We start from the raw sequence: 63543 nt of genomic DNA, 5'->3' as shown, positions 1-63543 counted from the left end.
GCCCCAGGAAGCATCGGATTCTTGATTTCAGCTCAGGTTGTGATCCAGGATCATGGGATCAAGCCCCACCTCAGGCTCCATGCTGAGTGTGGAGCCTGCTTAAAGTTCTCTCTCTCTCCCTCTCTCTCTCTCTCTGCCTCTTGCCCCAGGTCGCATGTGCATGCATGCACTCTCTCTCTTTCTCTCAAATTAAAAAAAAAAAAAAAAAAGAAAAGAAAAGAAAGCCGACTTCAAACTGAGAGGACCTATTTGCAACACATAAAACTGGAAGTAAACTATTGATATCCGTGATGTACCAAGAACACCTGTGCACTAACTTTTTTAACAGGCAAAATATATGAATGCCATTTCACAGAAGATGACTCACAAGTGATCTTTTCAAAACATGAAAATTTGCAATAGGGGAAAGCAAATGAAAACTGCACTAGAATTACCGTATCACACCAACCAAATTGGCCAAAATTAAGGAGTCAGTCAATAGCCAGTGTCAGCGAGGATTGGGGCGCGGGGGGGGGGGGGGGAGCAGCATTTTTCATTCACTTCTGGTGGAACTTGGATGAAATTACTTCGCAAAACAGTTGTTTCCTAGTAAAGTTGAAACGTTACCGCACACCCTACGCCCTGACAACTCCACTCCCACCTGTGTGGCCTGGAGAAACTCTTGCTCGTGGTTACCAGCTGTATGGACAAGACTGGATAAATGGGGATGTAGTTAGTTGTGTTCCTATAGGACACAGCAGAGGAGAGGAAATGGACCCGCTATCGCTACATGCATCCAGTGGATGAAACTCGGAACCGTAAAGCCGAGTGAAAGAAGCAAAATCAGAAAACATACCATATGTTTCCATTTAAATGCACTCACAAACAGGTAACACTAGATTGTTTAGGAATATGTGCACACAGGATAATTATAAGGAAACGGAAGGAAATTATTAGTACAGATTAGTGGTTTCATCTGGAAGAGAGAAGGGAGTGCCATGAGGGGCACATGCAGGCTTCTCACAGTGTCAGGGTCTCATTCTTAAACTGAAGTAACGGGATTTTATTTTTAAAAGGCTACGGACGTTTTAGACAGGCTTTTGTAGGCTATACTTCCCAATAAAATCTATTTCAAAGGAACTATGGGAAAGCTAAATTCTTATTTTGCACAATGAGGAAATCAATAGAAAATGCCTAAAACAGAAAAATCAAGAAGTAGCAATATAAGCACCTTACCTAGGTTTATGGATGTGAATGTCAAGTCTAAAAGAATTCAATATGGTTGTCGCCGGAGAGCAGGACGTGGGAAGGAGGAACGAGGGCTTGGCTGCTTTTTATAACAAGTCTTATGAAACTATTTGACTCTTTAAACACTGTACCGTATAACCAATTAAAATAAAAGTCAAGTTCAAAATGTGGCATCGCAGAGGCGCCCGGGTGGCTCAGTCAGTGGAGGGTCCGACTTCGGCTCAGGTCATGATCTCGCGGTTCGTGAGCTCGAGCCCCCCACATTGGGCTCCACGCTGACAGTGTGGAGCCTGCTTGGGATTCTCTTTCTTCCTCTCTCTTTCTGCCCTTCCCCCACTCACGCTTTCGCTCTCTCTCCAAATAAATAAATAAACTTTTAAAAAATCAAAAATAAGGGGCGCCTGGGTGACTCAGTAGGTTAAGCGTCTGACTGTTGACCTTGGCTCAGCTCACAATCTCATGGTTTGTGAGTTCGAGCCCCGCAATGGGCTCTGCACTGACAGTTCAGCGCCTGCTTTGCTTGGGATTTTCTCTCTCTCTCTCTCTCTCTCTCTCTGCCCTTCCCCCACTCCTGCTCATGCTCTCTCTCTCAAAATAAATACACTTTAAAAAAATAATAAAATACAAACAATAAAAACTTAAAAATTAAAAAACAGCATTGGATCCCTAGAGTGGTCAAATGCACAGAGACAGAAAATAGAAGGGTGGCTTCCAAAGGCTGGGGGGGGGGCAACGGGGGGAGTATTGTTTCACTGGGGCAGGGTTTCAGTCGGGGAAGATGAAAAAGTTCTGGAAGTCGATGGTACCGACGGTCGCACAACAACGTGAATACACTTAATGCTGCGAAACCGTATGCCTAACACGATGACACTGGTAAATTTCACGTTAGGCCTATTTTACAACACCAAAAACTTAAAGCTCAAAAAAGGGTGGCATTTGAGCTGAGTTAGGTAAAGATACGAAGGAGTTAACCAGCCAAAGCTGGTGGGGAGGTTGCAGGAAATCTGATTCTTGCCCTGAATCCCTCTTCATTAAACGTATTAATTCCCACTTTGGTTGGGGACCTCCCTGAGGGTCTCCAGAGATGGCATGAGGTGCTCCAATATGTACACATAAAACTCCCAAACTAAATTATGTTTGATTTCCAAAAGTCCCCTTTGGGCGTTTAACGGAAATAAATTATATCAAGTGGAATCTTAAAACACAGAATAACAGGAGTGTCATCGTTCACATTACAAAAGGATCCTTTGATTAACAAGAGGATTTACCACAGTTTCTTAACTTTAGCCAGCTCCCCCGGTACACTCAAAATGTGATTTAATTAACAAAAACCAGGCTTATCCCACCTTCGAGACACATGCCAGACAGGCGCTTTCCAAGGAACTTGAGCGATGAAAATCCAAGAAAACAATAACCCCCCAAAAGGTGGTTAATGCTGCTCTGGAGTTTCCAAATCCACTTCACGGTTCAAAACCCCACATTGGGGCCACCCCCCGGGGAAGCCATAGCTGACTCACCACACTTTTAATTAGCTGATCACGCCTTGTGCCCCCCCCCCCCACCATCACACAACGCATAGATTCTACTTGTTTGCAAGCATCAGTCTAGACATGAAACAATCTCCTTGGGTCATCCTTACCTAGGTGACCCGGGAGCCCTGCGTGCAGCCCAGGCCACTGGCCACGACCTACCTATTGACTGATTCGCTGACTCCCTCGTTCCAGTGAGCACTGCCCAGAGCTTGGGGAACCCACACTTGCCTCCTAGGCCTTCACCCCTGCCTGTGTCACCAGTTCTGCATCCATCCACTCAGAGCTCCCCAATCTTTGCTCTGTTCTGCTCCCCAGTTTTAGTTCCCTGGACCCCATTCCCACCCGCCACAGGCAGAGGCCTCACCTGGTGTCACCCTTAAGAGCAGCCCTCCAATACCAGGGTCTTGCCTTCTCCTCCCCTGAACCTAGGCCAAGCGGTTGGTGACGGGCTCTTCGGCCGCCCTTTGCCACATGGCTGCCTTCAGTTGGGCACCCAGTTGGCCGCCTCCCAACTGCACTACACCTACTCCCTTCCGCACTGGTCCGGCCACCCACCAAGGGAGCCCAGAGCTCCCCCCACTCCCCGGCTTCCACCTAGTCTCTGCAGGGCCGAGGGTTTGTCCAGTGACGTGCTCTGGCTCCGGGCCCGCTGTTCTGGCCACCCTGTGGCTGAGGGTCTGGCCACCCGGAACCCAGCTAATGACCACTGTGATGTGCCCAGGACCACAGCCCAAGAGCCTGTCCCCAGGAACACAGAGGGTTGGCAGCCACCACTGAGGAAGCCACTTCCTGCTCTTTGGAGAAAGGGTGCCTACAGGCCAAGGGGTATAGCTACAGCCAGGGCCAGCCCCTTGGACTGGAGAGCCACCTGTATGGCCCTGTGAGGAGCTCAGGAAGTCCTGCTGTGTGGAAGAAAGGTGAACATGACCCAAACACTTTCCCTGCCAAGGGGGCGGCAAACTCTTTTGTAGAAAGGGCCCCAAATAAATCATAATAGGTTTGGGGGGACCACAAGGTATGAGAGAGCAAGCGTTCTCACTGAATTGTCTTTTTTACAAGTAAAAATATAGAAACCAGTCTTAGCTTTGGGGCTATAGAAAAATACGTAGAGACTAGATTTGGACTGCAGGCTATAGTTTGTCTGCTCCTGGTCTAACGGAAGAGGCAGGCATTCATTTATAAGACTATGAGAAGCCATGACAGAGCTCGAGGGAAATCAGAGACCCGTGTTCGAAGCATTCCCATCAAATCCAATGATCTCCAAAAGTGAGGCATTCGCTCCTATTGGGGGGAAAGGAAGAAATTGTTAAGACTTCTGTGTACTTTTATCTCACCCTTTTTATTTCAATTTTTGTTTGTGTTTTGTAAAATACATAGTGAGTACAACGGTATTTGCACGGGATTTCTAGGTAACTACGTATGTTGGGTGTGATATGCTAAATTTTTTTTTTTACTTTTTTTTAATGTTTATTTATTTGAGAGAGAGAGAGACAGGCAGACAGAGCACGAGCCGGGGAGGAACAGAGAGAGAGACCAAGAGACAGAATCCGAAGAAGGCTCCAGGCTCCAAGCTGTCATCGCAGAACCCGACACAGGGCGCGAACCCACGAACCGTGAGACCATGGCCTGAGCCGAAGTCGGACGCTTAACCAACTGAGCCACGCAAGCACCCCTAAAAAGTTGTCCTTATATGGGTGCAGGATGAAAAACATCTGAAGAATCCTGGCCTAAAGATCAGGGACCGATTTATCTCGGTCATGCTTTTGTTTCTGTAAGTGGCTCTCCCTTCACATTACGTTGGATGGCAAAATCTGATTTTTTATTTAAAATGTATTTAAGTCAATGTGGACAAATATTGAAGAATTTCACTATCCTTGAAGTCAGTGTATTATGTGGCCGGGGCGGGGGGGGGGGGAGGAGCTATTTTTGAGCACTGCTATGATCAAGGTTCTCCTTTTGGAACCCAATGTCTGGTGGGGATTTTAATCTTTGCTGTTCCTTTTTGTCACTAAGAGTAAGAACCACCCTCCTCTGGCAGGCCTTTGGGATCAAGAATTTTAAAACTAATGCCGGGTCCATGTTAACTTCAGGCTCTCTTTGACTGACACCAATTATATACTAACATTCCCCGTGCGTGCGGAATACAGTCTCTTCTACAACAGCAGACTTCTGTGCAGTAATACAAGGACCATAAGCGGGCGGCCAGGGGACCGCTTGTCAGTGTAGCTTCTCAGTTTATTTGATTTCACCTGAACAGCCGGGTTCGTGCGTTTTTGCCCGTATTTTGTAAAAATTAGTGGAAAATGTCAATCAGTGCCCATGATGAAACAATTGAGGTGAACCTGATGCAACTGAGCTAGCGACAGAGATTAACATTCTCGCAGGAAACAGCCTCGTCAGACATCTGTTGGATCAACCCGGGTAGCGAGGTATTGATTTGGGCAGAAGAACAAAACTATGAAAGATGTTGTCCAGAGCTGTGCAAGCTCGAAGAGTCTGCCCTACCTTCGAGCTAATACGTTAGCCTGCCACAATTTCGTGGATGCCGGCGGCAGAAACAAAAATCCCGGGGCTGGAGACACGGGCTTTGTCACTCGTGGCAATATCGGTCTTTGTGCCAGTTCCGTGGGCCCCCTTTTCCACAAAGGGGGGCCAGGTGACACCCTCACCGGGAGTAGGGCAGAATCACAGAAGAGGAACCGCGAGCAAAGGGAACCCGAAACCTTTTATGATTTCAGTTCTTTGAATCTGGCGTGATCCAGGCAGGGAGAAACGTAAGCGATCCGTGGAGAATCGTCTCCCAACCGATGTGCAAAACACCGGTGAAAGGGCCGTGGAAACCGGGTTTAAAACAGAAGGTCTCGGCCTTGGCTGTCCATTAGCATCACCTGGGCAGATTTTTACAAAATCAATGTCTAGAGATTGTTTTCACTGATCCGGGATGGAACCCAGGCATCAGCAGTTTACAAGAGCCCCCGGGTGATTCTGATGCACAGACAGGGTGGAGTCCACCTGTCCAAGAGATTATGAGGTGAGAAGTAATTAGTAATATTCATGTTTAGCTCAGGGCCTCGCAAACTTGGCCGGGTATATGATATGGGTATATTTACCTGGGACTCATGTGCAGCGCAAATTCCGATTCAGTAAGTCGGAGCAAAGCCGGAGATTCTGACAAGGATAGCCTGATGTTGGCATTCAACTTTGAGTAGAAAGATCTTGGCTCACTGAGAATATACTTCTCATCATAGTCTGGGTCTCCTGCTAGACTTTCATACTTTGGGCTTTATGTACAGCTGTGTTCAGGAATTTCTCCTGTATGAAAGGAGAAGAGAGCCTGCTGCTAAACACAGTTCTCGCAATTAGAGTAAGGCCTATCCTTTCTCAGGACCACAGAAAGACCCTGGGTGTTGAGATCATGACAAACTGTTTGACAGATACCTCAGGGGGGTTGAAAAGCAGAGATTTAGAACCCAGGGCCATTAAATCCTAAGCGACCTTATGTTGCCGAACCTTACGTTCCTCACATATCGACGAAGGTAACAGTTAGGGAAGAGTCCACAAATTTGGATCCGAGGGTCAGAGAAATAAAAAGCAAAATCCTGGGGTTGCCTGGCTGGCTCAGCCGATGAGTGCGTGACTCTTGATCTCGGGGCTGTAAATTCGAGGCCCACACTGGGTCTCGACTCTGAGGTCTCCGAGCTGGCATCTATACCCTTCCATCATCCTAAAGCCTTGGCAAGGGAGGAAAACACCCTCCCCAGGCCCAGTGCTATTCGTTACCAGGCCTTCCCCGATCCACCAATCTGTCTACTATCCAGCTTGATCAAATATCTTTCTGGCTACGCAAGTCCCTCACTTCTTTTCCAGAGCAAATGGAAGGGCCCAGACCAGCCAGGTACTAGGGAGCCTGAGGACACAGAGAAACATGCCTGTTAAATATTGATCCTACTGATGGCCCTAGGCAAGAGGGGGGCGGAGGAAGATCCGGTGCCTTCTGCTTCGACGTGCCTCCTTAACAAGTTAACACCTGTCCACCACCAGCTGCCTCTGGAAGACTTCTAGAAATACCACGTCACAACAGTGGGATAGGTCCTCCTTCCCTTTCCACTGGGCCTGGCGTCTCTGAGCTCCCTAACAGAGATTTGCCGAAATTGGAGAAGGGCTTTGCTTTCCCTGATCTCTGTGTTTCCCACATCCATCAGAAAAGAACAGTGCCATGGCAAGGTACTCAGAGCTGAAGGAGGGAGGCCGCCTCAGACAGCTAAGTGGGAAGACGGCGCCGGGCTTCTTTTGGATCAGGTGTGAAACTGACACCGCGTGCAGATATCCACTCAATATATCTTTGCGATGCACCAGTATATGCTTCGGTGCTAGGGATCCAAAATAAATAAAACCTTGGCTCTGCCCTTGAGAAAATTACAAGCCTCAAACCTGGGTTAACGTTTTCCTAAGGTTAGGCCAAGTTGTTGAAATACTCAAACAGAATGTATCCATTTGCTTGTTGAGAGAAGTGGGCATTTTGTCATCCAGACTTTGAGAGCTAGTAGTTCAAGACAGGGCTTGGTGGTTCTGTGGGTTGTCGAATCCCAATGAAAGGGCATAAAGACCCTGAACAGTGAAAATAGCGTTTCGCGTCCATTCTGGATGTCTCACCATAATTTGAAAATTACCCCCAAGGTCTCCCTGGATGGCCGTCTCGGGTGTGGGTACAAGAAGAGCAGACCCAGAGGACCCACACACAATGCCCCTCCATCGTGGTGGTCATCAGCCAACAGTGGCAGCCAGGGAGGGAGACCTAGCTCCTGTTTCCTCCCCACATCACTGCAAAACGGGAAACAAAGGTTTGAGGAGCCGGGCAGATGATACAGCGTTGTGAGACCAGAGGCGCTGGAGGAACTCGGTGGATTTTAAAGGTATTCAAATTGCTTCCGAAGCAACAACCTATCGTGCTGCTCTTGAGCATCCGGTTCATCACCTCACTTCCGTAAAACTCTGATTCCTCATCAGTCAAACAGGGATAGTAACAGCCATCCTGCACACGTCACCAGGTGGTTGTGAGAATTTAATCATCCAATATCTAGACAAGCATTTTGAAAACTGTAAATCATTACAAGAATGTACAAAATTTAGCCCATATCAAGTCTTTCTTATCTCTGAAGCCTTCATGTATGCTCTCTCCGAGAACTTAGCGAGGCACCTATATTCCAAACTATTCTCCAGAATTCCACTGATTGATATTTGTCGGAAAAAGTCCTCTCTTCCTGCTGCCCTAACTTGTTGAGAGTAGGGCTTATGCAATTGTTAACTCACTGCCCCTGCAGCAAATCAAATCAACAAATATTTACTAGCTGCTGAGCTCGACCTTGTAGGAGATACAAAACACACACACACACACACACACACGCACACACACACACAACTATGAGATTCACTTTTTGGATTAAAGGAGAAAGCTGCCCAGCTGCACCACAGCACCCATACACTGTAGAGGAGGAAAAAACTGCTCTCTGGATGCCCCCAATACACCTGGAGCTTTACCTCAAATACAAGAAACAGCTAGTGTTCATGATTTAGGGCCCGATACAAATAGTGGAGAGAATTTATTTTACAAGCTGTCTGGTTTGGCAAAATTCCAGAAGTCATCAAACAGGAAGATAAGGATGATGATGATAACAATCCAAACGATTCTTCACAGTCAGTCCTAGTATAGGGACCTAAACAATGTGCAGCCTACATAGGATATTCCAGAGCCAGAACCTACCCTCAACTTCACTTGCGACAGATTTACATTACGGCAGGGTCTTCCCAGAACCTGTAAAAATCAAAGGCGGCCCCGTAGACTTGACATGGTTGGAAGCTGGACCTGTAACGGCTTCAGGCAATAATCCTTCACATTAACCCCATAGAAGGGCATCAAGATCTATTTAACATGAGAAATCAGCTCCCAGAGAAAGAACTCCAGTATTTCAAAACCCATGTAATACTAAAAATGATTTAGCATCCAACTAGTGCCTTTTTGTGAACTGTTGAAATCTTTGTCATTAAGCCTCACGAAAAATCTAAAGGATGATGTTAGGGGAAATGCCAATAACCTGATTCGTAAATGAATTTCTACCACTTGGTGAGAATAATAATTCAAGCTAACACATACCACATACCATACCACAGGTAAGGTGCTCAATACTTTAATGCATGAGCTTACTAAATTCTCTTAATACACTACTGTAAATACCACCATTATTCTCATTTTAAAGATGAGAAAACTGGGGCGCCTGGGTGGCTCAGTCAGTTGGGCATCCAACTGCTGATTTCAGCTCGGTCATGATCCCAGGGTCATGAGATTGAGCCCACTATGAGTGGGCCCTGCTTGGGATTCATTCTCTCTCTCTCTCTCTCTCTCTCTGCCCCTCTCCCCAACTCATGCATGCACTCTTTCTCTCTCTCTCAAAATAAATAAGCTTAAAAAAAAGAAAAGATCAGGAAACTTGAGCTCCCGGAAATTACATTAAGACCCAACGACCTTCATGGCCAAGAGCAGGAGCTGGGCTACTCTCCTGCTCCTCACCATCTAGAACAGAAGCAGATGTGGTCTGTTTGTCAGGCCCCAGGTGGCTGCAGCTCAATGGATGGTTCTAGTTTCAAGTGGGCAGCCCAGGCATAATAGCTAATCTCATCGGCAGCCATGGACTGTATCCCTCACCCTGTCACCTACTTCACAGAGGTCTCTCTTTGGACCCCAACACGACTGGGTGTAAGACTTAGGAATGGCTCGGCAAACCCCACCCCACCCCCAGTACTGCAAAAAAAAAAAAAAAAAGAGAGAACTCAAAATACTTTTTTCCATTATCAATGGACTATCCCTTTTCCATCCCCACTGGTGTCCCTAATAGTGGAAAATTCCATAGAGACTGGTTTGATGAGGTATGAAAGCCTTTCAAAGTTCAGTGTGTTTCAGAAATTTAAGTTGCGTCCATGAATGCTTAATGGCTCAAGTTTTCTCTTTTTCGATGGGGTCTTCACTTAGAGAAGAGAAAATATTATTTGCCGGAGGCAAGAAACATACTGCTCTTGAGATTTTTCCACCTGCAAAATGTGGATAATAACATCTAGCCCACATGTTTCATACGGCTTGGGGAGTACAAAAAGAATACAAAGAAAAGAGTTAAGAATAATTCTATAACCCAAGCCCAAATACCATCTTCTCGAACTTTCCCAATCTACAGGCCCCACCACTACACATCTCTCTCCTCACAGCAGCCCGTCTTCTTTTATTTATAGCAGCTCTCAGTAACCGAATTAAAATTTTTCATTTGTTTTCGGGAGTGCTTTCTGTCTCTCCAGCTACAACGGAACTCCATGCAAGAAGGGATGTTGTCTTCTTGTTTGCCAGTGCATTGCCAGCATCTAAAACTGTCCCGGGCACACACTAGACATTCAAAAGATGCATATCGATGCATTGCGACACAAACATTTCTTTGTTGAAATCTGTATCTTTATAAACATGTTTAAAACCGGACTTCGGGTCCACAGAAATAGATTAATCATAATCCTTGGCCAATGGCATGTTCATCGTTGATCCACGCATGGCCCTCTTTTATGATTTGTTTCGCTGTTGAATTAGTTTGTTTTTTCTTAAATCGGGTAAAAAATACCTGAAAAAAAGACAGAACCTACAACAGAAGCTAAGGCCCTGCATTTAACCCTAAGGTTCCTACCCTTAACTCATCCTCCTGCCCCTCCCCATCTAAGGTAATCATCATTCAGAACCCAGGCTCTTCATTTCCTGTTGTCTTCTGTCTATGTCCCTGGAAATGGAGCTTGAGATGGGAATCCTGTTGAGGTGACTTATTGAGGGAGTTCTCAGGGGAAGGGGAGTTTGGGAAGCAGGACAGGGCAGAGTAAAAAAAGCTAAGCAAGGATGTGCAATCAGCTGGAAATGGTATTCAGAGCTCTGGAGCACACACTGCCCCACGGTATGACCCTACGTTGAGGCAGGAGATGAGGTGTTTGTGCCCCAGAGTCAGTCAATCATTGGCTGACATTTGGGGAGGTGATACAGAAAAAGCGAGTGCATGGCTTCCTGGGTGAGTCAGCCCCCAGCTGGCTAGCGGCAATTCTCCAGAGAGGAATGGAGCTGCTGGCAGAAAACACTCATGGCAGCTGGGAATCCGTGCACTTGAACAGGAACAGAGGTCTGAGCATGTCTCCTATCTTTCTTCCCTTTTTATACAGTTCTGTCAAATTTTACACGTCTTCCCGAAAAGGAATTATTATTTCTATTTTGTTCCATTGTTTGGAACTTTCTAGAAAGGAAGTCATGCTAAATTTTGTTTTGACTGTTGTAGAGTATTCCAGTATGTGAAAATGCCACACCTTGTTCCCCCATTCTCCCCCTGGTGGGCTCTTGAGTTGTTTTTAGGTTTTTGCTATTAGGAACAGGGTTGCTGTGAACATTCTCATATATGTCTCCTGTTGTATACGTGCAAGAACTCCTTGGGTTTATGCCTGGGGTGAAACAGCTAGACCATGAAGCGTGAACTTTTGAAGATGACGCCAAACTATTTTCCAAAGTGGTTTTATGAATTCACATGCCCACCAATAATATATGAGATCCTATCATCCACCCCCTCTCCAACGTGTTGATTGTTGTAAGTTGAACAAGGATAGAATGGCATCTCATTGTGGTCTTGACTTGTATGTCCTCAATCAGTAACCATCTCTTCATATGTTTTTTTTTTTAAGTTTATTTATTCATTTTGAGAGAGAGAGAAAGACAGTGAGTGGAGTAGGGGCAGAAAGAGAGGGAGAGAGAGAATCCCAAGCAGGCCCCACAGAGCCCGATGCAGGGCTCAATCCCATGAACCAGGAGATCACGACCTGAGCCGAAGTCAAGAGTCAGACGCTCAACCGAATGAGCCACCCAGGTGCCCCTCTTCATATGTTTATCATATGCTTTTGTCCATTTTTCTATTGGTTATTTGTGCTTTTCTTATTGATCTGTAGGGGTTCCTCATATGTCCTTTGTTGTATGTATTATGAATATAGTGAATACCTTCTAGTTTATAACTTCACTTCTCACTTTCTTTATGGTGTCGGAGGCTCTTAGTTTTATTACACTCACAGGTACTCTTTTTATGGCTTTTCCTGTGTCGTGTAAGAAATCTTTCCCTCAAGGAATCCAAAGGACAACCTCAGTCTTGGGGGTGAGAAGGTCTATAAATAGAGCCAGGTTATAGGCGAGTCACAGAGGCAAGCACTGTCATGCCCACTGGGGCATTGTCTAGTCCAAGGCAGCCCTGACTAGCCAGCACAAGCGACCAGCTGGCTGGCTGGCAGGTGTCTTCTGGTTATAGAATTGGATATATCATGCTATTAGAACTGGATACCATTAAAAATTCTAATCATAGACTGTAATTAACTTTCCTTGCTCTGACGCCCCGCTCACTAAACAACCTTCTGATTATAATTTGGCTTCCCATGTATCTTGCCTACAGGGAGAGAATGTACTGTTCAGACCGACGTGAGGATTCAATCCACTAAACAGTTACATGCCATGATGTAAATTAATAAATTCGTATTCTGATTTTATCATCTGCCTCATCTGAGCTCTGTGGGCGTGAGTCAGCATCCCCAAGTCTAATCAACACGGATACTGAGAATATCAAGCTTCTGAGCTGAAAAACTAAGAACGAGACCCAGGACCAGAGCAAAATCACCAAGGTAACACTGCCCTGGAGGCCCCTGGGCCTGATGGACAAGGCCTTCCTACATGTCACGCGATACAGACAGGGATTAAAATTGACATTTGACATTTGAAAGAGCTGCATATTCAAAACCATGGCGTGGTTCCATTCAGGTGAAGGCGAAGAATCGGAGGTGATCATGAGACTCATACTGAATATTTATTGGCCAAGAGCACACACCAGATGCCGCACAAATCCTAGGCAGAAGGATAAGATTTACGGACACGTTTGAAAAAAAGGGGGGGAGAAAGGACAGATGGTAGGTGCTGAGGAGGAATGGAACGAGAGAAGCCTGACTGATGAATCCTTGCTCCATCTTGACGCCCAAGGCCCGGGATGCAAAACAGCAGAAGTTGACTCTAAGACCAAAAGAAACACAAGGTGCACCAGAGCACAAACAGGAATGTGCCGGGGTGGTGAGATTATCCAGGCCAGAGGAGTGATTTAGGACCTGTAGGGCGAGGGCAAGATCTTTGAAGTAAGTTCAAAAGGCAAAGTAGAGGTGAGCCCATTAGGACAGATGGGGGTAATTCAGCAATCCTGCTATTAGCTCACCCCTTCATTAAGGGTTCCTGGGTGAGCGGAACCTACACTGACACAGATCCCCTTCTGCGATCCCATTTCCACCGCCTACCAAAGGGAAGAACGTGATCGGGACTGTTGTATCTGGGAATTTGGGGCCCAGTGAGGAGAAGTGATCCACTACTTTGTATCAGACCGAAACCAAACAAAAACCAACAAAAGAAAACCAAAGAGGAAGACCTCCACGGATAGCCCTACAAGATTTATTTTTCAAAGACAAATATATTCAAGAAGGAGTGAGATAAATGAAAGGAAGCTCGGTGTCATCTCAGAGACTGATCTCAAAGACGAGCCATGGTCTCTCCCATGGTGCCTCTCTTGGGGCCCCAGCAGAGCAAGGTCACCAGCTAGGCTAGATTGGATAAGGCTAGAGAACCACGTTCAATGTCTTTTTGTTCCAAAAATGAGGTAGAGGCATGCCACCCAGTAAGGAGTGACCCTACGTGTGGCCTACCCAGACAATCACATGAACGGAAGGGCCTACGAGGGGCCCAGTGAAACAGCAGGACCAAAACACAGCAGGGTAGCAGCAGCGCCTCTCTAAGGTCCACCACCAGAACATACGAGCTTCAGGGATGAGGGCCGGAGAGGGGCTGCCCTGCGTGCCCCACAAAGCCAGCGGGCTCTGACTCACACGTGAAAGAACAAGCTCCCTTTAGTAGTAGCTTTAGCGGGGAAGCAGACGCGGGGATAAATGATGGAAGACAGGGTCAGGGTGGGGCTCTTCGTCTAGTAGAGGTTGTCCCGCACATGCTCCATGATGGTCTTCAGCCCCAACCAGGTCTCCTCGGCAGTGGGGATGATCTGGTTGGCTGGTAGGAGGAAGCCATAGTGGCCGGTATCTCTCAACTCAAATGTGAACGCATACTTGATGCCATTATCGTATGCCCAGTCAACGCTGCTCCCACTAGCTGGGTCTGTAAGTCAGAAAAGAAAACACTTTGAAGCCCAGCTTCTTTCAGGGTTAGAAGGGAAGGAGCCAGGGGTTCAGCCTGCCCGTGATTCCTTAGGGACCTAGAGTCCTTTCTGTAGGTCATCAGGCCTACGACACATGACCACTGGCCTGATGAGCATCTTCAACGGTCTCAAACCAAGAGATGTTAAACCCTTATGCCCACCTTGTCACTAACTCACTGTGGAGACTCCTTCAGGTCACTCAGAACCAGTCTGCACAGAGTATGATAGGCAGCCCCCGAGACAGCCCCAGTGATCCTTGTCTCCTGGTCTTCACATCCTTGTACAGTGCACTCCGACAGTGAGTAGGGCTGACCTGTCCTGGGTAACTGACAGGCGGCTACAGAAATGATGGTGTGTGACCTTCAAGGCTAGACCAGAAACACTGTGGCTTCCACCGCGCTCTCTTGGATCATTCGCTCTGGGGAAAGCCAAGTAGGACAGTCAGAAAGCGTCCTACGGTGACGAGGTCTATGTAGCAAAGAACTGGGGCGTCCTGCTGATACTCAGCACGCTTGGGAAGCACCTGAGTGAGCCACTTTAGAAGCAGACCTATCCGGCCCCGTCGAGCCTTTAAATGACTCTAGCCTTGGAACTAGACTAGCAACCTCAGGAGAGGCCCTGAGCCAGACTCACGCAGCTAAGCCATTCCTGAATTCCTAACCCAGGGAAACAGTGGAAGAAAATAAATGTTTGTATTATTTTCAGCTGCTAAGTTTTAGGATAACTCTTTACATAGCAAGAGATAAGGGATACACGGAGAGAAAGAAGCATGCCCTTGAGACCGTCCCTTTGCCAAAAGGCTGGGGAAAGGAAAGAGGCCTACCTTCCTGCTTCTTCCCAGCCAAACTCTACTAGAGCAGAAACTGGCTAAAAGTGCAAAGTGTGGGTGACACTGAATCGCCAAATAATGACGTCCACAGCAACTATCATTTCTTGAACATCCACCACGAGCCCGTCATTATATTGGAAAGTTTACGTGTATGACCTCATTAATCTTTAAAAACCCCAGTGAGGGGCGCCTGGGTGGCGCAGTCGGTTAAGCGTCCGACTTCAGCCAGGTCACGATCTCACGGTCCGTGGGTTCGAGCCCCGCGTCGGGCTCTGGGCTGATGGCTCAGAGCCTGGAGCCTGCTTCCGATTCTGTGTCTCCCTCTCTCTCTGACCCTCCCCCGTTCATGCTCTGTCTCTCTCTGTCTCAAAAATAAATAAAAAAAATTAAAAAATAAAATTAAAAAATAAAATTAAAATAAAAATTAAATTAAATTAAATTAAATTAAATTAAATTAAAACCCCAGTGAGGGGCGCCTGGGTGGCTCAGTCGGTTGAGCGTCCGACTTAGGTGGACTCAGGTCATGATCTCACAGTCCGTGAGTTCGAGCCCCGCGTCAGGCTCTGTGCTGACAGCTCAGAGCCTGGAGCCTGTTTCAGATTCTGTGTCTCCCTCTCTCTCTGGCCTTCCCCCATTCATGCTCTGTCTCTCTCTCTGTCTCAAAAATGAATAAACGTTAAAAAAAAAATTTTTTTTTTAATAAAAAATAAAAACCCCAGTGAGGTGGGTAACACTGTCCTTATTTTTCAGATGAGGAAATCCAGGCTCAGAGTGGGTAATTTACTAAGGAAATACAGACGGAAAATGGAGGGATTGGAATTGAAACCCGGGTCCCTCTGCTGATAAAAGCCCGAGCTTTCTTCAACCTCCTCCCAGTCCATTGAGTAGAGTACACGTCTGTTAAATGAAGACATGGGTTCCTTTTGTTTTCCCACAATTCCTGAGGGTTGTTTCCCATGATACCATTTGTGATTTTTCTAGAGATGCTGCTTCTACTGCGATGACACGCCCCCTGAGGTTATGGAACAGACCCTCCTATAGTCTCCAAAATCCTTGTGCGGTTACCACATCCTTCTCTACCCTGGGAAAAGGCTGAATAAAAAACAGATGATGGCACCAGAAATTTCTAGAGGTTAGTTATATGGCAAACTCAAGTATTTCAGAATACCTTTTGAATTCAGGAAGGAGCCAAGAAGATCTCTGCTGAGCAAAGTGATCAAGTGCACGTACTTCACTGTATTTGGGTCTCTGCTCAGAATCTACCCACTCTTCTAACACGAGTGGGAACACACTACTAATATGCTATTAAAGACACACGTAGGGGCACCTGGGTGGCTCAGTCGGTTACGCGTCTGACTCTTGATTTTGGCTCAGGTCGTGATCTCACAGTTCATGGGATCGGGCCCCGAGCTGGGCTCGGTGCTGACCATGCAGAGCCTGCTTGGGATTCTCTCTCTCCCTCTCTCTCTTTGCCTCTCCCCCACTCATTCTCTCTCTCTCTCTTTCAAAATAAACAAACACTAAAAAAAAAAACCACTGTCTTTTTAAATTAACATTGGAAAATTATTCCCTATCAGCACATATAAATGCACCTCATTCATTTGTGGGGCGGGGGGGGGGGGCATACTGTCTCACCGTGTGAATGTTTTTATTCAGTACTGTACAGATGGACATTTAGGTGTTCACCAGTCTTCCGTGACTATAAACGATGCTGTCATGAACATCCTTCATCCTCACAATCTAGCCACGAGTCAGATGAGCCCAGAGAACTTGTGTCCAAGCCCTGAGCAGACCAGAATCAGTGAACGGAAGGGGCGAGGGTTGCTAGAGGCAGGTGGCCTGAAGCCGCACAGTCTGACCAGAGGAAGGGGACATGAAAACTCTTTAACGCAGACACAAGAATTAAAGAAGCAAAATGGGCTGGGGCTGTCCAGCACAGGGATTGAAAACGCGGTATGGCACAGAAAGCCTTCAGGACATAACCAATGATGCTCAGAAGGCCACTCCGTCATGAAAAAAAGGAGCTTAAATCTCTTGTCCATGCTCTGTTTAAGAAGGCAAGAAAGCAGGGCACCTGGGTGGCTCAGTCGGTCAAGGGTCCGACTTTGGCTCGGGTCATGATCTCACAGAAGTTTGGGCCCTACATCGGGCTCGCTGCTGTGTGCACAGAGCCTGCTTTGGATCCTCTGTCTCCCTCTCTCTTGGCCCCGCCCCCGCTTACATTGGCACGCTCTCGCTCGCTCTCAAAAATAGGAAAAAGAAAAAGGCGGCAAGAAAGTGTGAAATTCACGTGACAACTGTTTTCAGCTACAATGGTTAATCTAAGAAAAGGTCCAGCACTTGAAGGGACGAATGTCAACTATTCGTGTAGCACATGCAATAATCACCCGTAGAATTGGGGTGTTATTATACAAAAATTGATTACCTTTTGGAAAGCCAAGGGGGCAGACAAAGCCTTTAAAGAATACAGAAGACGCATTCTGGAAAGACTTAGGAAATATTAGGTCTCCTGGACGACACTCAGGAGAGCCTTCTTCCTCTTGCTCGGGAGGAGTCCGATGAGTATCTCTTGATCTTGGCACAGCTTAAGCTGGGAAGAATGTGTTTGATGTGGGACGACAAGGCCGTCCTTTAAACTGGAGTTTGACCCCAAAGCCCCGACTGTGGTGACCCACAAAGCTCTTTTGAGAAGGCCTCGTCAAAGGACTCCTACCAAGCCTCTCTAGCTCTCTGCAGTCCCGAACTCCGTCCTCACTAATTAAGCAGAGAATGGAGACTCTCCTGACGTGCTTCTCCTCTGACGAGTCCCCATTTAACAACACTAATAACAATAAACCATGAATAATTAATGGACGGTTGCTGCAATTAGCCACACAATGACAACATCAGGCTAATTGCTTTATACAGCACGGTGGCGGTGGCGGTGGCCGTGATGGCAGCGGTGTATGAAAGGCAGACAAGAGGGCTGAGGTCAGAGTCCAGAGGGCCCGGCAGGGCGGACGGAGCATCTTCCCAGAAGAGGAAGGCGAAAGGGACAAGCTAGCCGAGGATGAAGCAGCTGGATGGCACGGTCATGGGATGGAAGAGGACAGAAGTATCAGCAAGTTTGCAGGGGCTCTGAGGGTGGACCAACTGTCGGAAAGTTCCCTACAGAGGAGGCACTGGGGGGGGGGGGGGGGAAGAAGGGCGCCATCTTAAACGGTGCCAGAATTGTGCTCCTCATGTTTGTATTTTTACTTCCCCTTGAGAGCTAGACTCGTCGAGAACGAGAATATTCTTCAGTTTGACCTTTAAAGATCAGGCTCACAGAATAAGGGAACCGGAAGGTTCTCAGCAGGAACAGAGTGAAATGCTCAGATGAGACACTTCAGTGAGAAACCAGAACAAAGGTTGAAGCTGTAGGTAATGAGCCTCAAGACCACCTTCAGGTTTGGAGTCTCGGTAGAGGTTTTTTGGGGGGGCGGGCGGTTCGGCTTGATGTTAACCATTGCACAGAAGATCCCAGATCCCAGCATGCTGTGCTCCAACACGTGCTCACTGCTGACGGGAAGGTGGGCGAACCCCCTTCCCCACCCTCAGTACCACCACCTCGGTCTGCCGACCCAAAGGTGGTTGAAAATCCTATGTCAGGATCTTTCCTGGAATGTGAGGAACGCAGTCCAGCAGGACTCACCTCACTGTGGGCACGTGATAAATGGCCCAGCAGTGGCGATGGTACCGATGAGGACGACTCCTGCAGCACGGACGATCACACAGGCTTGACACAGATCTGGTCTACCGCTAACAACTAACAATCCGACTACAGTGTAGTAAGGCCTAACTTGCAGCTCTTCTGCTTCCTTCTTCTCAAGTTTCCTCTCAAAGCATTTTCTAAATAACCGATGCACACAGCGAGTACTTACAGACAGTGGTGCAGGTAGGACCCACTTGGTACGTCGTGCCCGACAGGGAAGCCAGAGCTTTGGCCGCACGCCTCGCCACCTTGTCCTAGAAGGGGGAATCGGCGGAGTGAGAAAGAATGGATCCCACAGCCTGACATCCCCCAGCTGTTCTGCACTGCAATGGTATGGAAGATTCTCGGCCCCTCCCCTGGGTTTCCCTTCTGGTCGCCTTCCTTCCCATCCAACCAGAGCCAAAGCCTGATACACAGAGATGTGGAGGGCTGCTCACCAGCCCATTGGGAGCCTAGTAAATACACCACCGTCTTCACCTCTCCCGAGGGACGGGAATGTCGTGGTCGTGAACATGTGAGAAGGCCAAGTTACGTCCCAGAGGAAACCTTCTAAGAGTTGGGCGTTCCTGGAGTGAAAGTGAGACGGGGCCACCGTATGTGAATGTGCCCTATGCAGAATGCCTGTCTGAGACCAGAATCTAGTCCACACCTAGCATGAGCCCTGCATCTGCCGGGAGGTTTATAGGCCAGCTATGGCCCTGGGCGGGGGGGCGCTCTCGAACCGACCAGCACAGTGGGAGAAGGGCGCAGTCGCCCTGCAGGTGCAGCCCTGCTTGAGCCAGTCCACCCTGAGGGCCTGTTCACATCCTGGGGCGAGTCACTGTATGTGACACGGAGCACCCCTAGGCTGTAGCCTGCACCCTACTTAAGTTACACCTTGACCAGAATGAGGAGCACCTCCCCCTGACCCTCCACAGTGCCACCCGCAGTTCTTGGCAAGCAGTGGGTCCGTAACACATTTTGGTCAGAAAAATAATTGAGAAGGAAAGGACAGGTGCAGGGGACGGTCCTTGAAACTCACAGCAAACACAGAAATAATGAGAACGGACTTCCACCTGCCCCCAGGAGGTCTGATGGCACATTCCAAAGGGCAGAGAGAGAAGACCCGGCCCGATGAAATAAGCCCAAGCTCCCAGACTTTCCCTATAAGCTGGAGAACAACCACTGTGGCAGCACCCCAGGGTCAAGCAGGCCCAGGGCTCGGTAGAAGGTAGCCCATCACTCACCAGCTCATCAGCATCTGGGGCCTTTTTCACTGTGTATCCATACGGATACATCAGCAGCTGTGAGTAGCTGTGCAAGTCGATGAAGCATTTGAAATTCCCATGTTCTTGGATGAAATCTACCACCGACTTCACCTCCACTTCCGAATTGGCATGGGGTCCGTGGTATATTTCAGAGCAAGGGTTGTCACTGGCTCCCTCTCCTGCGGGGGGTGGGGAGGTGGCCCAAGCAGAAAGATTAACCCGTAGGCAAGAAAACAGAAATGCAGGACACTCAACCCAGAAGAAGGGCAGAAGGCGTTGGCAGTGGACAGGTCAATGCTAGAACCCCCCCCCCAAGAGACTAGTTGGTCCACGCTATGCGTACATTGCAGGGAGGGCACAGAAGTGGGAAGTCAGGGTACTGCATCTGCCTCCAGAGGGGGAAAACTGGGAGGAATCCTTTAAACGGATAGAGTTGACCTTGTATCACTCAACAGTTGTCATAAATAATTAATATCATACCTGACAGTGGGTTGTAATTAACAAGTATTCGAGATAATTAATATGAAGACCAATTAATAATGAAAATGACTCCATTTATTCTGGTGTCAACTCATTCTCTTGGTTCAGATCTTAATGGCCAAGGGCTGCCAGAAATAATCTATTGTTGTGGCCAAAGTCTCGTATTTGACAGGCATTTAGAAATACTGCCTTCTTTACTCCGCAACAGAGCTCCCTGAGGTATTTGGCATGAGTGTAAAACCACCCCAGTTGTGGGAAGATCTGACTTCACTTTGATGCCCTCAGTTCCCACATGTCTATCAGCTCCTTTCCCACAGCCACATTATTGTCCCCGCCAACGGTGTGTGTGGCAGGCAAGCTGCCCTCTTCCGAGTTACCACCAGGAACCCGTCCATCTACCCAGCCACCCGCCCAAGAGAAGCGGGGTGACCAGGGTATAAGGCATAGATCTGTACATCCAAAACTACAACAGTTTCTCAAACATTAGTGTTCTTTTTTTTGTTTAATTTATTGGGGGGGGCCGGAGGAGGGGCAGAGAGAGAAGGAGACACAGAATCTGAAGCAGGCTCCAGGTTCTGAGTGGCCAGCGCGGAGCCTGACGCAGGGCTCGAACTCACGAGCTGTGAGATCATGACCTGAGCTGAAATCAAGAGTCTGACACTTAACCAACTGAGCCACCCAGGCGCCCCAAATGTTAGTGTTCTTTTAGGAGAACAAGAATTGCAGAGTTGTTCCTTTTCAGAATTATCCAAAACAAGAAACACAAAAACCTAAGACATAGTGTAAGGGACTGGCCCAAGTCTCTCAGTGAAGCAGGAATGGAGCCAGCCTAGAAACTGGCTCCCTCACCGCCAGCTGGGAGCCCTGTGGTCCAGGCTTTGAAAACCACATCCCCAACCTACCTGCAAAACTAGCATTCCAATTTCTGTTTGGATCAGTACCAACGCAACGGCTTCCAGGATTTATGGACCGTGTCTTCCTCCATAATCGGTTCTGAAAAGTCCATCAAGAAAGGAACACACATCCAGAGACGGGTCAGGGCACAGGAGAGGCGAAGGTTTTCTCTGGGGGTCTATGATGGAGACGGGCACCACCGAGGGGGCAAGCTGCTTGTGGCTCTGCCTGGAGTTTCACCGGCGCTCCGGTCCTCAGTGACTGAGCCGTCTCCGCTCATCTCCCAGAAAGGAAAGGCTTAGCCCTTCTGGCTCAGAGAGAAGGACTCCCCCAAAGTGTCCTGATAAGAACCTTATTGGGGCGCCTGGGGGGCTCAGTCGGTTGAGCGTCCGACTTCGGCTCAGGTCACGATCTCACGGCTCGTGAGTTCAAGCCCCGCGTCAGGGTCTGTGCTGACCGCTCAGAGCCTGGAGCCTGCTTCCGATTCTGTGTCTCCCTCTCTCTCTCTGCCCCTAACCCACGCGCATTCTGTCTCTGTCTCTCTCAAAAATAAATAAACATTAAAAAAAAAAAAAAAAAAGAACCTTATGATGCGAGAACCAGCCTGATACCGCCTGAACCCACCGGATAACTCTTGGTTTCAGCAAAAGTAGGACAAACAGACACAGCAACTATTTTATTCTTGCCTAAAAAACCAACCTGGATCCAGTCAAACTTCAAGATCTGACTGCCAGTGAATAGGAAATATGGGGGATCCAGAAACAAGTGACACACAACAAAGAAGCCATCAGCCAAATTCGGAACGTGAGACATTCTGCAGGACAATTTACTCGATTTCTCCAACAAATGAATGACGTTTTAGAAGATGTGTGTGGGGCGGGGGTGGATAACTGCTGTAGATTGAAAAAGCCTGCAGAGCGATAACAACCAAATACAAGCGCAGGCCTTATTTGGGTACTGATTTCATTAAATTGAGTCAAAAGACATTTTAAAGATAATTGGGGGAATTAGATGATATGAAAGAACTTCCATTCATTTTTTTAAAAGGTGACAGTGGTGTATTGTTTGGGGTTTTTTGTTTTGTTTTGTTCTGTTTTAATTATCATCGACGAGAGATGCAGACTAAAGGAGTTCGGGGTAAAATAACCTGATGTCTGGGATCTGCTTTTAAAAAAATTTTTTTTCAACGTTTATTTATTTTTGGGACAGAGAGAGACAGAGCATGAACGGGGGAGGGGCAGAGAGAGAGGGAGACACAGAATCGGAAACAGGCTCCAGGCTCCGAGCCATCAGCCCAGAGCCTGACGCGGGGCTCGAACTCACGGACCGCGAGATCGTGACCTGGCTGAGGTCGGATGCTTAACCGACTGCACCCCCCAGGCGCCCCTGGGATCTGCTTTTAAAGAAAAGGGCGAAGGGGCGCCTGGGTGGCGCAGTCGGTTAAGTGTCCGACTTCAGCCAGGTCACGATCTCGCGGTCCGTGAGTTCGAGCCCCGCGTCAGGCTCTGGGCTGATGGCTCGGAGCCTGGAGCCTGTTTCCGATTCTGTCTCCCTCTCTCTCTGTCCCTCCCCCGTTCATGCTCTGTCTCTCTCTGTCCCAAAAAAAATAAATAAATGTTGAAAAAAAAAAAAAATTTAAAAAAAAAAAAAAATAAAGAAAAGGGCGAAAAGGTGTGGGAGGGAAAGAAATGAAAAGAAGATTGGTAAAGGGTTGATAATTATTCCAGAGCCATGACAGGGAGTTCATTAGACTCTTCTCCCTAACAAAAATATTCCCTGGGGACTCTCGGCTCAGAGAGAGACTGAAAAACGAGAGCCCAAGAGAGCTCCTCACCTGCACACGTGTGCGAGTTTTCTCCACGTTCATACAACTATGCAGGCGGCAAAGCAAGGGATTCAACCAATTCTCCTTAACTCCAAGCCCGGCCCGCTCAGTATTACTCACTTGAGTTTGTGTGTACACATATCCGTCAGGATTGGCCACAGGCAACAAGAAAATATCCATTTTCTCCAAGACGGAGGTGATGGTTGGGTCCTTCCCGTAATCAGATGCAATCTGAGCGGAGACGAGAAGCTCGTCAGCGATGCCAGGGCAGGCTGGGGTGCTAGGTCTAAGCCCGTGTACCTTCCCCAGATGCCCCTCTGCAGCCTCCCTGCCGCCCTCATAGACACGGCCCCGTGCAAAGCTCTTGGAGCACTTCGAAACCTGGGGGCACATGGCTTCATGAGGACGTCAACATTTGCAAGGAGTCCAGGGCTGCCTGGTTTATTCATTCCTTCCAGGGGGTGGGAAGAGGGGAGGGAAGAGCCACATATCATGATAGTTTGGGGGGAATCTGGGCCCCCACGCACAGCACCCTTCCTCTCCCTAGCGCTGCCTTAAAGCAGACCCTCCGGAGGGACACGGAGACAACATGAGGTCCTCGAGGGTCTGGAGGGCTAGGATGGGACTGAAGGCAAAGCTCGTCTGAGTTTCACTGCTGAGGAGACTCTGCTCCCTTTCTGCGGGGCTGACTGCGGGTCAGTGTTTCGGGGCCACCTCTGCAGCTCATTAGCTTGCTCGTTGCCATGAATGCACTTTGTCATTTAACCGCAGTGCCCTGACCAAGGGGCTCTGACCTCTTGCTTCTCTGATCCGAAAGGGCCCCCAGCCTACTGTGTCTATGCAGAGTGCCTTCCCACCTCGTCCCCCAGGCCCAGCCTCATGGGATGCTTTCGGGGGCACCCCTGGCCCACCGGAATTCTCAGCTAATACCAGGCGACATGACCTTCCTCGCAGTCCAGATCGCTGTGGCCACCGAGATCCACTCCCGGGAATGGATGCCTGCGTTCAGCCAAACGGCCGGCCGCCGCCCGCCTTCTGCAGTGCCGAACTGTGGAAGGAGAAAGAGGCCAGAAAATGACCCTCCTGCCCACGTCTCCACTCACCTCTCCTCTCCCCGGCTCACCCCTATTCATTTAATCCATTTAAGATAATTCAGAGACCAAATGTTCCTGAGGGCACCATCTATTTATCAGGCTTCTCCGTGACCAGGGAGCTTAATTGGTTGGCTGTCAGGGCCCGGCCGAAGCTCCGGGCAGCTTGAGCTGCCCCCGGGTTGGAAGCAAATGGGAAGGGGAAACAATTGCTATTGTGAATTATAATGCCAGTGTGATTAGAGATAATATTATGTCTCTTGAAAGACCTCAAATGGTATCCCAACAGAGAGAGACACAAAAGTGCCTGAACCAGCCTGTTCTCGTTGATGCAATAAATGAATTCGATTTTAAAAGGAGGAAGAGAGAGGTTCACTATAGCTCTTTGTAAATGGCCTGAAATGAATTCCGGCTCCCGCCTTTTAGCGTGGGGCTGGGCCGCCTTGGGTCAGAGTGTGGTGCTAATGAAGCCAGAGTCTGCATCAGATTGGCAAATAGTCTAAATTTATGGGGATTATTTTAGGGCAAGCAGTTCAGTGGCAAATGTCCCCCGGCTGGTAATTCAAGCACCGCTCTGAGCCAGGGTTCCTCCCGGCTTATACAAAGCTAAGGATTTGACAAATTCTTAGCACCATCAGTTGCTCCGTGGCTCCTATCTCCAAATTCCTTTTATTCATTTGGCTGGATTATTTATGTAATTTAGGTCCCTGCCATAAATTCCCTACCTCTTTTGCCAATATAGACCTGAATCTGTTAGAAATATCTAGAAATTGGGCTTTGTGCAGCCAAGGAGCATAGACTGGGCTTAAAATTACATCAACCCTAAAATTAGCTTCCTAGATTGCTTTTCCAATAAGTACCCCTAAAAGCAGAAGAGAATTTTTGTCTCACTTGACAGAGGTAGGAATGAAGGCAAGGCCCATCTGAGAGCTTTCTGGAATACTAATCGAACCCACCCCACGCCCACCCCCACTACCCCTCACCCCCACTCCCTTTGATCCTGCCTTTCAGTCAAAGCTTGCAACGGGATGGATTCCTTCTAAGTTCTAACTCATTCCACATTAGGCGGAAGCAGAGGACTCTCTGTCAGACCCAACCTGAACCCCAGTAGATGTCTCCCCACGCCCCTGAAGTCAAGGGGATCCTGAGAAGCTGTCTCCTTCAGAGGCCTGAGGGCTGGGTCCTAGACACAAGGGACCAGGAGCCTGAGTCCAAGTCTGGCCCCTTGAAGCGCCTGGGGTCTCACCTTCAGTACATACATGGACCGGTTTTCAAATGAATGCCCAATCTTCACTCTGCTCGCCAGATCAGGAAAATCTCCAGCAATGCTATCCATCTCGTGATAAATCTGAAGCACGAAAAAGTGAACTCAGGGGCGTTTAAAAATTTTGTTCAGCTCTGGGTAGGTATCTGTGGATTTCATCTTACTGATCTCAGTGATTTCTACCAGCCCTGTGATCGTGGGATTGGCAACATTATCGCCCTGGAATACTTATTCTTGAAGAGCTGCCTAAAGAGTCCTTTTCAACGATGTTCTAGAAAATAACACATTTGATTTGTCCATAAAATTATAGGCCACTAACCTAGAGAGAGACTTGTGCAGATACTTCTCCAACAGTGTGGTGCCTTGCGCCATACTAGACTGGATAAATCAGCAATTGCCCCATTTAGCCGAGGTTCTTGAAACACGATCCTCTCTAAGCTTTTTGATCACTTTCTCCACGAGGTTTTTTGTTTTTTTTTTAATTTTTTTTTTCAATGTTTATTTATTTTGGGACAGAGAGAGACAGAGCATGAACAGGGGAGGGGCAGAGAGAGAGAGGGAGACACAGAATCAGAAACAGGCTCCAGGCTCCGAGCCATCAGCCCAGAGCCTGACGCGGGGCTCGAACTCCCGGACCGCGAGATCGTGACCTGGCTGAAGTCGGACGCTTCACCGACTGCGCCACCCAGGCGCCCCACGAGGTTTTTTTTTTTTAAATTACCATACGCCATATGTGTGTGTGTGTGCGTGCGTGTGTATTTGTTTTATAATGTGCATATGTTATGTATTCTACATGCATACCGTATATTATGTACGTTATATCACTGGAATAATGCACCACAAAAATATACTACGTACACTATAAAACAACCCAAAGAAACAAAAACATTAATAATTGCATTAATAATAAATATGCACGTATGTAGAACGTCAATAGAGGTTGTAAGGTTTCTTCCTCCAGCCCAGTGAGGCGTCTCCCTTACCCCCTGTAGTACAAGCACCCCACTTTGGAGATTCCTCTATCGGCCTTAAGAGAACAAGTGAAGCCCTGTAAATCATAGTTACAAATGCTTCCATTTGTTTTCAATTTTTTTTAATTTGATTTCAATAGAGTTCATCCATCTTAGTTGCTCAAACCTCTTGCGGGTCAAAAGAAGGAAATAAATAAGTTTATATTTAGACCTTAAAATTGGAAGAGGGAGCTTTACAGAGGAGAAAAGCGTGCAGTCCACATAAAATAAAATCAAGGTTCAATGGTTTATCAGAGCTGCAGTCAATATGGCAGACTGAGCAGAGAAGCAAGAGACCACCCGCCCCACCCCCCAGATGCATCACAGCAAGCCAGGCAAACTACAATGAGAATAACCCACAGCCAAGTTTAAAACTCAAGAAAGGAGACACCGCAGGGGCAAGAAATGAAAAGGGAACAACTAGCCATCTGGGTGCAAGGTAGAAAACGCAACGCGGGGACCAAACACCTGCCATGGGCACTGCGGGCTTGCGGCAAACCAGGAATAGCAACATAGAGCACAGGACCCGGCGTGGGCAAGGGGCTGGAACTTGAGAGCTGGGAACCAGCCCTTCCAGCCACGAAAAGGGCCTGGAAACTCTACCTACTGACCCTAGAAAGTGAAGCCAAAGCTAGAGGCCCGCACCGAGCCAGGACAGGCAAGAGAGTCACCCAGGTAAAGTTACAACGCCAAGCTATATCCGGAGGGAGGGGTCCAATTCACACTGCCAGCATGAGGGGAGACTCGGCCGAGCAACTAACAGAAATAACACCAAACATGAGATTCCCACCAGAGACGTAAGAAGGCCTAAGTGGCTACGGGATGAGAGCTCTTCAAAGCTGTTCTTAGAAAGAACTGCATGTGATCGAGCCAAGAGGGAGATAGCACACCAATGCCCAGCGGGGGGGCCTCACGGGAGGGGTTGGGGGGGGGGGACACCTAGAGCCAGAGGGCAAAAGCAAGTGCTTGAGAGAGTGAGGATCCCATGGCAGGCAGGTGAGGGGACGGAGTTCCTGGGGTCTTGGGTGACATTTGCAACCGGTTAAGCTCAGCTAGGGAGTGCCCCACGTTAACGAAGCTAACGTCATGGGTTTGATCCCTGGGTGAGCCCTGAGCTCTGCTTTTGTCCGTGGCCCGGGACTGAACTCCTAACTTTATCCAGCTGTTCTGCAGATGTATGTCATCGGTCACAAGAGGGATCAAGGGCCAGTGCGGTTGGAAGTATACACAATAAACAAAGCTACTGACAATCAGGGGAAAGAAGTGAAAACAGTTGGTCAACCTTGGAAATCACCCCTCATCTAGAAGAAAAACAACTCCAAGTATATGCCTCATGCAAAGCATGCCAGGAACACCGTCTTCGGATAAAAAGAACAACATGTACGCAGGTACAGGAAGGAGAGTAACAATTTCGTTTTGAGGTGTTGTTCTGAGCTAGAAGAGAGCTTCCAGACTAACGTAGAAGACATCGAGGGTCGTAACAAAACTCTGCCATGTGTGATGCGGTCCCCTTTCTGTAGCCCCTCTTGATTCCTCGGGTTCTAGTAGCATATTAAATCTTTCTGCTCCAAGTGTTTTATCGTAAGCGTTGGCTTACCTTGAAAGTCAGTCATCTACCTAAAGTGGTTTTTAACTAAACCCAGCACCAAAACACATTAGGGAACAAATATACGTTGTAAGTAATCGTGATAAATGAGTGGAAATATTTGGTTAACCTTGGAAATAACCACTTGTCTACTTGCCTGGAATAAGTAACATTTTAATCTGGGTGAGTAAAACACAGGGATTATGGTGGGGTCTAAGAAGGTTGAATTACAAGGACAGAGATGATTGTAATTATTCCATGCTTTTCTTTAAGGGGTTGCCTTAGAAAAGAAGGATACATGTGGGTGAAAATGTTCGGTTGTGTTTCACTGTGCTCTTAGGTGCTGGTGGGAGACAAACGACCCAAGAATTACGAAGAAATTGAAGCGTTCCCATTGTAGCCCCTTAGTAAAAGGGTGTTGTGCTAAGGACTAACACCTACCTCCTGAAAGTAAGAAAAGGGGTTACAAAACCCAGGGTTCTGACGACCTTTCTCTTAACCTGCTCTGAGACACTTACCGCTTCCAGGGAATGGTAGGCCCCATAGTTGAAGTTATTACCGCTTCGCTCTTGCCCTTCATTGTGTTGCATTTCTTCATCTTCGTGATCTAAAAGGGCCTGAGAAAAGACACGGCAATGTCGTGAAGTGACCCACTGGACACGGAGGTTCGTGTCGTTTCTGCCACGTCTTGGCACGAGCTGGCCAAGATGGCGGTGCCCTCGTCACACAAACGCCAAGGGGTAAAAGGGGGTCAGATTTCTTTCTCCATATCTATAAAAGCTTACTTCTTGGCACCCAATGTACATCACCCCATTCGAAACCCACTTACTCCCCAAAAGCAACATATGTGCTATTTGGTTATTCTACGCTGTGAATTCTCTAGGCATCAGCCCGCATCTGGTATCCAGTGCCTCTGAAATACACAGCTTGGGAAACCATTCAGAAACAAAGAAATTCTTATAACCACTCATACTTTGAAGGCTCCTGGCAGATGTCTGTGACATGTGAGGATGATTAATAAGCTCACGGCTGCTCACGCCATCAGGAAACTCGCGGGCCAAATCACCAATTAGTCCATAACCCACCTCGGTGAAGGAGAGAACATGAGCCAGGCACTGTCCTGCTGCTCAGATACAGGTCGTGAGGCTGGTGTCTGGATGGGTGGTGATGTCCCCTCTGCTGAGAACTGTTGGTGACATTCCCTCTTTCTCAAAGGACGCTTTTCACGACTGGTCTCCGACACCCCCCCACACATACACACGCACACTCTTTCCTTCCCTCCTGACTTCAAAAACGAAAAGGGACGGAGGTTTAATACTTGCGGGGCACCTACGACAGACCGGGCACTGCTGGGCATTTTACATGCGCTTAATCACTTAATTTTCTCAACAAATTGTGTGAAGTAGGTCCTCACTGGTACCATTTTCCTGAGGAAGAAATGGAGGCTCGAGACATTAATAGCATGTCCAAAGTCACAGAGCTGGTAGTTAGCAAAATCAGGATTTGGATCCAGATCTGCCCAGTTCCCTAACCGACATAATGCTCTTTTCTATTTACAACATGTTCCACTAACAAGTCACTGCACTTGACCTCCCTAGGCCTCAATGAGCTCATCTATAGAATGGAGAAGGGTAAGACCAGGACTTGCACGCGTCTCGGATCCACTCTGGATGCTTTGGCCTCTGCAAGACCAGTTAGGGCCCTTGCTCTACCCACCTGCAGGTCTCCGATTGTCACCGAGTACTCTAAGCCCTGGGACTTCAGGAAGGATTTGACGGGCTGCAGGCTGACAGATGGGACCAGGACATCCACAAGACGACTGAAGGTGGAAGGAGCTTTCCAAACGTCAAGCTGAAGAGAACAGAAATAAAACCAGGTTAAAGGACAGTTCAGGTAAAAGGCACAATGAGCTCATTCTTCTGGAACCACTGCCAAAAGCCAGGGTGATCCCTGAGGAGCTGGGCTCCGCCCAAGGGCAAACGCTGCCCTTTTCGAGGGCGGCGGTGTCTGGTCAGGCCTACCCAGAAGGCAATACCGGGCAAAGTCCAAGAAGTAAAAAGTCGATGGGAGACAGAAAGACGGAGCCCACTGCTGAGGCCTCCCATCTCCCAGGACAGCAGCGCTGTGACCTACAGCCCTCTCAGGCGTGCGGAGGCACTTGACTGATACAGGACTACGCACAGAAACTCTTCAGGAGCAACAACGCCAGCGGTGCTAATCGTCTCTCACCAAAGCCAGAGATACCCAAGAGGACTAAGAAGAACCAGGTACCTTAAAGTTGTCTGAGTTCACTAGCTGACTTAGTTTGCTGATCTCGTCTCCATTTCTGACGTTAATCCTAAAAACTTGGTCCCTGGAGGGGGGGGGGGGGGGGGCGAAAAAGAAAAAAGCAAGAGATAATGGTCAGCTTTCAGCTGGCAGATAAACCCCAAGCCTACTCTCCCAGACATAACTGGGCCGAATGAGAGGAAACGGTCTAGTCTTTGGTTATAACGTATAGCCATTAAAAACAAGACTACGTGGCAAATGTGAAAAAGAGCTTATAGTATAACTTGAAGGGAAATATTAAGCGAAAGAGCAGGACACAAAATTGTATGTATGCCATGATTACAAGTATGGAAAAAGCAGATGCATTGGAAGAAAAACAGACAACGGAAATATAGCAAATGCTGACAGTGCTTATGTCCGGGTCGTGGGATTATGGATGACTTACTTTTTTTCCCCTTGTATCTGTTTTCTGTAATGTGGTCATATTACTTTATAATGAAAAACATATATATTTTGCAGAAAGGAATGTTCCCGAGTTACACGCAAAGCTAACTCAAGACATAAAGAAGCACTTCTTCACTGTCAGGGGCTAGGACCGAAACTCTGGCTAAAGGTCCGTGCTGGAAAGAGCTGGAAAAGAGAACAGACCTTCTGTCCTCGGAGGGTTAGCTATTTGCTGGGTGGTCTCTCAATCCTGTCCAGCTCCAGAACTCTATACAAATACGAATTACAACACGGGCTAGGGTGCTGGGGCTGACTTGGGATTCAGTCCTCCCGAGGGGGCCCTGAGAAGGCCCAGAAGGGAGCCGGCCAGTCCCGAGCCCCCCTTTGTCGTCTGTCCTGAACTCGCTTCGTGTACACCATTTAGCTTCCGCAGCAGCGGCAGGGGCAGAGGCCCCCCGAAGTCCTGTGTGTGGGCGGGAGAAGGCCGAGCCTGAAAAGCTGCCTTTGTGCCCTCAGCCGGCTCAGGGAGCCAGGGGAGCCATTAGCCCGTTGCTAGGTGACGGCCCGAATGAATCCGCACTCAACGCTGTCACATGCGTCATTCCTTTACACGAATGAATGCGGGAAGAGCTGTTGGAGAGGGCTGTGGGCTGAAGGACCTGTTGACAGAGAAAATGGTTCTGTCACAGGGAGCTAAATGTGCAGCCTCACGAGGCAGATCCGCATCTTCTGATCAGAAAACCGGCTCCATCCAGATGGGGCTCTCAGGGTCTAACTTTGTTCTGGGAGGTTCTGGAGAATCTCCAGGGGGTCGTCTAGTCCAGCCCCGAGGAGGCAAGGGTTGCTTCCGCTGCGGGGGGGGGGGGGAGGTCTGGTGGACATGCCAATGCCAAGGGCTCACTTTCTCCCAAGGCGTCCAGTCTCCACAGGGTCCTTGGAGGTGGGCAGCTGAGCCCATCCCCCCGGAGCTGTTGAGGCCACACTGGAGAAGCCACTGGCTGGGCTGGGGGGGGGGGGGGGTGTCTCAGCCTGAGCCCAACAGGCTTGCTAGGAGTTGAACTGCAGCCCTAGGAAGGTGGGGAGTCAGACTACCATTTCCCGGACGCAGGCAAGCAGCCTCGCAAAAAAGGAACAGGTTGAAAACAGAAGGGGAAGTCCTGGGCCCCATCTGCCGAACTTACGCTCTGTCGCAACCCACCCCCAACACTCCAGAAACGAGGAGTCTTTAAAATGAGTGTTCTAGAGAGCACCTGTGCACTGACATCTCGATTGGCAAAATGAGGCGTCTTGTAAAACACAACGTTGACTAGAACAATCATAAAAAAGGAGTGGAGGGAGAAGGAACGGGAATAGAAAGAAAAAAAAAAAAAGGAACCAAGAGCAAGGAGCTCTCGAGAGTATGAACGGCACGTTACACGTGCACCCCGAACGTGTGTTTTACTTTCCCAGGGTGGTAAGTTCACAACAGCACGTCCACACTCCTGGGCATAGTCCACACGGCAGCGGAACACAGTGAAATCGAACTGGCCCTGAGCGCGAGTAAATCCACAGCACATTTCATCATACCCTATCCGCCAAGCTACCGGGGATAAAGACACAACTGTGGGGTGCAGGGAGGCAGAGTCGAAGGGCTGGTGCGGAGTGGGGCCCTTCCCCATCTGTCTCTCCTCCACCTCTCCCTCCTACACTCTCTCAGCGCCAGCCTCACCGAAATCCCAAATTCACCGCGTACTTTGCCCTTCCGTGCCTTTGCACATGCTGTTCCCTCTACCTGGTTGCTAGCCCTTTTCCTTATCTTCCTGGCAATCTCACACTCAGGCTCCAAGAACCAGTGTCATCAGCCATGAGGTTCTCCCCAACCCGGAGGCAACGTGAGGGATGGTCTTCAGATGGCCCTAAAAAGTGGGGGGGTTGAGGGGATCTAACATCATTCTCATGAGCGTAAGCCCGCCAGTGCCTAGAAGCAGAGAGAACATAAGTAGGTGCCGGGTGAAAGGCAGCCATTTTCTTGCCCTAATTGTCCTTGTCACTATTTGCAAAATGCTCCTTCCCGGTCCTGGAAGTGTGGGTGGCCGAACCCAACCTATCTCTGCCATCTAGAAATCCAAAGACCTCAAACTCTTGCTGGAAATGGAAGATTGGTCCGGGGGAGGGGATCTATTGGGATTTGCAAGTTGCCACGTCTACCCCTGCTGCTCCCCACAGGTGATCTCCGCGCTCTTGCTAACTCTGGTCCTCTTCCACACCTCGGGCTGTCCAGCTGCCACCAACGCGATGGCTGGTGACCTCCTCTCACTCACCCTCACACTCATCCCATGTTCTGGACGTCCTAGTGCCAAGCTTCTACCCTTCCCCCATTTCCATGAGGGCAAAGCCAAGAGGCCCGGCCCTTGTGCCTTTCTCGCCCAGATCGCCGGCCGGGCTTTGCAGCCACCACAAGACATCATTTCATACTTCCTGTTCTCTGCCTGCCCTGCACCTCTAGGCATCCTGGCCGCCGTCCATCCTTCAGATGGCTGAAGACCAGGCCACGAGACCCCAGCAGAATGAGACACACTGGGGAAGTAGGGAGTCAGGTGAAAGAAACACAAACTAGGGGGTGACGGGGGCGGGGGGAGAGCAACCATTATCTTCATCTCCATGACTACTGCCCCCCAACCCCCAGCCAAGCTGGGTTCTGGCTTCCTACCCCATGAATGCCCGGAAAGGCCTTGCTAGAAACGTCCACTGAGCCAGGTGTCTGGGACAGGTCTATGGACCCTCGGAAGGATTCCACCACCCTTACTGGGTTCCCTAGTATAGGATGAGAACAGATTGGGGGGGGGGGGGGGGTGAGCTGCAATTAGCTCAGGCGCGCAGCCCTTTCGGTGCAAGTCCCTGTGGCGGGCGATCGAGTGCTGGGCCCGGCTGTCTCAACTCAGGGGTCCGTCCAGTGCGCTGTAAGCGAAGTCTGTATCCTGAGAAATAAAGATTGTTCCAGCCATGTGAATAGCTGCAGTGAGAGCCTGACGGCTCTCTGCGTCAGCCCACGTGGCAGCGAGCATAGTTATTACACATCTACTGCTGAGCTGCCTGCGGAAAAATCTCCTTCTCTGGCCACCTGCTATGCCCAACCCCTCTGAGCTCTTTGACAGTAGACACCAGGGGTGAAAAGAAATCATCACCATAAAAATTACTCAATCTCATATAAGTAATTACCTCAATAAACATCCCCAAAGTCCCTCCAGCCAGATAGTATATTAGAGAGTAAACTAACACATATAGACATATCTGTGAGATACGGGATTCTGTCCGGAGACTAACTTGGGCGATAGCAAAAGGGTATGGGTTTTGCCTCCAGAGTTGCAGCTCCCCTGCTTACCAGCTAAGTGGCCTTGGGCAGGTTCCTTAACCTTTCTAAGGCTGAGTTTTTTCATGTTTAAATTGAGGAAAATAACACCCCTGCCTGGCAGAGTTGCTGCGTGATCCAAAAGATAATGCACATGAAAGCTCTTTGCAAATGGCAAAGCATTATGCGGTAATGAGTTATTAGAATTCAATCTTCTAGCGGGGGACCAAGGCACCCCTTCATCTCACCTACCTCCCAAGTGTCCTCTCCACTGCAAAGCGCAAAGCATTCTGCAAACACACCGCACGCGCGCGCGCACACACGCACACACACACACACACACACGCAGCGTACAAGTGTATCCTTCTGTGTCAATTTTCACAGCTGTGGCTAGGCAAGACCTATCCAATCTCCACGTCCCAGGCACTGATGAGAAAACACCAGCTCGGGGCGCCTGGGTGGCGCAGTCGGTTAAGCGTCCGACTTCAGCCAGGTCACGATCTCGCGGTCCGTGAGTTCGAGCCTCGCGGTCCGTGAGTTCGAGCCCCGCGTCAGGCTCTGGGCTGATGGCTCGGAGCCTGGAGCCTGTTTCCGATTCTGTGTCTCCCTCTCTCTCTGCCCCTCCCCCGTTCATGCTCTGTCTCTCTCTGTCCCAAAAATAAATAAACGTTGAAAAAAAAAAATCTTTAAAAAAAAAAAAAAAAAAAAAAAACACCAGCTCTACAAAGCCTTCACCATTAACAAAGAGGTGAAACCAAAAAGCCTAGTAAGACCCAAGTTTTCCGCCTAAGCATGGCAGAAATTAGAAACACCCTCTGGTAATTCCCAGTAATTCATAATATAGAAGTTAAGAAAGTAGGAAAGGCCTGGAACTGACCTTACCAATAAGAACTAGGAAGAAAGAGAACTGATGGGAGATTAGGGAGCTGGGGAGGGACTGTGGCGCCCACCTAGTCCTGATTTCACAGATAAATTGAGCCTGAGAGAGAAGGAACTTGTCCCAGAAGGACCGGGACAGAAGCTCATGTCTTCTTTCCCAATGCCACTCCACTTGAGATAGAATCAGCCATTCATTTTCAAATCCATTTGGCTCCTATATCTCTGAACTAGCCAAATAATGATAATCATAATAAGTCCAAAAGGAACTTACCCAAAAAACTTTTCTCGGCCACAGAAGCTGAGCCCAATAAGGGCCCCAAGGAACAGTATCCACTTCATGTCCCAAGGGTGTCAGTCATAGAGTGACTGAGTCAAGCTGTATTTATAAAGAGTCTGAAGCAGACTCATGTCCTCAAAAATGCTAATGCGATTCCCAATCACCCTTGCAACTGTGATGGTAGGTCAGACGGGCACCTACCAATGCCTCTTCCATTCCTTTCGAGTGATAAAGGCCAACCCTCTTGATTTACAAGGTCAGGAACTTGCTCCTCAGGCTGGAAAAGCCTGTGCCAAGGGCGCCATGTTGCTCATCACTTGGTATTTAAATAGTGTTTTTTGAATAAACAGGGAAGTCCCGCAGTGCTGGAAAGAATTTACGGTGATAGGAGAGGCCAAACTGTAAACCTGAAATGAAGTTACCTCTAGAATAAGAAAGAAAGTAAAGACTATCAAAGAAACCCCAAGCCAACTTCAAGACCACACACTCCATAAGCCCTGTCAGAGAATTTCACCAGAACAGGTCATAACGATGAGAGTTCGTGACCTCTGTTATGAATCTGACATCTAATTCTTACGACTCCACTAAAAAAGTAGAAATACAGGAGGTAAATGGGATAGGAAGAACTGTTAGTCTGGATAAAATCTCAGTTTTCCTTGGGGTCTGAGTAAAGGTAAGGCTTAACGGTATTATTAATAATAAGACTCTGTTACATTCGCTATACTCTCAGTCTAGTGTCCTTTCTGCCGAATCACAGCAGAACATATGAAAGGCACTCGTGATCTCCACAACTTCTTCAGGGATTCTGAGGCCTTCGAGTCTGTCCTGGGAGCTCCAAATCCTCAAATTTGGAGCCCCACACCCAAAGGCTCCCCCATCCCACTGTCCCTATGCCCTACATCATTCTTTCTGCTCTTGCCCAAGGGGAGTGGACACAACCAAAGATCACGGTAAGGAGTGTTAAAGAAAAATTGTTCTGACCCTTGTTAAAACTGTAAGGAAGACTTTATTCAAGATTATTCCAGTAGGGCTCATGCATCAGAAGAGAGCAATTGTGTTCAACTCCTAGTACAGTAAAGACAGTAGGGGGGGGGCGGTCAGTAGATGGAAAACTCCTGAGGGAAGACATCAGGGCTAGGGGGCTTCTGGTTTAACTGGACTAACAGGGTTCTTGCCGCAGGCAGACCAAGGACTTAGTCATCAAAGGTGGAGGATGAGGCACTCAATCAGATATCAAGGACTGGGGGATGACTTCACAGGATCCTTTGCTAAGACTGACTTAGACAGGGCCCATGGACAAGGCCCAGTCAAAAAGAGGGCTCAGAGAAGCCTAAGTGAGTTTGGGCCAAGGAGTCTTTGTCAGGAATTATGGAGCTGGAGGCTTTATTAGGACTCTTGTCCCGTCAGCAGTGAAACTGAACTCCCACGCCCACCCTGGTCCATAAACGAAGGCCGGGCTCTAACACGGATTTCAGCTCCGAAATTAGTAAAAAGAAGAGCTGAGAGCTGAATCGGCAAGAAATGTGAACTAAAGAATCAAGTACCCAGAATTCCAGGCAGGCTGAAATTCACTTCCCACCCTTTCTCCCAGAGAAAACCATCAACATGAAGAAAATCTCAATCCCTAATGGAAGTGAATGTCTAAAAAGAACATATAGACAATCTGAGAGCCAGGCTTGATGGGGCAACCAGGAAGAAGGAGTGTCACTTGTTTGAGTCCCCACTTGCTTTTATAATGCAGCGCACTAGAAATTGAAAAAAGCAAAAGGCACACAGCACCTAGGATAATGCTTGGCACAACGTAGATGTTTAATTAGTGTTTATTGAATAAATGAACTCGAAAGTCCCTTGCTAGCTCTAAACACTACTCTGTTAAGGTGAAGCAGCTGACACATGCCACAACACGGTTGAACCTTGAGGACATTATGCCAGGTAAAATGCATAAAATGCATTATGCTAGGTATGCAATCACAAAAGGACAAATCCTGTATGATTTCATTTATAGGAGGTACCTGGAATAGGCAAATTCATAGAGACCGAGACTCGAATGGACGTTACGAGGGGCTGGGGGGAGGGAGAATGGGGAGTTATTGCTTAATGGGTATAGAATTTCGGTTTGGGATCATGAAAAATCTCTGGAGATGGGCAGTGGTAACGACTGCACAACCTTATGAATGTACTTAATGCCAGTGAATTGCATACTTAAAAATGGTGAAAATGGGGGTGACTGGGTGGCTCGGTTAAGCATCCGACTCTTGATTTCGGCCCAGGTCATGATCTCGCAGTTTGTGGGATAGAGCCCCTTGTTGGGCTCCACACTGTCAGCACAGAGCCTGCTTGGGATTCTCTCTCTCTCTCTCTCTCTCTCTCTCTCTCTCTCTCTGCCCCTCCCCTGCTCATTCTCTCTCTCTCTCTCTCTCTCTCTCTCTCTCTCTGTCAACAGAAATAAACCTGTAAAAAATCGGTGAAAATGATCAATTTTATGATCTGTATATTTTGCAATTAAAAAAAATTTTTAAAGGATGTTGGAAGCTTTTTACTCAAGACAGATTTTTTTTTTAAGATGAAGGGGTAACCTAAGTGGCTTACTATGTTTTAGGGCAACATAAATCAAAGAAATAGTGCTCCTAGATCAGGATTGGAAAAAGGAATAATCACAACCCAACTTTGCTTTAAACCAAAGAACTTTTAATGGTGTTTATTCCCCAGAGCCCTAATAGGGGTGGTCTCGCACATGCTCCATGATGGTCTTCAAGCCAAGCCAGGTCTCTTCAGCTGTAGGCAAGATCTGATTGGCTGGCAGGAGGAAGCCATATCGACCTGTGTCCCTCAGTTCAAAGGCAAATGAGTATTTGATGCCATAGTCATACGACCAGTCAATGCTTCCTCCACTGGCTTGGTCTGAAGGGCAAATGAGAATAAAGTTTGGTTATGCTATTCCCGCTGGCCTCTCCTGCTATCAACCTCCACGTTAAGTTTCGTCATTACCAAAGATAAGTCAGACCCCTATCTTCATGGACCTTGAAAGCAGAGATAGCTTTGTAGAGGATCACACTTATGAAAAATTACAAGATTAATCTGAAAAGCAAAAAGTTATTTAAATGGACGCTATACTTAGCCTTCCTTTGGCATTTTTAGGAGCCTCTGGCTTCATCTGCCCATTTGGAATCCTGCCTGCTCTCCTCATTGGCATCTTCTACACCTTAAGGAGGCCACACCATCACTTCCTTCTTTAGAGGAGTGCTAGGTGTAGACATTATTTTCTCTTATGGGACAGGAGGGATTACAAATAGAGTAAGAGATTTGGCCCCTGCCCTCCCTCAGGGAACTTTCAGCATAAGGGTGGAGGGAGTTTTATTCTGATACCAAATAATATGCCCAGCACCTACATGTGATGGGTTATATCAATAAAGTGATGTGCACCTGTGTAACACGTGGCCGCTGACGTGATAGATGACGAAGGAGGATGGCATTAGCCTACGAAGACTTACTGGCAATCATGACTCAGAAGATCTGAGCAATGGATGAGCTCTGAAGCTCCTCCCAGGGAAGGTAGGTAGAGGGCAAATGGAAGACACGGATGGGAGAGATGGAAGAAGTCACCTAGCCCCTAAGAATGGGGCTAGACAGGGGCTCCTGGGTGGCTCAGTCAGTTAAGTGTCCAACTCTTACTTTCAGCTCGGGTCAGGATCTCACGGTTCACGGGTTCAAGCCGTGCGTCCTGGGATTCTCTCTTTCCCTCTCTCTGCTCCACCCCATGCACACACACACACACACACACACACACACTCTCTCTCTCTCTCTCTCTCTCTCTCTCCCAAAATAAATATATAAAAAATTGTTTTAAATTAAAAAGAAATGGGGCTGGACAGACAGGGAGACGAGGGTGTTGTACCAGGGAGAAGTAGAATTAGTGGTTACTGTGTGAACTAACACTATAAACACCTGTGATTTGTGCCTTGGCCTTCACCCAAATGGTTGCTGACTTGAACCAAATCCCCCAGGGTACCAAAATTACTAACTGATGCTACGTGACCCAGCCTATCCCACTAGGAGGCCCACAGTGGACGGAACCCTGGCTGCAGACTGAATCCTGATTCTGCAGATCATTCGCTGGGGGACCTACGGCACGTACCTCTCTGACTCCCAAAGGCTTCATCTGCCAAACGGGTATAATATTACAGTACTTATCTCACAGTGAGAAATGCAGTGGGATAATATTATGTGTCTGACTCCAACACCTGTTGAGCACCTACTAACCGTGTTAGGTACTACGCTGAATTGGTTGATTTAATCGCCACATGGGTCACAAGGTAGATACTCGTATTATTCCCATTTTCCAAGTGAGGAAACCGAGGTTCTGAGGAATTAAGTGAGGGAGCTGGGATAAAGTATGCAGAAGAAGCGTTCGATAAATTCCCGTTGTGATTGGAACCATCATCGTGACTAAGGTTCCACTTAGTCTACGATCCTATCAAAAAATCTGGACCACATTAAAGAGACGAGGTACCCGCAGGGGAGTAATCCCCCAGGAAACTAACCAGCAACATGTATATAATGCCTTAACGCTACTGAACACTTTCATTCCACATTCTATCTTTCGAGCTTCTCAACAAGCTCTTCTTGTCTCGAGCTTCTCAACAAGCTTCTTCACAGAAGAACAGAAAAGATAAATACATAAAAAGGGAGAGAATGAGTGACCTGCCTGCGATCCCCTGGTTTCAAAGTGGCAGAACTCAAAGTGGCAGGACTCAAAACCAGGCCTCTCCCCCCAGGGTCTGGGTTTTTCACCAACTACCTCTCTAAGAAAGAACTCAAGTAACAACACCTATTGTGGTGCAGCTTCTCCGAGCCCTTTCCAGGTGAGAAACTACCCAGGAAATGTCTCACCCACCACAGAAGTCCAGCCACCTCGTGGGTGGAGTGAAGCAGGTGTTCAGCCCAGAGCTACATACCAATCTGGGGCAGGAGGCAAAAGTACTTAATTGAGCCTTGTTCTTAGAGGCAGTGCTTGTCCAAGCTGGAATGAGGCCAGAATCAACGAAAACAGAGTCAGCTCTGGGCAAAGATACAGCCAGAACTTGCCTGACCATTAATGGTCAGGCTCCAAAAGATCAGACAGCAAACCCTATGCTTGTCTGATACTTGCTCATTTATGGGGCACCTGGATGGCTAAGTCAATTGAGCATCTGCCTGCGGCTCAGATCTTGATCTCCCGGTTCATGAGTTCGAGTCCCACCTCGGGCTCACTGCTGTCAGCACAGAGCCCACTTTGAATCCTCTGTCCTCCTCTGCCCCCACCCCCCGCTTGTGCACACACACCCTCTCTCCTTTTCAAAAATGGTTAAACATTTAAAAAGAAAAAAAAAGGAAATATCTGGGGACACCAGGGTGGCTCAGTCGGTTAATGTCCAGCTCTCGATTTCGTCTCAGGGCATGATCTGACGGTTTGGGCCCCGCATCAAGCTCGGTGCTGACGGAGCGGAGCCGGCTTCAGATTCTCTCCTCTCTCACTCTCCAATAAACTTTTTAAAAATAGAAATATCTGTAACCTTACCAAGAAAAGCACAAAAAACCTCAGGCTTCCAAGATCTATCTCCCTTGTACACACCTCAGATAAGAAAGGTGAAAAACTAGACTCCTTATAATAAAATGGTTGAGATCCCATGTGGGGGGACATATGATGCCATTTTGCTGACCTTCTGAACTCCAGCCTCCACTCAGAGGCTGCCAAACAGAGAAAACATGCATTCCTCAGCCTTAAGTGGCCATGATGGCCTTCCTCCCCAGTGCCACCAGTCGGAGAGCTCTGCTCTTTGGAGGTTCCTCTGCCAAAGGAGAGGACAATTCCACATGGAACATGATTTAAAAGGTCATGATTTAACAGGACAACTGCAGGGGTACCTCGGCAGCTCAGTCGGTCAAGCATCCAACTCTTAATCTCAGCTCAGGTCATGATCTCACAGTTCGTGAGATGGAGCCCACATCAGGCTCTGCACGGACAGCGTGGAGCCTGTTTGGGATTCTCTCTCTCTCCCCCCCCCCTCTGTCCCTCCCCTGCTCACGCTCTCTCTCTCTCAAAATGAATAAACTTAAAAAAAAAAAAAAAAAAGTCTGGGCAACTGGAAGCAGATCAGTCTTCGCAGAGAATAGCCTAAAACAATATGTAACAATAACTCCAAATCTGTTCATTCAACATTTGACTTGCTAATCTTGCCTTAGGAATATACACCAAAGAGATCATTTAGAAGAAAAACAAGTTTGTACCAACATGAGGTAGCACCATTTAGCAGACAATACAAAGGCCCAATAACCAGGATACAGCAATGTAATGGAATAACAAGTACCTAGAGTGGAAATACATAAAACTATACAGGAAACAACGTTAACTGAAAAAAACTGGACACAAAATAGAATATAGATGTTGATTACAACTAGATACATTTGTGTTCACTGACAAAATTACTGACGAAATTGAAAGAAAATATGATGATTATTGCCATTTCTTTTTTCTATGAAGCCTTTTATTCTTAAATTTTTTTTTTAACATTTATTTATTTTTGAGACAGGGAGAGACAGCATGAACGGGGGAGGGTCAGAAAGAGAGGGAGACACAGAATCTGAAACAGGCTCCAGGCTCTGAGCTGTCAGCACAGAGCCTGACCCGGGGCTCGAACTCGCGGACCACGAGATCATGACCTGAGCCGAAGTTGGATGCTTAACCGACTGAGCCACCCAGGCACCCCGCTGTGAAGTCTTTTAAATGTATCATAATAGCAAAAAAATAGAAAAGAAAAACCACCAACTGGAAAAAAAAAAAAAAAAAGAAACTTTCATGATCAGTAGTTTCTGGATTTCCATCAATTGTTCTAGATATGGTAAGTCAACTATTCCTCCTCCGCTCTCCGAGACTCCCATTGAGAAAACCATGACTAACAAATGTGCCTTCCCTTGGATTCCCACCACCCCCCTCCTACAAATGGAGCCGTGCTGGTGCCTCGAGCATGCTTGCACACTTGCTCCTCCTAGTCAAGCCTGATCTACCCACCTCTGCTGGACTCCTCTGGCCCCTCTTCTCCACTTGGGAACGGCACTGCCTTGGTCACTTCTCCCCTCTCCCGTATCTCCCACCTCTCCCTCTCTATTGGTCCTCTTCCCACAGTCAATAAGTTAGGCTCTCATCTCAAAAACGAAGCCTTCCATTCCTCTCTCTTTCCATTCTCATCTCAGATCCTCCAAAGAGCAGTCTACTCACCAGACCTCCGCTCTCCCCCACCCCATGTACTCCTCCCCTGACCCTCACCACGCTTAGGAAACTGCTTTGGTTAAGGCCACCAATAAGCTAGTGATGAAAGTCCAAAGGGGGAGCCTGGGTGGCTCAGTCGGTTAAGCTTCCGACTCATGGTTTTAGCTCAGGTCACGATCGCACAACTCCTGAGTTTGAGCCCCACAACCCGGCTCTGCACTGACGGTGCAAAGTCTGCTTGGGATTCTCTGTCCCCCACCCCCGCTCTCTGCCCCTTCCCCACTCATGCTCTCTCTCTCTGGCTCTCTCGAAAAAACAAATAAGTCAACATTTCAAAAAAAATCCAATGGCAAATGTTCTATCCTTGTCAGAGTTGACCTTTCTGTAGCCTTTCGTCATGGTTAACCACTGCCTCCTTTCCAACAACTGCTCCTTCCCTGGTTTCTGAAACACAAGCTTCTTGGCCCCTCTGCCCAGGCCCACTGTGTGTCCCTCCCTCACTAACCCCTTCTGTTGTCCGACATCTTGCTCCCCTCCTCCATCCAGGGCTCTTCCCTCTCAAGTGATCTCCTTGCTCTCCTGTTCCAACCATCCTCTCCATGTCAACGACTCTTAAGCCTCTCTCCAGAATCCCAGGGCCACGTAGCCCAAAGCCTACAGGACATCCCCACTTGAAAACGCTACAGTTCTCTCAACCTCAACTTGCCCAGATCTAATGACCCCTCGGTGAGAAGCTCTCCCTTCTAATGAACGACAAAAGCCTCTTGGTTTTACCTGCTTAATGTCCGCCTTCCGTCCTCACTGGCACTATACTAGCGTGGACCACCATTTCTCCCTGAACAATTCCTGCTCTTCCCGCGGGATGTTTGTACTTCCAGCCCGCCACACTCCGTCCTCCACACCGCTGCGGGTTGTGTCTTCTCTGAAGCACAAAGCCTCAGCGCACTCACTGCCGGATGAAAACTCTCCAAAGGCTTCGAGAACCCTCTGGGTTAAAACCTAGACTTAAACCATGGCACGCAAAAACCTGAGCGCCCCGCTCCCCTTGTCCCCACTTTTATCCCAGCAGTCCCAAATCTCCTTGTGGGTCACAGGGCCCATTCTGCACGTTCTTACTTCCATGCCTTGGCCCCATCCCTTTCTCCTCCCGCGGCCATTTGGTGAGCTGCCATCAACATCCTGTCCTCCTCCCATATGTGGCTTTTCCTGATTCTGCCACTGTCCAATCCTTCCAGCTGCCTACCACTTTTGTACCACGTATAACCCACTGCTGCACACAGCACACTGAAGCTCGTTTGTCTTCCTGTTCGTCTCCCACACTAAACAATGAGTTCTCTATGTCCGTAGTACTTGGCCCAACGATGCACACACAGTAGATGCTTAGTAAATGTGTGTTGAGCAGAGTGCGTGCCTGTAAGAGACATTTGTTTCCAAAGGATCCACGGGCACGGGAGCACTGGGAGACTCCTGAGCATTCGACTGCGGGGTCCTGAGTTTCCCGGGTCTGTCCCTAAGTCAGTGGGGGATTCCTCCGGGGGACTCAGAATCTGGACGGACGCGTCAGGCTTTCCCACAGCACTGCAGTTTCCTGTTTCTATCCCAGAGCACTGTGGGAGAAGGGAGTCTCAGAAAGCCCGCCAGCAGGCTCCCCGGCTTTACTCCTGACGCTGCCGGTATTCCTGACTTATCCTCCCCTCTGGCTCCCCAAACGGTACCTGCACAAAGGACTGCGACAGAGGCCATCCACTAAAATATCAGGGTCCTTTTCAGAAGTCGCACCCATGCTGTCCCCACACCCAGTCCACAGCACCATCCCTCTTAGCCAAGAAAGGGATAATTAATAAAAGTGATAACGTAGGACCAAGTCTTGACAAAAGCTTATTTTTCGGCAACAAGATTCCACACGGTGACAGCGAGCTGTCAGGATCGGGACGAACAGAGAGGAACGTACGTGACTCAGATATTTAAGAAGTTCTCTGTTCCAGATATCACCTAATAAGTATCCCATGGGAGGGACCTAGCCTCACAGAGGGAAACTGGGCAACGCCGGGTGCCATGCATGAAGACCTCTCCATTTCCCATCAGGGCATTGCAAGGCTCTGGCCCAAAACCACATCGTACCTGCCATCGTACCTGGGTCATTTGTGAAAACACATCAGATACTTACAGATGACTGAGCAGATAGATCCCACTTTGTACTTGGTGCCATGCAGGCTTGTCAGAGATCGGGCAGCCTTTTGGGCCACTTCATTCTAGAGTGAGAGAACCAAGGAAAGGTGGATGGATAACACTTGTCGCTTGAAGAACGGATGCCCAATAGCAGAACGTAGCACGAGGCAGTCTGATTAACTGGACTCCGGTTAACTTAGGCTTAAGCACCATGCCCTTTCGTTTCGGCCATTTTCACGGAGAAGCGAGCACTAGCTCACTTCTGTTGGCTTGGAAAATACAACACGAAGACCTTCACTGTGTATGTATTCTTCCAGGTGTTTGCAACAGCGACACCAGGGTCATTATTTTGCCACCAGCTCTCCTTGCTCAGGGGTGTGGATGGAAATAGGGTGGGAGTAAGGGGCTAAAGAAAATACGTACTGACCCCAGGATGTACCCGGGAAGTGGATTTTTTTTTTTTTTTTACTAGATCCCTACGTTGGCTTCCTTCCCTATGATTGTCTCTTTTTCCAAGAAGTAGAGCTCAGCAAAATATTTTCCATTATTTGAGGGTTCCAATTTTGACTGATTGAGGCTTTACTGTCCTTGCTAGGGATAAATGTAAGGTCTTGAACTTGGGTCCAGGAAAACAACCGTACAATTACCAGATGGGGGAAACCTGGCTCGGCAGAATCCTCAGAGAGCCTGGGGGTTTCAGTTGTCAACAAGCCCAACGTGAGTCAACGGCACGATGCTACTGCCAAAAAACTAACGTGACCCTCAACTGTTTAAGCAGAAGTGCACGGTCTGGATGAGGGCAGTGATGGTCATGCTCTGCTCTGTGCTGGTTAACCCACGACCCAAGTTTTACACTCACTTCTGGGAGCTACCCTTGAAGAACACGCACAAACCAAAGCATGTTGGGAGAAAAGCAACCAGAATGGTGAGGGAACTTGGGACCATGTTATGAGTGCTTGAAGGAACAGCAGGTATGTAGTAGGGATATGGAAAACCCTAGGAAAAGCAGGTTATCACTCTTCAAGTAATTAACGGATTTGCTTCTTTTCAAAGGGAAACAAACTTGCTCTACGGAGCAAGGTGATAAACCAGGACTGGCAGGTAAAAACCATTAAGGAGAAGGATTTGGGTCTCCATAAGAAGAACTCAAACAATCAATTATACCCCAACATGGAATAGAATCCCTTGGAGGCAGAAAACTGTCCAAACACAGGCTGGATGACTACCAGGCAGAGATGTGAGCACCCAGTTTGGATAATTTAAGGTCATCTGGGTCTACGAAAAGTACCTTTTAGGTTCTTTTCAATCCTAAGGTTCTCTCTGATTTGACCTTGAGTGGTAATACTCACCATCAAAACCCTGAAAATTGTCCTACAGGGCTAACGTCCAACTGAAGAGACGAGAGATACGCCTGAATTGGAATAATTTATTCCATTTCTGCCAGGAGCTGCTGTCAATAATGCATTTGAAAGTAAACTGACCAAAAAGTCCCATCTCAGGGTTTACCTCTAACACATGGGTCTCGAAAACCAAGCCTAAAAGCCAAATTGGGAATGTCTGCACATTCTCTTCAGCTGGAGATAGCTCTTGCTGAATTATAAGCAGCCACCGAGATGTCACCATCTGACTTAAGGCCACCACCATTTTGCTCATTCCGAAACAGGAGAGATGATGGAAGGTAGCAGGTTAGGCAGGCTGAGTGTTTTATGCCCAACGTCACACGTCGGCACAGCATGATAACCGGTCATAGAGCCGAAAGCACCAGGAAGGTATGAGGCACAGAGCTGGGCGACGGTATTCCCTGGCATACAACAGCATCTGACTACAGAGCTAAGAGCCTCGGGTCCAAATTCAAGTGGGTTATTTCCTAAGCAACAGAGAGCACATCCTGGGAATTTATGGTCAAATTTAGGCTCCTGCTCATCTGGATTAAGGTAACAGGAATCTCATGAATTCTATTTCCCAAAGAAACTTAATTTAGGAAAGTCCACAACCAGTCTTTCAAACGTCTGCCAGCATCTCAAACTTCTCAGTAGTTGGACCTATTCATTTGTAACCTGTCACTAGTACACCCCCATCTCGGTACCTGACTGTACGACTGAAACTTACTTGTCCACACAATGGACCTTCGTGGCTGAGCTGAAATGAAGTTTCAGAAACTTACCAGCTCATCAAAGTTATCAGGCTTGGTACATGTATACCCAAAGGGGAACATCAGCAGCTGAGAATAGCTATGGAGGGTAATGAAGGCCTTGATTCTCCCATGGCTCTGGATGAAGTTCACTATGGATTTCACTTCAACTTCACAGGTAGCCTGGGGTCCACGGTAGGAATCAGAGCAAGGGTTCTGGCTGGCTCCAGGTCCTGATGGGATGCAGAAGAAGCGCAGTAGAAACAGTGAGCTTTAAGGAGACACCATGTGGGTACATTTACCATGCATCACTAAATTCTTCCTCTGGAAATCAGAGCAAGGTTGTCCATGCACTACACCGAGTTGCTGTCTAAGGGTACAGGGGAGGCCAAACTGAAGTGATTCTGGACACATCTCTCTTCTTTAGAAATATGGTTCCTCTATATGGCAGAAAGAGCTATCAAATTAGATCATCTCCTCTCTGTGGGAGTCGTTGGAAGAAAAGCTAGATTTAACATTATAGATGGAATTCCTGCCTTGGGTGGGAGTTGAGCAAGCTCTTTTCTGGGATTGCTTCCAATTCTTAGCGTCCAAGAGTAGAAGATTCTATGCATCTGTACTTCTAAATCACAAAGCCACAAATGCAAGGAACCCTGACACCCTTTTTGCGGTGAGGAAATCACTACACTTGACGACAACGAGGCCACCTTTGGCCTTGATTTTCTCAGCAACTAGAGTTACTCGTGACCACCAAAGTGGTCCACTATGACCTGGCCAGGGCTCTGAATGCTAGAAAAACTCCGAGGGGCTGGGTAGGGGCTGGGACTCCCCAGGGTCTCTAAAGGATATAAACAAAGTATAAATACAACCTGTCACTTTATTTCAAGATTAGTTAATAAGAACAATAACATTTGGGGGGGGGGGTTGGGAGCCTGACGTTGAATTCCTGGGCATTGCGCGGTATTTTAGATCGTATGCTTTGATTTTTTTTTTCCTACGCTAAAAAAACTATTGTAAAAGCGATGAATGAAGTTGCCACTCATCCACATCCTGTCACAATTCCCTAGTGGGTCCTTTCTTGGTTCAATAATTCTCATTAATTCATTCGTCTGACAAATATTTAGTGATCGCCTAAATCATGCCAGACCTGTACTACGTATTAGGGATAGTACGATGAAAAAGACAGTTCCTAACCTCACTGTTACCAGGCCTAATGAGAAAGATACAAACAAATTTCAATTCTGTAGTTAGAGAAACACAGGGGTTTTAACTGGTCCCTACAAGCATAAAGGAGCCCCCCAACCAGCCTGCCAAAAAATTAGAGCCACGAGTCAACGAGACCAGAGCAGCAAGCCAGCATTTTCCCTCTGAATCTGTTTTTGAAAATCAATTTCCTAATCCTATTTGTACTTCTTTTTAGTTTTATTTCTCGAAACATCCAGAGATGATGTAATGCTTCTCCTCTGAGTAGATCCTAACCCCCTCTAGTGGTTGGTCTGGAGCTTCCTGAGGCCTCCCGCCATTGTGCCGGAGTCTCGATCTGAAAACTCAGAAGCGAAGCCGAGCTGGGCTACAGCTTGTGGGAAAACTAAGATGTGAGACAAAATATATTAAATGCTGCTCAGAGATCTGGGACAGCGCTGCGTGCCTGTGAAGGGAATGTACTTAAGTGTTTTTCAAATGGGTTTTTAAATGGCTTCAATCCTGAATGGGCTTAGGCAGGCTGACGACGCTGCACAACCATGCAAAATAGCCAGTTGGGCCAGACAACTTCGGACCATCCCTGGGGGGGCAAGGCCCGGCGCTCACCTCCAAACCCTGCATCCCAATTCCGGTTAAGATCAACACCAACACAGCGGCTTCCGGGTATCCTGGACCGATTCTTCCGCCACATACGATTCTTTAAAATCCAACCGAAAGAGAACACAGAAAAAAAGAAGGACCGTCACTCAGCCTGATGAGAAGGTCCCTTTAGAATTCTGTTAATTTCCCTTGCTTCCTCCCGGGAAGGTCCCTTTGGAATGATGCTAATTTCCCTTGCCCACAGAGGTGGCGAATAGTCCTCCGCCAGGGTTCTGCCAGGAGCTTCTTGGTCATTTCACTGAGACGAGAAATAATCCCCATCTCTTCAAGTCAATACCTGCCAAACCATTTTCCATAGAACATCAGTTCTCTTAACAATAACAGAGAATAAAAACAACAATAAACAAAGCGGGGAGAGAGCAAGGGTTCTGTGATGGAATATTTCAGGAAAATATAGAGCTAAATGGGCTAATTTACTTCAGCACTTCTAGGGGGTTTTTTTGTTTGTTTTGTTTTTTAACACTTTCATGTTTTCTACGATGCTCCAGGAGGGGGATACAGTAGGCGGTACTTCCCAAACTTGACTGTGGAACTCTCTATTCATAGGGTATCTGAGTACTAGTATTTGTACGAGTTCTTTTTAAACGCCCGTTGGAAAACACTACCGTACTTGGCTCCCTCCAAAAATAAACCTGAAGCTCTGATTCACTCTGAATATATGTGGGGTCACAGTTGCCACAACGGTGTTTTGTAATGAGACTTTAAATGAAAAAAGAAAAGAAACTACGTAACTCCTTTTAGTGATATTACAGAGGATTTCTTCTACAGATTGTAAGTAACATGCCGAATGCATTGTACTGCCTACCCAAATCCTACTGCAATCTAATTGTCAGCAGGTAACATCCGCCTCCTCTTTTCTATCAATCCCACCACAAAAAACGCAGAGAGGATCGGAACAAATCTCCTAGGTGACTCACTGTGAACGCTGAGCTCTAATAGCCCAGCCTAACCGCTGAAATGGGCTCTGACCGCGGCAATATGTAAAGACATCATGTGCTGGAATAAGAGGTGATTATAAACTCCACTATGTGCCTCCATCCAGGGCCACTACTGAGAAATTAGTCACTCCACTTATGGTAAATCAAGAACAGAAAGATTACGTTTGTTTGTTAAAGTCCTACGCATCTCCATCAATTCTTATTGAAGAAGAAAAAGGTCCAGGCTTACTTTGGTTTGAGAGAACACATATCCATCGGGGTTTGTAACCGGCAGCAGGAAGATATCCATCATGTCCAAAATGGAAGTGATGGAGACATCATTTCCATAACCAGAGGCAATCTGAGCAGAGACAACAAATATGTCAATCTCACACTCCCCTTTCACCAGGGAACAAGGGATGGAATAGTAAGACAATGTGGTTTTTTTTCAAACATGAACCAGATCCCATGACCATGGTCATGACCATGACCAGATACTGCCGGTCAATGAGAGCCTGCCAGGACTACAGTCCGGTCTCCTGCAACCCTCACGTGTTCAATACGTCAATGTCGATACTTTTATCTCTAGTCAGGATAATTTACTTATGTGAAATAAAACGCAGATATCACCTATCCATTCTCTCTCAAAAGCAGAATTCTTTCTGTTCATTCTGGGAAAGCACTTCGCAATGGCGTTGTATGGCTTATAGGGGAGCTAAGAACCAAAGAAATGTTTTTCAGTTTTTTTCTGCGTCGTCACATAGGCAGGCTTTCCAAAAGTACTCATGACAAACAACAGATTACTTAAATGCGTAGAGACTTTTCTGAAGATACAGAGAACCGGTTACATTCCATTTGGGGAATTAAATTTCTACTTGCCATCAATTGCAATAGGGCTGGAGTTTCTGCTGGATTAAAATTTATTCATTTCCTGTGCTCAGCCATCCTAAGGCATTATTATTCAACTGTTAAATATCCATTTCATAATACCCTAAAGGTAACTGCATTTTAATTGAAGGGAAAAATGCATCAGTCGGTATGCACGTGGTTGCACATGCTTGAATGATCTGATGTGGATTGATTTCCTTTGCTCATGAATTAACATTCTGATTTATAGCGTGTCATTTTTGAATTACTTAAGCAATACCAGACTAGGTCACACCCAGCCCGGTGTCCTGACTCTAATTCCAGCGAACATGTGGAAGAAAGGTATTGCCACACTCCGACTTCAAAACCTGATGTGGAAGCTTTTCAGAAAAACCCAAAAACCCTTCGCTAATTTCACTTTGGATCCGTAGGCCAGAGTAAACTCTTCTGGCACCCATTTCTATTTTCCATCTGAGCCCCCTTGGTGATTTTGTAGATTTCTAGCACAAAGTCCCTCAGCCCTCACGGCTCCAGGCAGCGAAGCAATTTTTCTCTAGTCTGTCCTTATGCTGAAATCTGACTCCTGGGGTCCTTATACTTACCACCCTCTCAATCTCTTCTGGCGGTGTCTGTTAACCGAGCACACAGTGGCCGGCAGGCCCAGGGACAGTGCAATACCGAAACACCAAAAAAGGTTGAACGGGCCTGCTTCCTGCCAGTACAGACAAGAGAAAGCCTCCCAGAGGGCATCGGCGTTGGCCGTTCGGATCACAAGGACTGCTGTGTGTTTGGGTGGGGCCTAACCCAGAAAGTCAAAATAATCGAGGAATTTTAGGAAAAACGACCTTATTTGCTGTCCACAGCGCAGTAGCTTGGGTAACCCACTCGCGAGCATGGATCCCGGCGTCTAACCAGATGGCTGGCTTGTCTCCTCCGGTGCTGAACTGTGAGACAAGCATAGAAATGTGAACGGCTCCACCTCTGCGGGCTCCTGTCCCCCCTCTTTTCCCCCAGGGGCCTTGCCTGTCCCTCGTTCTGTACTTGATGTGATCGAGAGAGAAGGAGGAGGTGCAGACAGTGATGTTGTCAACTAACTCGTCCCATTTCACGTGATTTTCCTGGCCCCGAGCTTTTACCGTAAGTTTAAATGCGAGCTAACAAGAGGGCGTGGACTTTCTTTTTGATGTTTGTAAAAAAAAATCGTTGCGGGTAACGTAATGACATGAAAACCCAGGTTCATCATTTGGGGTAAATTTTCTAAAACAGGTTACAGACTAGTGCGATGCCATTTTGATTCTCTCGAAAGGCCAGTTCATGCATGTCTATATACGTATGCACACAACCATCTGAAAAAAGGAAGAGGGGGAAGAAGAGAGAACACAGACATAGCAAGATACACAACAAAATATTAACACCGATCACCCCGTAGTTGTGGAATTAGGAACCTGGGGATGCTTTTCCTTTTTTGTTTCTGTTTTCCAACTTGTGCACCGATTGTGTTATTTCTGTGATAAAAAATGCTTGGGATAACCTTTCGAGTCCTTCATAGAAGCAGAATAGGTAGTAGGCTCTGGAGGTGTTTTCCAGAGTTTAAGTTTTATGACCTAAGGGTCTCAGTTTTATTTGGAAGAGTGGCTTTGTCAATTGGATCAGTAAATGGGAAGGAAAAGAGGATGGTCGTTTGCACCATCAACTTCTGTCTCTGTGCTGCATTCTAAACATAGCAGATAAGGTAAATGAGAAATGCAAATCCTTGCTAAAAATTACATTTCACGGGCTTTGAGAGTTTTAGTTGAAAGGGTTTCATATCTTTTCCCCCAAAGAGCTCAATTGTAAAAAGCGGACCTTTCAAAAAACACAGAACATTCTCAACCACGAACCACCCTAGATAAGAGGCCAGGACAATCCAAGGGGGAGAAGAATCTGGGATTTCCTGGCCCAATGGTAGCAGTAACACAGAAAAGGAAAATTTTTTTAAAGAAGGTAGTAAATATTAGCAAATGTACCACGGTGTCATAAAATAGGCAAACCACTCCTCTCAAGCCTGCTTTGGGAGAAACACTCTGGAGAAATCCATCTGTCCCAATGAGTCCCTTGGTTCTCAGCCATAACATTTCCAAATTTAGTAGGGAGTTGTGACATTATCTTTCTGTTTTTCTTTCCCTCTCTCTCTCTCTTTCACAAACTCTTTCTAGGAAACTCGGAAATAAATTTCATTCTTTCTGGGCAAAGTGCAAAAGCTTGAAACTATCAGCACTAAGACTGTCAGAGGTTACAGGCTGGAGTAAAGCCCTAACCCTTTTCAACTAGCACCAAGAAAGAAAGGAAGGAAGGAAGGGAGGGAGGGAGGAAGGGAGGAAGGGAGGAAGGAAGGAAGGAAGGAAAGGAAAGAAGGAAAGAAGGAAAAGAAAAGCCTTCGTTTTCTGGGCATTTGCCTGCGCAGTTAAGTTGCCCTGTCATTCTCCTGCTCGCTGCAGGAACGCTTCTGTTTTTTAAATGCAGCTCAGGCAAGTACTTGGCGCTTTTTTTCTTTGTAAATCTCTGACTTTAAAAATGAGAGAGAAAAGAAAAAGAGAAGAGAAACAAGGTACAGAACTCCTACCTTGATTAATTACAGAATACCTCCCCCATCCTCCCCTGCTCACCCCAAGGCGGCCCCCCTACGTCCTTCCCCTCGCCCCCCCCCCACTCACCCTGGGGCCCACACCACCTTCTCCAAAGCCCCCACCTCATCGCGGGGCCCGCACCGCCACCCCCAACCTTCCCTCACTCTGGGGCCCTCGTCATTTCCTCCACCACCCCCTCTCACCCTGGGACCCTCGTCACCTCCTCCACCCGCCCCCCTCGCCCCGGGGCCCGCACCGCCTCCCCCTTCCTCCGTTCCTATTGGCGCGTTCGCCTCTGGTTCCCGGCGAGTGAATCTATCAAGATGAGAGCATTAATTCACTCCTGCAGACCTGCGTCAGCTTGCGCAGGAAAGAGAAAAAAGAAAAAGAAAGGGGGGGGCGGGGGTTGTGGGGAGCTGGATACTCAAAACCAGCAAGGACCGGTTAGGAGGGGGGAAAAAAGGGGGAAAGGGGGAAAAAAAAAAAAAAAAAAAAGGACCCGCTCTGCAGGCAGAGCCAGGACTGACGGCCCGCCTGGGAGGCGCGGGATTCTAGAAGCCTCTCGGGAGGAAAACCCGCAGCTGCACCTGTGTACCTTGAGCACGTTCATGGGCCGCTTTTCAAAAGAATGGCCAATGTTCACTTTGCTCACTAGACCGGGGTGCTCGGCAACGATGTTATCCATTGCTTGGGAAATCTGCGGTGTTTAAGATGAACAAACAGACATTTGCAAATGAATGACGTGACGCCCCCGTGAGCGACTTTTTCCCCCCTCCTCCACTCCCACTCCCTCCGGGCCCCGGAGAGGGCCGCGCGGCCGACGCCGCAGGATGGGGGACGCGGGTAGCGGAGGGGAGCGATGATGAGTCGCCCGGCGTCTGCAGGGGCCGGCGAGGGGGGAGCCATTTTGTGGCAGCGGAGGCGGCTCGTTCCAGTTTCGTGCTTCCGACAAAATGGCCCTTGTCTGGCTTGCCCGGGGCCGTCCCCCCCCGCCCAGCTCTGCGGGGCAGCGTCCCCCGCTCGCCCTCCCTGGCGGAGGGCCGCGACGACCGGGGGCACCCGCAGAAAGGTGGCTTTGGAGGCAGCGGGGCGGGTTCGGGCCAGGGGCGACGCGGCGCCGGCCCGTGAGGCGCGTCCGCCGCCGGCTACCTCGGGCCCCTCCCGGCGAGGCTGATGGAAACGCTGCGCCGCTGCGTCCGGGGCTGGGCGTGAGACGTGTCCGGAGAGTGACCGGCGGGCAAAACAGCCCCTCCGGCCGCTGCCGGCACCTGCCGTCCGCGGGACACGGACGCCGGTGTGCGAGGCCCGGGGAGCGCGCGGGAGCGCCTTGCTTGCCGCTCCCTTTTCCCCCTCGCTCTCCCCAGTGGTTCGCGGCCCCTTGTCTGAAAGCCGTCGGGGCCTTGCGTATTTCAAAGAAAGAATCGTGGCGGCGTTTCGTTTTGGTGTTTTAATTTCAGACGGGTCGTGGGAAGCGTGTGTTGCCCATGATACGCGTGGCCTGGCTCCGTGTTCGAACACGTTCGTACTGCCGGCGGTGAAACAAATGAGTAGCAAGGCAGTTCAGGGCAGAGTTTGTCCCCAGATGCGTTTAGGTCGGGTCAGCTTTTGCCATCGGATAAATCAGGGGGGACGATTGATTTCAGGGTTCTTTGCATTTAGAATTGGTGATTTAGGGGATGAGTTGCTACCAGATCTCTCCCCGGCCCTGGCTCTTTCCTATTCCCCCGCCTCTCCCTGTTCCCCTCCAACCCCGGCTCCCCACCCCACCCCCACCCCTCCATTCCCCCACTCCAAATCAGTTAGTGCAAATAGACCCCCTGTGGACCCTGAGAAAAGCTCGGTGTCCCAAAGAGGCAAGTGCGGTGCGGCCCTGCCCAGGTGTCCAGGGGGCAGCTTGTGACCCAGCTGGAGGAAAGGGGGCATTCTTCAAGCCAACAGAAAAGACAGCAGAGACCTCATAAGACTCGGCTCCCGTGAGGTCTGGGCACATTCGTCAGGCTGGGAGACCCCACCCTCGGCTGGCAGGCAGAGGTGTCTGTCTTCATCAACTCCAGCCATGAAGCACAACTCTCAGGTGGCTTCGTGGGTAGCACAGGTCAGAAATTGGCCAAGGGGCCTTGAGGGGAGAGGCTCATCAGTATGAGCGGCCGTGTGCTCCCTGAAGACAGTCCTAGACGGTTCCAAGTAATGGAATGGCTCCTGGAATGGGTATGTGGGCTTCAGGTCCTGCCTTAAGGCAGGGACACTGATACTGGCTGTGAAATCCCAGAGAAAATTGGAGAAGTTAGGAAGTAGTATGAGAATACTTGCCATTAAACCACCAGGCCGAAGCAAAAGCCTTGTCCTCAGAGGAGAAAATGGCCCATTGCTCGGACACTCATTTTGAAACACCTACCTCTTCCAGAGTATGATAAGCCTCAAAGTTGAAGTTGCCATTCCGTTCTCTTCTCTGATTGAGTAGCATTTCTTCGTTCTCTTTGTCCAACAGAACCTAAGATAAAACCAGTCACACTTCTGATTAGCTTATAGCCATGCGTTTGCATCTACAGTTGTGAAGGAAATGCTAAGACCCCCGTCCTCAGTCCAAGCATCCTCTTCCGGTCCTCCAGGCTCTGGGGTCACGCCTTTCCCCCTTTCTGAGAGCACCCTGAAAGGGGAGGAGGCATTAACGGGACTTTGGGGCCAGCCAGATGCTGAAAATATAGGATGACAGTCCTGTGGTTGCCTTTCTGGGAACCCAGGGCCCGAGTTAACCCCCAATTAAAAACTAAATGAGGGGCGCCTGGGTGGCTCAGTCAGTTAGGCATTCAACTCTTGATTTTGGCTCAGGTCCTGAACTCACAGTTCCTGGGTTTGAGCCCCACATCGGGCTCCGCGTTAACAGTGCGGATCCTGCTTGGGATTCTCTCTCTCCCTCTCTCTCTGTCTGCGCTTCCCCCATTCGTGGGCACACGATCGATCTCTCTAAATAAATAAATAAACTTAAATTAAATGAGTGACGTTTTACTTTTATTTACTTCAGCTAACATGCTTCGGTTTGCACTCGATGTTTCATGCCAGGGATTCTCTTTTGCCCTTTCCCTCAAATTTTTTTTTTTTATTACCATATCCCACTCATGCCAAATGCAGACGGGAGAGGGACGGTGCCTCCCTACCCACTCTGCAGGGTAGCCCCGATGGCAGGAAGGCCCTTGTGGCACCCACAGGTCCTTTCCCTGGCAGAGGGTACTCAAGGAGAAAAAAGGATGGACCCTCAGTTCATGTGGACCAGCAAGGTCTGTGGAATAAATACCTGAACATCTTCAATCATGATGGAATAAGCAATCCCCTGGGATTCCAAGAAGACTTTGACCGCCTGGACGCTGACAAAGGGAACTCGGACATGGGCTGTCTCCCCCGGGATGGTTGGTGATTTCCAGAAATCAAGCTGGAAGGGGTAAAAGGCCAAGGCAATGCATGGGTCATTCCAGGGAAATGGACAGCCCAGCATGGATAGATTTCCAGAAAGCAATTTGTATCCATTTTGCCTCCAGCCCACGAGACTAGAATCACTATGGAGTCACTGTGATATGGCCAAGAGGGTCTTTTTTTTAAACATGCAAGCATGAACATATGTGTTATATTGTTTTTCCCCCTGTGGTTAGATATTAAAACTGACAGAAGGCAAAGATTATTTAAAACCATGGCAGTCTTTTTTAACAGTTGACATTCAAGTGATCCAATTCATTTCATAACAGAACATTAATACCGTAAATTATTGGAGGAGGGAAATAACGCGTTAAAGCTGTTCGGCAATTTTTCGGAGTAACTTTCACGTTTGATCCCTCTTTTCACTCGTACAATAAACCTCTGAGGTAGAAGAATGGCATGTTTATCCTCATGATCCTGAACAGGATCATGAGACACAGGGGAAGCAGGTGACTTGCCCGATGTCACAGACTTGAAACTGGAGCCTGGGTTTTCCACACCCCGGCTCCAGGAGTTAACATTTCACACCATGCCAAAGATGAGCCACAGTCCAAAGTAAGAGATCCAATCATCATGTCTAACTGTGCAGTAGTCATGTGGCAAAACAGAAACTCCCTGTAGGACAGATACCTGAAGATGTTCTTCAGCCTCCAATTCCACCAGATGTCTTATTTGTTCTTCGTTCCTTGGTATGACCTCGAGAACCTGGTCCCTAAGGATATTAACCAGACATGACCTTAAAAGCAAACCCTGTTGCGTTACGCCTGCTGTTAGTCTCCGCACATAGGAAGGAGGTTAATGAAGCGGTTAATAATCTCTTTGACAATCGAGAAACTAATAAATGGTATACTGACCCATATCCCCAGAATGAGGAGTTTACTTCCCCTGAGGAAATGGTATCTAGATAATAATTAAGAGGTGTACCTACTCCTGGCAGGAAGCTTGCCATTAAAGTTACCTTTCCTTTAGCTAATGATTATTTCTAAAATAACACCTGCTGGTCATAAAGCGATAGCTTTGAAAACTCTTTCTGCTTCTCAGAAATGAGGTTGGGGCTTTTTTTTTTTTAAGTGGAATAATTAGTTTGGGGCTTGTGAGAGAAATCGAATTCACATCTGGGTAGACCTCGGACGTTTTTGTTGTCGTCATTAACTGAAATGTACCAGAGTGCCGTCTCCAAACCCCATTCACGTGACCCAAACTTGGGGTATGCCAAAGACAATTAGGACGCTGAAAAATCATGGTGTGCTTCTCACTCCATGCACCCATCCACACTTTATCCTTGATAAAGGATATCAAGGACACCTTGGCAGGAAAGAGAAGTTGGAAAACAAGCCAACGCATATCCTTAGAAAAGAAATTTGGGAGTAGATCTGGATTTGTATAGCCCTTCCTCGGTGGTGGCGGTTTGCCTTCTACCGCTTTCTCCCAGTAGGCTGACTTCCTGAGTCACTGCCCTGAGCATTTGTGCAGTGGGGAAATGTTGGTATAGAGCCATATACAAGGACCAGAACCCGCGTCTTCTGAAACCAAGTGCCGTGCAAACTTCCAGTGAACGCTAGCGAAATAAGTAACAGACTGTGAGATCTTCAAGGCTCTTCTGCCTCCAGGTATCCACCTGCCACATGATCTGAAAATTCTTCCATTTGAGTCTCATTCCTTTTGGTTAGTGCACAGACGCCCAGGAGTCCTTTTTTATAAGGGGAAGGTACTGAGCAAAGTACTGCTTTGGGCTAATGCTTACTGGTCTGTGTTTTGAGGAATAGTAACCCTTTGAGTTTCTCCGCACGTTAAAAAAGAAAAGTGGGGGGGCGCCTGGGTGGCGCAGTCGGTTAAGCGTCCGACTTCAGCCAGGTCACGATCTCGCGGTCCGTGAGTTCGAGCCCCGCGTCGGGCTCTGGGCTGACGGCTCAGAGCCTGGAGCCTGCTTCCGATTCTGTGTCTCCCTCTCTCTCTGCCCCTCCCCCGTTCATGCTCTGTCTCTCTCTGTCCCAAAAATAAATAAATGTTGAAAAAAAAAAAAAAAAAAAAAAAAAAAAAAGAAAAGTGGGGAGGAGTTTGATGATCAAAAAAATGGGTAAACGTACCAACCTAGATCCCTTCTTATAGATTTACGATGCATATGAATTTAGTAAAAGTCACTAGAAATCCTATAGTTTGTTAAACCCTCTGATTCCCAAATTTATTTCACCACCCACTTCTTTGGGTCAAATTTATTTGACCACTTCCTTAACCCCCTGGAACACTCTCCAAGAAATGCTGCCTAAAACCTTTCATAGGATCTTGGAACCAATACACTTGGGAGCAAAGGTGAATCCTACAAAGCCGTGAGAGTTGGATTTGGGCTGAAATCTGCAGCGCCGGTTCTCCGACTTCATGAGGTTCCATAGCTGGGGCACTCGGTCTGAAGGGCAGATATGGAGGATGGAGCCCAGAATGGCTGGGAGGAGGTCGTAGGAGAGTAACCCATCACTTACTGAGATGCGCTGAGACAGTAGGCCAAACAGCTTGATTTTCACTGATGTCTGTCATCCCTACCTTCTGATCATCAAGGGATGTGAGTAAATACAGAGAGAAAAAGGTATATGCGTTCAGATTTCACTTTGTTTTCTCCTTTAAATGTCATTCATCTCTGTTTTTTGTTTTTTGGGTTTTTTTTTTTTTTTTGGTCACTCATTTCTGTTATTCCCACTATCCCCTCTCCAAATCTAAGAGGACTTCTCTGAAAATGCTGAACACTTACACCTTTTTATTCTGCCACCATCCAGTGAGACTCTGTGAATCAGGCCACAAAGTTCGAAGAGGGGCCAGAAGACATAACTTACCCCACAAATGTTTCTCGACAGTAGATATGCCCAAAAAGGGCACCAAAAACCAAGATCCACTTCATGGTCGAGGGTCTTCCCGGAGTCCAGAATTCAGTGTCATTCCTGAACTCTATTTATAGGGCCCATGGCCGAGGCTGATCTGTAGGCAGTCTAAGAACTCAAGTGAATGCCCACATGTTAAAATTCCCACCTGCACGTCAAATTCTCAAGGTCGTAAACACCCACCTGTGTGATATCGCCAATTCGTACATTTTCCATTCCCACCATGAGATAACAAACTTTGATGGAAAGAAAACAAAATTGCTAGAGCATTCCAAGGGCAAATCATGTATTTATGATTTCGAACATAAAGTGCCACCAACTCTGACCAGTGAGAGAAGCCAGATTAGTAGACCTGAGGTTAAAGTCCTTTCTGGGTCTCTGACTAAAAAAACAAAACAAAACACCAAAAACCAAATCCCAAAAAAGGGCACAGCATTTAGGCTAATCATTCAGGCATCCTGTCTATCACATTCCATTAGTTTGCTCATTTGTTTATTTTTATAATGTTTACCCTGAAATGCTGCAACCATTCAGTCCACATCTGCTGAATCTCCCTGTAGAGGTAGCCCATTCCCATCCTTACTCTATATTAAAACAAAACAGAAGGCCCTTTAATATTCAATTTTGGACTCTTTCTAAAGTGATCCATCAGCATTTGTAGCAAATTGATGTCCTTGTTTCTGTGCTTTTTCCCCAAAATGAAAATGTCTTTCTGATTATGACAATGAAAGTGCTTGTTATAGAAAGTTTGGGTAAAAAAGTGGTGTGTTCTTTAATCACCCATGGTTCCTCCGCCCAGTGAAAAGCATTTGGTGTATACCTTTCCAAATGTTGTTCTATGTTTTAGAGCTTTCCCTTGAAGATTAGATGATGCCATACATTCTGATTTTTAAGCAAATGGTTTTTTGTCTGTTTGTTTTTTAATGTGTATTTATTTATTTTGAGAGGGAGAGAGCATGAGCAGGGGAGGGGCAAAGAGAGAGACAGAGAGAGAGACAGAATCCCAAGCAAGCTCCAAGCTGACAGTGCAGAGTCCCACACAGGGCTCAATCCCACAAACCACAAGATCATGACCTGAGCTGAAGCCAAGAGTCAGACACTCAACCTACTGAGCCACCCAGGCGCCCCTGAGCAAAGGGTTTTTTAAACAAAGGTGATCTTCCCTTGTCTATAAACGCAATTCTTCATTAATCTGACTTTGTTCTTCATTGCAAAAGAAAAAGAACCACCTATTTTTAGGAATCATACTTTATTGCATTTAATCATTCACCCACATTATGTTCAGCCCAGCAAGAATACGCCACAAAAAAGACACAAGGAATATTTCGTCTGTCCTCTGCATCATTGCTGGGTTAGAATTCTCAAGTACCAGCTTGAAGGGGAAAGCTGTGTGTGTGTGTGTGTGTGTGTGTGTGTGTGTGTGTCTGGTTTCAGAAACTCCTGGATTAACATGTTTTCTCATTCTCTTGGGTGTCAGGGAGAAGACAGAAACCAAGAAATGAAGGCCATCATTCATCCTCACATGCCCAGCACCTACCAAGTAAACAGTAGTCATAGAAATTGAAATGAATATACTTGGAAAATCAATAAAAGCTTCTTGGAAAAATGGGGTCTGAGCCGAATGAGTCTTTCTTTTTTTTAAGTTTATTTATTTATTTTTGAGAGAGAGAGAGAATCCCAAGCAGGCTCTGTGCAGCCCAGAGCCGAACACGGGACTCGATCTCACAAACTGCGAGATTGTGACCTGGGCCAAAATTAGGAGTTGGCCGTTTAATGGACTGAGCCAGCCAGGTGCCCCTGAGCTAAGTGAGTCTTAAGGCAGGATTTCCTGAGGGGGACCTGGGGGGGGGGGGGAGGGAAACATGAGAAAGGTACAGAACTGGAGAACACACGGCAGACAGTTGGGCCTAGCAGGGAACCAGCCCCACTTGGGCAGATGTGCCCCTGGGCGTGGTAAGAAAGGTAAACTATGAGAAGAAACTATGAGAAGAGCTGATAGTAAGGCCCTCACAGTCCAAGAGAAGGAGTTTACACCTGAGGAAAGGGAGCTATGGAGCGCGGCAGGAGGTTGCTGAGCCAGTAAGTGATTGCGGAAGGCAGTCCTAAGAATGATGACTCTTGCGGGATGGGCTGCAGGGCAGGGACACTTGAAGCAGAGAGCCAAGTAAGGAGCTTCCTGGAACAATCCAGATTGCAAGTCACGTGCCTGGACTAGGTGGTGGTGGCGGAGGGAATGTGTGAGATGGGCTCGAAGATATTGCAGGGGGGAGAACCCCGGGTCTGTGGTGAGTGACTGGAGCCTGACCAGATGGAAGAAGTCGGGGACAGGATGCCTTCCGGTGGGTGTTAAAAGAGGGGCGGGTCATGATCTCCACGCTGCCTCCCCAAAGCTCGGCGCCCACGCATCACACTGTGAAGTCCCACCTAAGGATTTGTGTTATCGCCCCTCCAACACGCTTTCAAACAAAGAGGACTTTTTGCTGGGGAGTACTACCCAATGAACTGAATTCACTATGTCAGAGACTTGAGAGTTCTCTCCTCTTCCTGAAAAGGTTATTGGAAATGAACCTAGGGGCACCTGGGTGTCTCCATCGGTTAAGCATCCAGCTCTCGGTTTCGGCTCACGTCATGATCTCACAGTTTGAGGGTTCCATTCCAACGTGGGGCTCTGTGCTGACAGCACGGAGCCTGCTTGGGATTCTGTCTCTCTCTCTCTTTGCCCCGCCCCCCTCAAAAATAAATAAGCATTTTGAGAGAGAGAGAGAGAGAGAGAGTGGGAGAGGGGCAGAGAGAAAGGGAGACACAGAATCTGAAACAGGCTCCAGGCTCTGAGCTGTCAGCACAGAGACCGATGCAGGGCTCGAACCCAGAAACTGCGAGATCATGACCTGAGCCGAAGTCATATGCCCAACCCACTGAGCCACCCAGGCGCCCCCCAAAAATGTCTTTTAAACAGGAAGTGAGCCTACAGCTGCAGTAGGCATCCAAGAGAAGCCCGGACCCCACACTCCTGAGCCTCAAGAGTGAGAGAGAATTCGAGGCCGATGCCTGAGATGAGCAGAATGAACATTGCCTGGAACGGACAAAAACAGTAATTTTAAAAAACAAATAGAAATCAGAGAAGGAGAAAACACAAACCCTAGTTGGAGGCCGTAATGAAAACTCCAGAAAACACTGTTTATGTCTCTCTGTCACTGACAATGGAACCAGATTTTTAGCAGAACAGAGCACCGTCCTTTCTACTGCCTCATCGTTCTGGAAGCTGGATTAAACTGGATAAAATCTCTTTTTAGATAGCCGTATTGAGATATCCTTGACCTACAATAAGCTACATATATTTAAAATATGCCACTAGAGGGGCACCTGGGTGGCGCAGTCAGTTAAGCGTCCGACTTCAGCCAGGTCACGATCTCGCGGTCCGGGAGTTCGAGCCCCGCGTCGGGCTCTGGGCTGACGGCTCGGAGCCTGGAGCCTGTTTCCGATTCTGTGTCTCCCTCTCTCTCTCTGCCCCTCCCCCGTTCACGCTCTGTCTCTCTCTGTCCCAAAAATAAATAAACGTTGAAAAAAAAATTTTTTTTAATAATAAAAAATATGCCACTCGATAAGTTTTGACACGTGTATGCACCCAAGAAACCCTCACCACAAGCCACATCATAAACGTATCCATCAGCCCCAATAAAGCCCATTTTTGAGAATCACTGAGAAAATCTCCAACCGGAAAGAGATCATCGGAGCCCCCTTGCTCTGCAGATGAGGAAATGAGGCACCAGGGAGGAAGCGGTCCACCCAAAGCCCCCCCCCGATGAGGGCTGATGAGAGGTGGAGCAGGTACCAGGAGCTCCGTCCTCGCTCCGCGGGTCACTGCGCTGACACTGGCCTGTCCCGTTATCCCAAGTAATTCTTCTCTGCTCTAGGAAAAGACGGTTTGAGACCAAATGCTTCTTTAGCAATCTATCAGTGGGGAAGCTGTAATTTAGAAAGAGAAAGATGATAGCTCTCTTTAGAAAAGGGCTCTAATGGCATGTTACTTTCTATTAAGGATGATGTTAGGCACACTGCCCACTTTTGCCCTTTAACCCCAGGAAGTAAGCGGCCTGATAGTAAGGAGAGTGAAGGATTAAATGGAACCACGGGAGACACGACTACAAATTAAATCCTCCAGCAGAGCTGGAGCACTCCAAAATCAAAACTCTGAATGCCTTGGCGTGTGG

General features: G+C 47.9%; 2 protein-coding genes and 1 long non-coding RNA gene across 5 annotated transcripts; 1 reads left to right on the top strand and 2 right to left on the bottom strand.

Moving 5' to 3' along the window:
* Nucleotides 1-13273: 13273 nt before the first annotated feature.
* Nucleotides 13274-35289, bottom strand: CPA4 (carboxypeptidase A4). Its single transcript, XM_043590453.1, has 11 exons — nucleotides 35190-35289; nucleotides 30271-30352; nucleotides 29716-29850; nucleotides 28518-28616; nucleotides 25387-25488; nucleotides 23993-24097; nucleotides 23170-23280; nucleotides 21233-21323; nucleotides 19830-20029; nucleotides 18773-18857; nucleotides 13274-14001 (listed from the first exon to the last, which is right to left on the bottom strand). Exons 1-11 carry the CDS (start codon nucleotides 35255-35257, stop codon nucleotides 13814-13816), a joined length of 1266 nt encoding a protein of 421 aa, XP_043446388.1. The 5' UTR covers nucleotides 35258-35289; the 3' UTR covers nucleotides 13274-13813.
* LOC122488738 lies at nucleotides 29860-31467 on the top strand. The gene is made up of 2 exons (XR_006298675.1): nucleotides 29860-30266; nucleotides 30787-31467. It is a non-coding gene; the product is annotated as an uncharacterized LOC122488738 (long non-coding RNA).
* A 2572-nt stretch (nucleotides 35290-37861) lies between the features above and the next one.
* CPA2 (carboxypeptidase A2) lies at nucleotides 37862-62563 on the bottom strand. Of its 3 annotated transcripts, none has more exons than XM_043590455.1 (12): nucleotides 62557-62563; nucleotides 59288-59362; nucleotides 57093-57174; nucleotides 56287-56421; nucleotides 55390-55485; nucleotides 53590-53691; nucleotides 51234-51332; nucleotides 49772-49882; nucleotides 48551-48641; nucleotides 46775-46974; nucleotides 44609-44693; nucleotides 37862-38096 (listed from the first exon to the last, which is right to left on the bottom strand). In XM_043590455.1, exons 2-12 carry the CDS (start codon nucleotides 59350-59352, stop codon nucleotides 37909-37911), a joined length of 1254 nt encoding a protein of 417 aa, XP_043446390.1. In that variant the 5' UTR covers nucleotides 59353-59362; nucleotides 62557-62563; the 3' UTR covers nucleotides 37862-37908. The 3 variants fall into 3 exon arrangements, with proteins under 3 accessions (XP_043446390.1, XP_043446389.1, XP_043446392.1); XM_043590454.1 differs by lacking the exon at nucleotides 62557-62563 and adding an exon at nucleotides 61638-61648; XM_043590457.1 differs by lacking the exons at nucleotides 37862-38096; nucleotides 62557-62563 and adding exons at nucleotides 40067-40215; nucleotides 61638-61648.
* Nucleotides 62564-63543: the final 980 nt, after the last annotated feature.

The sequence above is a fragment of the Prionailurus bengalensis genome, chromosome A2, assembly GCF_016509475.1.
Source record: "Prionailurus bengalensis isolate Pbe53 chromosome A2, Fcat_Pben_1.1_paternal_pri, whole genome shotgun sequence".
Classification (NCBI taxonomy): Eukaryota; Metazoa; Chordata; class Mammalia; order Carnivora; family Felidae; genus Prionailurus; species Prionailurus bengalensis.
Note: the sequence above shows the minus strand (reverse complement) of the source record. Positions and strands in the feature narration are given on the sequence as shown.

Bases quoted from the DNA above. Each gene is read 5' to 3' on its own strand.
- CPA4 (XM_043590453.1), bottom strand. From the start codon at position 35,257: ATGAAGTGGATACTGTTCCTTGGGGCCCTTATTGGGCTCAGCTTCTGT. The intron at 25,489-28,517 runs GTAAGTGTCTCA...TTCGTGCTTCAG, and splicing joins CCTACCATTCCCTGGAAGCG to ATTTATCACGAGATGGATAG. The intron at 20,030-21,232 runs GTAGGTTGGGGA...CACCCCCCGCAG, and splicing joins TTGGAATGCTAGTTTTGCAG to GAGAGGGAGCCAGTGACAAC.
- CPA2 (XM_043590455.1), bottom strand. From the start codon at position 59,352: ATGAAGTGGATCTTGGTTTTTGGTGCCCTTTTTGGGCATATCTACTGT. The intron at 56,422-57,092 runs GTATCTGTCCTA...TACCCCTTCCAG, and splicing joins AGGCTGAAGAACATCTTCAG to CTTGATTTCTGGAAATCACC. The intron at 51,333-53,589 runs GTACACAGGTGC...CTTGTCTCACAG, and splicing joins GGCCCATGAACGTGCTCAAG to TTCAGCACCGGAGGAGACAA.